This window comes from Benincasa hispida, chromosome 5 (genome assembly GCF_009727055.1).
Source record: "Benincasa hispida cultivar B227 chromosome 5, ASM972705v1, whole genome shotgun sequence".
NCBI lineage: Eukaryota > Viridiplantae > Streptophyta > Magnoliopsida > Cucurbitales > Cucurbitaceae > Benincasa > Benincasa hispida.
In genome coordinates, this window is record NC_052353.1 from 18,376,611 (window position 1) to 18,448,699 (window position 72,089).

Sequence of the window (72,089 nt, forward strand, 5' to 3'; positions counted from 1 at the left end):
GTGCTTTGTCTATATAATTTTTTTTCAAAATTTTCTCGTTTAAGTTTACTGATGAATAAATATTTAATCTGCTAAATGCTCAATTTTCAAACCAAGGAAAAATTTTGTTTTTCCGAGATCTTTCATCTCAAATTCTTTCTTAAGATATTTTATTGCCTTTGAAAGCTCTTAAGGAGTTCCAATTATATTCAAATCATAACATATACAGCTATAATAGCAAATCCTGATTGTGATTTCTTTATAAAAACAGAAGGACATATTGGATTATTTTGATATGCTTTTTTCAATAAATATCTACTCAGGCAATTGTACACATCCATCATGATTATTTCAATCCATATCTGTAACATTATTGAATACCATTCCCAGGAATTTGATGTATATGTTTCAGGTACCTTAAATTCTTCTGGGGTTCTCATATAAATATCATCATCAAGAGATCCATATAAATATGTTGTGACTACATCAGAAGATGCATATCCAAAATTTTATACACAGTGAAGCCAATTAAATATCTTAATATAATTGCATCTACCATCGGAGAATACAAATACGTCTCTTCAAAATCAATATCAGGTCTTTGTGAAAAACCTTGTGCAACTAGTCTTGCTTTATATCTTGTGACCTCATTATTTCCATTTCTTTTCCTCACAAATACCCATTTGTATCCCACAAGTTTAACACTTTATGGTGTTCGGACTACTGGTCCAAAAACCTGACATTTTGAAAGTGAGTTTAATTTTACCTCGATTGCTTTTTTCCACTAAGCCAAACTTTTCTATGTCGACATTCTTCAAGAGATTTTGGTTCAGGATCCTCATTTTCAAATATAATATCAAGGGCAACATTATACAAATGTTGACAATAGTTACATTAGTATGATTCCATCTTTTTCCTAAGTTTATTAAAATCTCATTATTATCTTTAGATATTTCACCTTCCTCACTAGCCATGTCGAGGATTTCTTAATGAGTATTTACATCCTCAACCAAGTATTTTTCATTATTAATTATTTTTTGTTTTCGAGAATTTTTATCTTTGGAACCTACTGGTCTACCACGCTTCTAACATGTTCCAGACTCATTAGTGACAACTTATTGTGTTGAGATATCAATTTTTATGAAACATCTACAACTGGTATATGTGACTTAGTTACTTTCTTTGCATTTATAAATGAATCTTGTAATTGATTTGCTATATTTTGCAAATGAATTATGTTTCGAACTTCAAGTTCACATTGATCTGTACGGGGATCTAAATAAGACAATAACGATGCTTCCATGTAATTTATTTTTTCAATTCCCCCCTCCCCCCTCCCCAATGTTAGAAAATTTGTCTCATTAAATGACAATTAGCAAATCGTGCAGTAAATATATCACCCGCAGGGGTTCAAGATGTTTAGTAATTGATGGGGAATCATATCCAACATATATTCCTAACCTCCTTTGATGACCCATCTTAGTGCATTGTGGTGGAGCAATTGGAACATATACTGCACCCAAAAATTCTCAGATGGGAAATATTTGACTCATGTCCATAAGCTAATTGTAATGGTGAGTACTTATGATAAGCTATTGGCCTAATGCATACAAGTGAGGCTGCATGCAAAAGAGCATATCCCCATACATATGAAGGAAGTTTAGCTCTCATAAGTAATAGTCTTGCAATTAATTGCAAACGTTCTATAAACTCCACTAAAGCATTTTGTGTATGAACATGAGCTACAGGATGTTTAATCCTTATCCCAATTGGCATACAATAATTTTGTAAATTCACCAGCATTATCAAGAAAAATGGTCTTAATTGTATAATCAGGAAATTGTGCTCTTAACTTAATTATTTGAGCAAGTAATTTTGCAAATACAAGATTTTGACTTGATAATAGACACACGTGTGACCATTTACTGGATGCATCTATTAATACCATAAAATATCTAAATGGTCCACTTGGTGGGTTAATGGATCAACATACACCATTTACTGGATGTATTTATTAATACCATAAAATATCTAAATGGTCCACTTGGTGGGTTAATGGATCCACATATATCACCATTAATTCGTTTTAATAATGCAGGCAATTCAATCCCCACTTTAGCTGGTGATGGTCTAATCATCAATTTTCCTTGAGAGCAAGCATCACATGATAATTCATTAGATGAAGAATTTTCTGGTTCTTCAATTAGTGTCTATTTGAATTCTCAATAACTCTCTTCATCATTATAGATCCTAGATTACCAAATCGGTCATGCCAAATTGTAAATATGTCTCGATTCATAAACTTCAAGTTCATTGTTACATATGTTTAAATTACTCATATATGAGTATAAGACAATCCAAATGATAAAACATTCAGCTCTACCAATATACGTTTTTCATTTGAAATAGTGGATATGATATTTAGATATTCCACATTATTCTTACTATTAGTCTCAATATGATAACCATTGCAACGTATATCTTTAAAACTTAGAAGATTTCTCTTTGATTGACTAGAGAATAATGCATTGTCATTTGTAAATTTTGTTCCTCTAGGCAAAATAATATTTGCTTTTCCAAAACCTTCAATCTAGTTTGCAGAACCTAATATTGTATTTTCTTTTGCTTTCAGCATTATCAATTTGGAAAAGTATTTCTTTTATTTGTAAGTATTATATGTGTAGTTACACTGTCTGCCAGACAAGAATCTTCTTTGCTCATTTTTTAAACACTCAACATATGAAAATGATCCATGTTTCTTCATTAAAATAAAATAATTACAATAAGAAAAACAACACTTAAAATATACAAAAGTTACTAAAAAAAACATGAAGATAGATAAATAAAAACAATAACATTAAGTCTAGATATTCTCAAAATCAAAAGAAATATTTTATGTTCCATCAACTGCACCAATCTTCTTTTCAGGAGATTTAAAGCAGTCCACCACATCTAAATTTGTCATATGGGATGGGTCAAATATATTATTATCCTGGTAAACAAAATTTGCTTCCACATTTTTCCCTTTTTCCTTCAGGAAGGCTTGATAGAGGTGAACTAAGTGTTTTAACATACAATAGGTACGTGACCAATGGCCAGTCATTCCGCATCAGAAGCATTTATTTTCAACACTTTTTGAACTCTTACCTTGTGGAGCTTTTCCTTTGTGATCATCTTTGTGTGTGGTTCTTTTTAAATTTGAATGATTAAAACCACCACCAAGAAAATAATAATTATCTCTTCCTCTGCCATGGTCACGACCTCGACCGCGACCACAACCTTGTCCATGATTATTATTAAAATTCACAGCATTCACTACAGGGAATGGTGTCATTCTAATTGGTTGAGATTCATGATTTTTCATCAATAACTTGTTATTCTGTTCGGCCACGAGAAGAAATGAAATTGATTCCAAATACTGTTAAAAATTTTTCTCTCGATATTGCTGATACAGGAGCATATTTGAGACATGAAATGTAGAAAATGTCTTCTCTAACATATCAGCATCAGTAATTTTTTCTCCAACAATAATTTTGAACTGATTTTAAATAATGTGGAATTGTAATCACTTACTAATTTAAAATTTTGTAGCCTCAAATGCATCCACTCATAATGAGTTTTAAGAAGAATAACTGTCTTTTTATGATCATACCTTTCTTTCAAATTTTTTTTGCAAGATAAGGGGATCTTTTATTGTAACATACTCCATTTTTAATCCCTCGTGGAGATGATGACAAAGAAAAATCATAGCTTTTGCCTTGTCCTGACTAGATGTCATATTTCATTCTTTAATTGTTTCCCCCAAGTTCATAATTTCAGGTAAATTTTGGCATCGAACACCCATGACAAATAATTAGTACCATTAATGTCAAGGGCTGTGAATTCTAATTTTGTAAGATTTTTCATGGCAACACTATAAAAAAAATATTGTATTTATATTAGAAATTTAATAGATGTTGAATATGCAAAATAACATTAAATTTATTAATTATAATGAAGAGGAAAAAACCAACATACCTTTAAGACCTATCTTTAGCAGAAAAATGGACTGATTATGGACAAATTTTTTCCCTTATTAAGACTATCTATATGGTGCTCTATTACATTTTTTTTAAAATTTATGTATCTATTAGGATTTTTCCTTTGACAACTTCACTCATTTTAAAGGTATAGGAACTAGTTGATTGCTACTTCACCATAATGTGAATAAGAAACAACAAGTCACTTATAGGAGAAAAATTAAAGAATTTTTTTTAATGATGTTGATACTGAGAGTGAAAAGTTTAAATGAATGAAGGACCATGTTTATATCATCTAGGTAAAGCGATTTAGCCTGAATAGAGTAAATAGAAAAGGTAAAACTTTTTCGTTAATGTTCGAACAAGCTAAATCATTCTAGCTTTTAGGGACGTGCAACAGACTTTTCCTACAAGGAAAAAAATTAAAAGAAAAATAGTAATAAATAAGGAGACCCATTTGGCCTTCTCAAATAATGTATAAGGCCAACATGAGCGTACAATTGATATAGTGCTTGTACTATTGACCTCGAGTTCAGAGGTTCGATTCTCCCACCTTACACTTTAATTATAATATCTTTGGAAAAAAAATAATAATGTATAAAGAATGTACCAAACCATCGTAAAATAATAAATGCATAATGCTTAATTGTAGGTGATAAACGATGACAACACAAATGATTATTTATCTATGATATATTTTCCATTTCCTTTGATCGATGTTGCTACTGATCTGAAAGTACTGACTGACCAATTTCATTGGGAGAATTTGTTGGTTGGCTAGTTTTCCTATAGGTAGAGTCAGCTCTAGTTTTGTTTATTTTATACTTTTATCCTCTATTTGGTGATGAATCTATGAGCCTTTGAGGCAATACTGAAATCAAAGATGTTACTCCATAGTTAAGACTTTAATATGAATATTGATGGTTATATTCGATCTCTTCACTTTCTTTGACGTCATGGAATTTTTTGAGATTGTTAGGTATTCATTTCTTCCGTATCAAGCATTTTATTTCATCTTTCCTACTTTTTTATGAAATAGATGACTGTAATTTTAATCATAATAACTTTACTTTTGTTGATGGGAAAAATTTTCTAAAGAGTTATATTTTTAGTTTTGAGATTGCTAAAAGGTATATGAAATTTGGAAGAATTTTCATTGCAAACTGAGAAAGGAAAAAAGAAAAAAAAAGATATTGGGCAAAATAAATTAATGATCCATATATATCTTGCACTTATTTTCGAAATGGTCACTTGACTAAATCATTCAATTGAAGGCATGATATGAGAGATTGGGAGAGACAACTCAGCATATTGAGCTTCTACTTTGTTATGAGTAAATTACTTTGAATAATTTATGTTGATTGTTATATATGAAGAAACCCATTTTACAGAGAAGCTTTGAGCGGAAGCGGATCGTTCAAATCCCATTTGATTGAACATAAATATTTACAGTAAACATAACAGATTATGCATCAAAAGATAAATTATAGCATGCTTTTGAAATAAGAGACAAAAGTTTAGAGATTATACCTTTGAAGAACTCTTCTTCAAGTAAATTCCTTGAACTAATTCGAACGCCTCGAACAGCAACGAACTCTCCTCGAATAGCAGCAAATCTCGAACAAAAAGAGAGGACACTACCACTTAGATACCTTGGTATTCTCGGTGTGAGAACTTAGGAGTAGTAGGCTCTGGCTATTTTGATTAGGAGAGTGTTTAGGAGTTGGATGAGGGAGACGATCAAGGAAGACAGTAGTCTATCGCATAGAAAGATCTCTCAGTCGTTTAAGGAAATGAGTCTATCGCATAGGCTCTCAAGGAAATCGTGTAGAAGACTTCTTAATCATGTGCCTTCGATCTAGAATAATAAAAATCATATTTTTATTTATTCTATTTTGCCATAAAATCTAAATAACTTCCTAGTAAGTTGGTTAGAGAGAAAAAGGAGTTATCAAATAATTAATAATTATAAATAAATATGATAACAAATTTATCATATTATATTTATAATCTATAGTTTTAATATTGTATCATATAGACCGACAGCTGTACTCTGCGCACTATAGATATATTTCTGTATCCATTAGATATAACCAATCAACAGTACGATGACCCTTCAAAAATTGCTCGTACGTACAGTTGGGCCAAATTACTGTTTTCTCTGTAATTACATCCAACTCTTTAAATACCACCGATACCTCTAATGAACAATAGATCATAGTTCCAATATGGCAGAACCCCACTCTGGCCAAGAGAGGGTGTGGCGTCACATTATTCAAAACCCAAAATCAGCCCTTAAGGGAGCAATTTATCTACTTACCTCTGCTTCGGGGAAGGAGTGAATTCCATCTTGTGTAGCTGAGTTCGCAGCTCCTCAATCAGACGAATCATCAAAATGGTAGGCTTATTGAATCGGTGATCTGACCACTCTCACCCATACAAATCAAAAGGACCACTTTCATGGGCAGGAGTTCACAACTCACATAGAATTAAGGTCATGTTGCCTATGGTTATCCTAGTGAAATGAAAGTTTCTATTATGAATGGTGTTATATAACAAGACTAAACATTTCGTGGTCTGGTTTTATACAAACTCCTTTGTATAGAATATCCCCATTCGCATGTCTAATGCATGGATGATTAGGATCAAATCATTTGTACCACTTTACAACATTTGTAACACCTACAAAGCGGGTGATACTAGTAGTATCACCGGGATAAGGTACCCAGCCTTATCCATATACTACAGACCATTTAGGTTATCACTTAAACATGATCCACCTGTATGTCTCCGCATATATGTTTAAGTTACAACGATGACCTTGGATGTTAGTTTATTGGTTTATGGTTAATGCAACTAAAATATCATATATTTCATACACAGAGTGTATAAAATATCAAATATTATTAATCACTGAAATGTTTGTTCATACAAGATTTACAAACTATCGGACCCTACGAGATTTAGGACATCAACTCCTATAATCTCCCATTTGTCTTAAAGCTAGTGGGGTGTACAAGATAATAAAATCACAACTATACAAAACAATGAACTAGGGCATATCACGCCCAGTACAAGATCTTCCACTTGCCCTAGTTCAGCCGTGGTCTGTCCCATACACCCATACTCTGCAGGTGACCCTCAAACACTGTAGCCGTGAGGACCTTTATAAACGGGTTAGCAATGTTGTGCTCCGAAGCTATCTTCGTGACAATCACGTTCCCTCGATGCACAATCTCTCGAATGAGTTGGTATTTCTGCTCAATGTGCTGTAGATCAGTCAGCAATTTCCTGAGCCAAATGGCATCTTTAGCAGCTTCACAAGCCACTACATACCCAGCCTCCATGGTGGAGTTCGCGATACACCTCTGCTTGGTGCTTCGCCATACTACAGCCCCTCCGTTAAGAGTGAATACTGATCCTGAAGTGGATTTCCAAGAATCTATATTAGTCTGAAAGTCAGAGTCCGTGTATCCTGTAAGGATCAAATCCTTAGAACCATACACAAGTATGTAGTTCTTCATTCTTCGTAGATATTTGAGGATATTCTTGACAACTGTCCAGTGATCATATCCTGGATTAGATTCCTATCTATTGACTATCCCCACTGCAGATGTTAGGTTTAGTACATAACATCGCATACATCAAACTGCCAACGACAGATGCATAGGGGACCCATCTCATTTCCTCAACCTCTTGAGGTGAGGGACACTGTTTTTTAGACAAAGTAACTCCATGCCTGAAAGAAAATAGGCCTTTCATGGAGTTCTACATCGAATATTTGATCAACATCTTTTCAATATATGATGCCTGAGACAGTGCTAGCATTTTGTTCTTACGATCCCAAAAGATCTGAATACTAAGAACAAACTGAGCCTCTCCCAGATATTTCATTTGGAACTAGGTCGCTAGCCAGTTCTTAACTGTAGTCAGTAAACGCACATCATTCTCAATGAGTAGGATATCATCTACATATAACACTAGGATATCATCAAACCTTGTATTCCAAGATCAAGATGCCTGTTTCAGTCCATAAATGAATCGATTAAGCTTGCAAAACTTTTGCTCTTGACCTTGGACTATGAATCCTTTGGGCTTCACCATATAAATGGTCTCCTCAAGATTGCCATTCAGAAAATTAGTATTGACATCCATTTGTCATATCTCATAGTCATAATATGAGGCAATGGATAGGAGGATCTGAATATCAACACCATTTTTCAAAATAAACACTTTATTAACTGAAAATTTTAGTTGATAATTACATTCAAGAAAAGATTTTACAGAAATTAAGTTCCTCTTTAACTCGTGCATATACATCATTCAGAATGATAAACTTAATCTATAAAGTCAACTGGAGACCTCCTACGACAACAGCTAAGACGACGTGCTCGATTCTGACTCGTATCGTCATCTCACTAGCACCAAGCTTCCGCCAGGGACTAATTCCCTGAAATGACGAAAAAACATGGTCAGTGGCCCTAGAGTCAATAATCCAGATAGAATCATCATTCCCTACTAAACAAGTTTCCAAAACTAGTAAATCACATTTACTTTGTTTGGCCTTCTTCTTTTCTACCAAATATCTGGGGCAGTTCCGCTTTAAGTGCTCGTCCTGATTACAATGGAAACATTTTCCTTTGTCAACCTTTACTGGTTGCCTACCTCTTAGAGCAGCAAGTTGTGGGTTAGCAGGCGCCTTCTTCTTACCACCCTTCTTCTTCTTCCACTTTCATTAAACCACTTTTAATGAAGCAACAAGTAGAACTTTTTGGAAAATGAAGCAACATTTGTGTCACCAACCTTCTTCTCCTTGCTTTTCAGCAAAGATTGGAAAGTCTGCAACTCATTGAGTAGAGTTGTAAGGTTGAAGTCAATCTTGTTCAGAAAACGTTGCTTATGAAGTGAAGGAAGCTTTCTCGTAACGACTCCTTCATGTGTAAGTTGCTAGCCACACTGATGCTCGACCCATTCATCTTTGTCACATTGAAGTTGACTATCATATTAAGAATGTGTTCCCTAATAGATGTTCCTTCCTTCATGAGTGAGTTGAATATGTACTTCAGAGCGCCGTGCCTGAGCTGCGCGGATGGTTATCCGAACATTCCCTTCAAGGACTCCATAATCTCACGTGTAGTGATCATGGGCTCATGCTTCTTGGCCAAAACGTCATTAAGGTTGGCCAAGATATACACTTGGGCCTTTTCGTTCGCCCGTGTTCAGCGCTTGTACGCCTCTCAAACGTTTCGAGCAGGAGGTGGAATAGGAGAACACTCCTCCATAAGGATGAATTAAGGTCATCGATGATTAGTATCATGTTAATGGTGTTTTTCCAACTTGCATAATTTTTGCTAGTTAGTTTATCAGCGGAAAATAATGAAAGAGCAACAGTAGCCATAATTAAAATTGCTGAAAAATTAACAAACTTAAAAAAGTCTACTTGCATTAAACCACTTTTAAAACCAATTAAGTTTTAGCAAAATAGTTCTAGTGTACTCTAAGAGACATCTATTTTGTAATGATGCTCTAGTGAGGCAGGACAAAAGTCACCGTAGGGTGATCAAGTGCCTTGTAACTGGAATGAGACATTCTCAACCATTAGATAGAAACAACTTCTTGTAACTGAATCTAATAGTCACCATTGTTCGGTCCAGAATTTGTTAACCCCTCATTTTAGGCCCTAGAGTCTCGCCTTAATGAGCCAACCTTAGGGAAAAGCTTATTAGGACAAGAGACTAAAACAACCCTATCCAATTCTGGAGATCAAATAAAGTGTTGTGCAAAACTGTCATCCTTTAAGGGGACACTCTCAAGGTGTCTCAAGGCGATGCACAAAAGCTTTATCCAACCTAATGAGAGAGATCGAGGGATATGTTGTCACACGTCCCACTCCCACTTACTATGAACATTCTTTCCATTAAACTTGGTATTGACCTACCCAAATGCACCTGTAAGGGGACACTTTTGAAGTGCCTCGAGACTGAGGATAGATCCCACAGTGTGAACTTTTAGGGACAAACATGTAGAGGTAAAATGAAGTATCATATACCCTATTTACCTTCCACTGAATGTTCTACCTAGGGTTCATTAACTTAAAAAATTCGGATACTGATTTTAACTAAGTTGTTTGTTTAATTTGCTAAAAAACAACACTTGCTTTTGATGATTAAACAAGTTTGATTCAAGTCATATTAAACTCTTTAACAGACTTTCATTAAATTTTCATGCATGTAACAAATCTATCTAATTCACCTTTCCAGGTAGGTTCCCAGGTAGAGGTGCGACTTTTCCATCGACTTAAGTACCCCAGCCTGGCCAGAACCAGCTTTAGCCAAAAGGTCCCTTATAGATACATTTGTTACATATTTAATCATTTATTAGAATCAATTTAATCCAAGTAAACTGATTTAAAAAATTAAACTTAAATTTCTAATCTCATTAGAAATGTGATCTTAGGTCTATCTCAATCAAATTTTAGAACACTTTTAAAAATTGATTAAAGCCTAAGGTTTGCATGAAACTCTTTATTATTGATTTAATTCTAATTTCATTAATTATAACTTTTATAAAAAAAATGAAACAATTAAAACCATTCAACATTGCTGGCTAGACATACATAAGTAATTTATAACACTTATAAATTAACCGAAAGTAATGTCATGCTTCATGCAATGTTCATTCATTACTAATATATAACTTTTATATAATGTAGCAATGAACCAAGCTATAGCATATAACCCATACATACATACAACCTTATATTATAATGTTTATATATAAATGATGCATGGATATGCTATAATGCATGCATATATTATAACTTTTATATTACATAATGCATGAGCATGCTTTAATGTAATTTAATCATGCATACTAAAATGTTATAACTCTTATAATATAAAAATGATGCATGAAAAATGCATAACCTATGGTGGGATTTAAAACTATATGACATACATTATGGCATATAAAAATAAATATACATCACATGCATATTTAAATAAAAGTTGATGGACCGGAATACTATATCTTAAAAAATCGGAAAAAATAGGCTAATCTATGACCAATGTTTGAGTCAACCGGTTTGGAACAGATGAACTGGGTCTTGAACTGCTAGCCTTGAAGCCTCGCTGCTTGATCGTGTAGCAAATCTCTTGATCGTCGAGCAACGAGCATTGAGTGTAAACGATCGTGTAGCAAAGATCGCGTAGCTTTGGACTATGTGATGAGCATAAAAGTCCATGTGATCGTGCAGCGTGCATCGAGTAGCGCATACCATGCGATCGTGTAGCTAACGACTATGCGATGAGCATGGTAGTCTACACGATCGTTTAGCATGCATACCATGCGTCGAGTATCAAATACCGCGTGATCGTTAAACCCTTGAGCACCTACAAGATCATGTAGCCAACGCAACACGATCGTGTAGCATTAACCATGCGATCATTTAGCAAATGCTACATGATCGTGTAGAAAACTCTACACGGACACATAACCAAATCTAAACGATCGTATAGCTCAAGCGACACGATGCAACCACCATTTCGTCTTCTCCATTGAAACGAGCTGCAACTTTTGTGTTTGTTGCTTCACGAACGACTCAAAAACAAAATGAATACAAAATCAATTACAAGAAATTATGCCTAAAAATGAAGAGGCCTTTACAATTAACTTTTGTAAATGTAAAAGGAAGCCAAAAACAGAGACAACTATCCCGAAACATCCATCAACAACATTCACATACATTTAAAAGTTAAACACAATGCAGAAACTTAAAACCCATCATACTGTAAACGATTCAATACAACAAATGGAATTTGGAAATCAGAACAGAACCTAGCTCTAATACCAATTGAAGGAACTAATTTTACAAAGAACCTTTGAACGGAAGCAGATCGTCCAAATCCCATTTCGATTGAACATAAACATTTACAGTAAACAGAACGATTCAATACATCAAATTGAATTTGAAATAAGAAAAAAAAAGAGTTTAGAGATTATACCTTTGAAGAACTCTTCTTCAAGTAAATGCCTCGGACTAATTTGAACGCCTCGAACAGCAACAAACTCTCCTCCAACAACAGCAAGCCTCGAACCAAAAGAGAGGACACTACCACTTAGTTACCTTGATATTCTCGGTGTGAGAACCTATGAGTGGTGGACTCTGGCTATTTTTGTTAGGAGGGTGTTTAGAAGTTGGAGGAGGAAGAAGATCGAGGAAGACAACAGTTTATCGCATAAAAAGATCTCTCAATCGTTTAGATAATTGAGTTTATCGCATAGGCTCTCAATGAAATCATGTAGAAGACTTCTTAATCGTGTGTCTTCGATCTAGAATAATAAAAATCATATTTTTATTTATCCCATTTTGCCATAAAAACTAAATAACTTCCCACTAAGGTGGTTAGAGAGAAAAAGGAAAATAATTATTAAATAATTAATAATTATAAATAAATATGATAACCAATTTATCATATTATATTTATAACCTATAGTTTTAATATTGCATCATATACAATATATAAAACATAGTTCTTTTTCTCTATTTTATGGCATTTAATATAAATCATATTTATATTAAATTTAACAACTACGAATCTTCTTCATAGAAAATATATTTGAAACATATTCAAATATTAGTTTCCTATAATTAAAAAATAATGTATCAAATACATTATGCCAATTATATCATATATAATTCAATTCCATCTTATTAATTTGAACATTTCAAATTAACCCAAAAACTGATTCTCAACTAAATCTATTGAGCTAGCAAATGGACCATATGGACTTGTAGCTTGAAACTCCAATGGTATGTGAATAAATAATTAAACTCTTTAATTACTTTATCTACCATCCGTTAACATTTGGGTACTCCATTACAGACCGACAGTTGTACTCTTCGCATTACAGATATATTTCTGTGTCCATTGGATATAACCAATCAATAGTACGATGATCTTTCACAAATTGCTCATAAGTACAACTGGGCCAAATTACCATTTTGTCCCTGTAGTTACATTGAACTCCTTAAGTACTACCAATCCCTCTAATGAACAATAGATCAAAGTCTTACTATGACAAAACCCCTCTCTGGCCAAGAGAGGGTTTGACGTCACATTGTTTAAGACCCGAAATCAGCCCTTAAGGGAGAAATTTATCTACTTACCCCTGCTTTGGGAAATGTTTGTATACAAGGTTTACAAATTATAAGACCCTACGAGATTTAGGGTCAACCCCAACAATATATGCGTATGATAAAGAATTTTTTAATATGTGGTTTTGTTGCATTGTTGATCATCAAAGATATTTCAAATCTTTATAAATTGCATGAAAATTTAACAATTTTATCCTATTGCTTCGTTTGAGTATATATATATATATATTCGATGACTATGAAATTATCTCATGGCACATGTGGCAAGGAAATAATAACATTATTGTATTGTTTTTCAACCCTTAGATGGGTTGCTATTATAATCTACTTGAGCATGTCTATTAACATGTTAACATGAATGTAAATAATATTCCATGTGTGTTATATTTCACAAAGTTTATGCATGATTAAATTGTCATGTTTGGCCACTAAATTTAATGAGGTTGAAAATTATTATTATAACTTTTAAGTTGAGTTTCACCCTATAATATTATTTTTTACTGTCACCTCTCTTGTTTGTAGTATGAAAATATGTAAATTCCATCACTTTTATTTTAGTGTAGAAGTTTGTAGAATTGATGGTAATTTGAGATAGTGTTTAAACTATAAGACAATGTGGATATTTTATAAGGACTTTTCATGGGTGTATAACTATCTTCATTCATATGAGGCTTTTTGGATGAAACCCAAAAGCAAGGCCATACAAGCTTATATCCAAAGTAGATACAATACCATACTATTGTGAAGATATTTGGAGAGTTATTATCCCTAATAAGTGGTATCAAAGTTGTGTCCTTAGTTTTTCCATGTTGATATAATCCTTAGATATCAAACAAAAATGTGGTGGAATCTTGAAAGTGGTCATGATATGATCCATAGTTGAACTCTATCAGAGTGACAATATACTCTGGCGAAAAGGAGTTAGCCTAGATAATAGTTAGATAGATGAATGGCTACTGCAGGAGAGGGTCAGTGGGTCTTCTGTTTGAGGGAGGATTGTTGGGAATACGACCAAAGTCCCACATTAGTTAGATAAGATCATGGGTACATAGGTGTACATATATATAATTTCAATTGATTGAAAATATAAAGATTTTATTTTATTGAACATGTCTAGGATCTTGAAAAGACAAAGTAAATATTGATGATTTATGGTTGTTATGTGATTTAGCAACTTATAAAGAGACATCATGAATTAAACGTGGATCCTCAATTTCTAAAAGAAAACAAACTAGTTAGGTTTAAATGGATCTTCAAATATTTTCTAGACATCATGAGTAAAATATTTAAAATTGTTACTATAAACCTTTGATAGCATTTCTATAATATATCACATGGATGTAAAGAAGTCATTTACTCAAGTTGTTTGAGATGATTACGTGAATATTTGTTAATATCCTTTAAATCATGTGTTTACTCAAATTTATTTGAGTTGATTATGTGATTATTAGTTTGTATGTTGATGATGTTGGGGTTTGTGCCCTAATGTCTCGTGTCCTGTAGTTTGTAAACAACTTTGTAAGAATTCTTGTGATGTATAATATATATGATATTTACTTCATTTCTTGAATTTGCACATTTAGATATTTTTTATTTTACCACAAATCAATAAACTTAATATCTCTGGTTGTCTTTATGTAACTTAAGCATGTATGTAATGACATACAAGTTGTCTTAAGTGACAACCAAAATGGTCTGTAGTATATGGATATAGGAGGAAAATCTTATCCTGGTAATACTAGGGACGCGGCCCGCTTTGTGGAATAGTTACAAGTGTTGTGACTTGTCACAGATGGTCTAATCCTAGTGTAAGGGACATGTGAGCGGGGGCGTTGTATACAAAGATTTTGTATAAGACCTAACCTTGAAGTGTTAACGTCTCGTCATATAACTCCATTCATGACTGAGACTTCACTTTACTAGGATGACCATAGGTAACATGACCCCAATCCTGAGTGAGTTGGGAACTCTTGCCATTAAGGGCGATCCTTTGATTTGCATGTGTGCGAGTGGCCAGAGGGTCGACTCAAACCTACCACTTTGGGGATTCGTCTGATTTGGGAGCTGGGAACTCAGCTTCACAAGATAGAGTTCACTCCTTCCCTGAAGCAGGGGTAAATACATAGATTACTCTCCTAAGGGCTGATACCGGGGCTTGAACGATGCGGCGCCACACACCTTCTCATGGCCTGAGAGGTGTTCACACATAGTAGGACTATGTTATATTGTTCATTAGAGGGATCAGTGGTACTTAAGGAGTAAGATGCAACTACAGGGGCAAAACGGTGAATTGGCCATGTGTACTTACGAGCATCTGTTAAGGGTCATCGTATTGATGATTGGTTATATCCAATGGACATAGAAATATATCTATGGTAAGAATAGTTCAACTTTCGGTCTTTAGTGGAATGTCTGGCAGTTAACGAATGGTAGATATCGTGGCTAGAGAGTTTAGTCAGCTATTCACATACCATTGAAGCTTCAAGCCATAGGTTCATAAGGTCCACCTTTGTAGCTTGGATACAAGTTGAGAGTCAGTTTTCGGGTCAGTTTGAAATGTTCAAATTGACAAGAGAGAGTTCGATTATATATGATGTAATTGAACTAGTTAATTATATATGATATAATTAACTTTATGTATGAGATACTTTAATTTGTAGAAAATTGGATATAAATATGATTTATATCTAGTGAAGGAAAATTACTATGTTTAATATATGATATTAATTCATAGGTTATGAATATGATGTGATGATATTCATTATCTCTTAATTGGACGGTTAAAGGGATAATATGACGCGTCTCTTCTATTTTCATAACGGATGAGTAAATTGAAAAACCACTTTGAGACGCTTAAATAGCTCGCGGTGTGTTAAGCATGGCATGCGCGGACATTATGTTCAAGAGTGTCATTGCTTAGAAAAACCTGTGCCTATATGGTAATGCTTAAATGATCGCTCACTTATACGATACTGTCTAGCGATCGCTTAATGATTACACCAGCATGTGCTATTTACTAAACGATCGTTTACCTTTTCTTTAACAATCGTTTATCGCCCGATATTTACTAAACGATCGTATAGATGATCGCTTAGTTTTTTCCTACACGATTGTTTAGACGATTTCTTACGTTCCTACACGATCACATACTTCACCTAAATGATCAAGCATTTTGTCTATATGATAGACGAGCCTATCTCCCACTGGCTTGATGGTTGTATACGATCTTCTTTCCTCCTTCCCTCTACCAAATCCAAACAAAGCCCACCCTTTGGATTCCCACTCCAAGAATATTGAGGGCTTTGAGTGGTGGCGTCATCCCCGTTTCCTTCTGTTCATGTGGAGACTGTTTGAGGTAGACGATTGGATTTTGCTAAGCTATAGCTTACCGTCTCAGCGAAAGTGAGATTTGCTGTGAAGAATAAGTCTTCAACTAGTATGAACTCTTGATCTCTCATTTACTATTCTTTTGAGGATGTCGATAATTTAGCATTATGAATGCATATTAGTATGTTTGAATGTATATGTGAAAATTTTGTCACAATGAATTGGAAAGATTTGCTTCTGCTCATAGATACTCTTGAATAAGAGTTTGTTCAGTTGGTATCAGAGCCTTAATAAGTGATAAAAATTCTATTTTGCAATGATGCCCCAGTGAGGCAGGACAAACGTCACTGGTGGGGTGATCAGATGTCCCTTCACTTAGATGAGATATTCTCTAGGCAGAACCAACTCTTGAACTGAACCTAACAGCCACCATTTGTTCGGTCCAGAACTGTTAACCCTTAACAATTTCGCATAAGTGTAACCCCTTGTTTTCGGCCCTAGAGTCCTATTGGGGTTTGTGCCCTAAAGTCTCGTGTCCTGTAGTTTGTAAACAACTTTGTAAGAAGGTTTGTAATGTATAATATATATGATATTTATTTCACTTCTTGACTTTGCACATTTAGATATTTTTTATTTTACAACAAACCAATAAACTTAATATCCATGGTTATCTTTAAGTAACTTAAGCTGTATGTAGTGACATACAAGTAGATCATGTCTTAGGTGACAACCAAAATGGTTTGTAGTATATAGACATAGGAGAGGAACTTTATCCTCGTAACACTACGGATGCGACCCGCTTTGTGGAATAGTTACAAATGTTGTGACTCGTCACAGATGGTCTAATCTTGATCATTCGAATAGGGACATGTGAGCGGGGGCGTCCTATACAAAGAGTTTGTATAAGACCTAACCTCGAAGTGTTAACGTCTCGTCATATAACTCCATTCATGACTGAGACTTCACTTCACTAGGATGACCATAGATAACATGACCTTAATCCTGAGTGAGTTGGGAACTCCTATGATTGAGGGCGGTCCTTTGATTTGTATGGGTGCGGCTAGCCAGAACGTCGACCCAAACCTACTACTTTGGGGATTCGTCAGATTTAGGAGATGGGAACTCAACTTCACAAGATGGAGTTCACTTCTTTCCCAAAGTAGGGGAAGTAGATAGATTGCTCTCTTAAGGGTTGATCTTGAGGCTTGAACAATGTGATGCAACACACCTTCTCATGGCCCGAGAAGTGTTCACACATAGTAGGGCTACATTATATTGTTCATTAGAGGGATCATTGGTACTTAAGGAGTAAGATGTAACTATAGGGGCAAAACGATAAATTGGCCAGTTGTACTTACGAGCATCTGTTAAGGGTCATCGTATCGATGATAGGTTATATCCAATGGACATAGAAATATATCTATGGTAAGAAGAGTTCAACTGTCGATCTTTGGTGGAATGCCTGGCAGTTAACAGATGGTGGATATCGTGGCTAAAGAGTTTAGTTAGCTATTCATGTACAGTTAGAGCTTCGAGCCATAGGTTCATAAGGTCCCCTTGGTAGCTTGGATACAAGTTGAGATTCAGTTTTTAGGTCAGTTTGAAATGTTTAAATTGACAAGAGGGAGTTCGATTATATATGATATAATTGAACTAGTTAATTATATATGATATAATTAACTTTATGTATGAGATACTTTTAATTTGGATGAAATTGAATATAAATATGATTTATATCTAGTGGGAGAAAATTACTATGATTAATATATGATATTAATTCATAGGTTATGAATATGATGTGATGATATTCATTGTTTATTAATTGGACGGTTAAAGGGGTAATAAGACGATATCTCTTTTGTTTTCATAACACATGAGTAAGCTGAAAAATTACTTTGAGATGCTTAAATAGCTCTCGATGTGTTAAGCATGGCATTCGCGGACATTGTGTTGAAGAGTGTCATCACATAGCAAAACCTGCCTATACGATAGTGTTTGAACGATCGCTTACCTATACGATACTGCTTAGCAATTGCTTAACGATTACACTAGCGTGCGCTTTTTACTAAACGATCGTTTACCTTTTCCTAAACGATCGTTTATCGCCCGATATTTACTAAATGATCGTATAGACGATCGCTTAGTTTTTTCCTACACGATCGTTTAGACAATTGCTTACCTTTTCCTACACGATCGTATACTTCGCCTAAACGATCAAGCATTTTTTCTATACGATAGACGAGCCTATCTCCCACTTGCTTGATCATTGTATACGATCTTCTTTCCTCCTCCCCCCTACCAAATCCGAACAAAGCGCACTCTTTGGATTCTCACTCTAAGAATACTGAGGGCTCTAAGTGGTGGTATCATTCCCGTTTCCTTCTGTTCATGTGGAGACTGTTCAAGGTAGACGATTGGGTTTTTCTGAGCGATAGGTTACCATCTCAGTGAAAGCGAGATTTGCTATGAAGAATAAGTCTTCAACTGGTATGATCTCTCGATCTCTTATTTATTGTTCTTTTGAGCATGTCAATAATTTAGCATTATGAATGCATATGAGTATGTTTTAATGTATATGTGGAAATTTTGTCACAATGAATTGGAAAGATCTGCTTCCACTTATAGGTACTCTTGAATAAGAGTTCCTTAAGATGATATACTGGTCTTTGGTACAAACAAGATATAAGTAATAATACTAAGTTATTTATGTTCTTAAAATCGAAATGAAATATTTAGGTAAGGTGATGTGATACTTGGTATTAGTATAAGAAAAAATGAAAATGGTTCTTACTTTATGACAATCCAAATTGATTGTTTTGGTGATGCTCCTGTAAAAATACCTTATAATACTAGTATGAATCTTAAGAAAAATAAGGAAGATAGTGTTTCTCGATTTGAATATGCAAAGATTATAGAAAGTGTTATGTTTTTGAACTAAACTACACCTAATTTTGCATATGTTGTGAGAAGATTGAATAGATATATACATAATCATGATAAAAATCAATTGATTGCTCTTCGTCATTTATAAGGTATCTTGATGATACAATAGATTATTGTTTGCATTGTAATATTTTCTGACATTTTAGAAGGATAGTCTATGCAAACTGGGTAACTTAGAATGATGGAGTAAGCTTCACTAGTGGATGTGTTCTTATTGGGTAAAGGAGCTACTTCATGGAAGTATAAATTTATTTTTGTAAAATTAGCAAGACATTAGTATAATTGGCTTACAAGGCTACTGGGAGATGTACCATTGTGGTGGTGGAGGGAGGTGCATAAATATCAATCTCTTTGTACTGTGATTCACAAGCTACCATAGGAATTGCCAAGAATAGTGTGTATCATGGCAAGAGGACGTATATATGCCTTTGACATGAAATTGTTAACAGTTATTGAAAGAAGGATTATCTCATTAGAGTATGTAAGGTCTGAGAGGAATTTAGCACATCCTCTCACTAAAGGCCTAACAATGAGAATAATTCTAGTATTTTCAACAAGTATGAGAATCAAACCATTATAGTGATCCATAGCCCTTTATTTGCATGCTCTACTTCGATAAACTTGAGGGTCCATAGCCTTTCATCTGGATGGTCTACTGCGATAGACTTGATGGCCCATAGCCCTTCATTTGGCTGGTCCTAGTACGTACTTGATGGAAAGAACTAAAACCTTTAAAAATTCTATAGCCCTTTCTTTGGGTGGTCTTTGTTGGGATTGACGTCCTAAATCTCTATTGAATTCTCATAGTTTGTAAACATTGTATAAAAAAATTTTTATTAATAAAATAATTGTTATTTTATGAGCATATACTCAATCTAATAAACAAGATCCTAGGTTATTTTATGTAATTTAAACATGTATGTAGAGACATACAAGTGGATCATATTTAAATAATAACCTAAACAATCTATAGTAGATGGATAAGGTTGGTTACTTGTTTGAGCTAAACCAGGTGTCGTAAATTTTATTTTACCCAATACAAATGAAATTTATAGTACTCTAAACTACAACTAAAACTAGCACGTAGTAATAGTGGAGTAAGAGGTTGATCCCAAGAAAATCTCTATTAATTGGCCTAAAATAGGCTACTTGAATTCATAAATGCAAAAGGAGGGGGGGGGGGGGGACAAACTAAGTGAAAAGCGTAATGAGAGAAGTAAGAAAGATTATGCGATAATATTCAATTGAAAATGAAATCTTGGGGATTTTATGTAAACTAGGATATTCCATCATTGACTTAACAAAAAATCATGCAATTAGATTATTCAATAGTTCATTAAGAATAAATTCCTAATGTCCTAATTAGCTAATTTGACAATTAACCCTAATCTAGGTCTTAATTACTTCCTAAAGACGTTTCACAATTAATCCCTAAATTGCATTAAACTCATGGATTTTCTTAACTATTCCAAATCTTGAAATCAAAAGACTGAAAATTCAAGATTTACTGCATGAATGTTGTGAATTAATAGGTTCTTTAAAGAAGAGAGGAAAAGAAGTCGACATTTTCTATCAAGACTACTAATTCTTGCAACCCTAATTACAAATTTGTTAGAGAACTACAAGAGCATTGAAATGAAAGTAATTATATGAAAGAAATTTCAAGGAAAAGTCTCAAGAAAGTGCCAATCTACATAATTCCCCAAGAAAAAAGATTACCTACTCATGGATGATGAAATTCTTCAAGAAATACATTAATAGTTTCATAATTGGTATAAGGATTTAATACAAATTGATTGAATCTCTCCAAAATTTACAAGAATAGTTCTGTAAGTTCGAAGTCTCTCTCTAAAAGTTTAAGTTTTTCTTCACTACTTTGCTGAAAATGAAACAACGAAATTTATATCAACAGGAGTAGCGTTGCGACGCCAAGACCAGCATTGCAACGCTAAATCGTAAAAAAGCCAAGAAGCATTGGGCTAATGTTGCAATGTTGCCTGGCGCTCCGTTGTGCAACGCACGCATGCGCGAATTTTTTCATGAATATTCGGAGCGTTGCAACCCTGGGTTAAACCTTGCGACGCTGCCTTGTTTTGCAGCAAATAGATGTATTCTTTCTTCAAGCGTCGAGCTAGCATCAGGCTCAGTATTGTAAGGAGCATCGTGATGCTGCAAGCATTGCTGAAGTATGTTGAATTGTCCTTCTTGAGGGGAAAAGTGGTAGTTTATCACTGATCTTTCTGTTAAGTGATATTTTGGTGTCATTTGGCTCGAATTAGCTCCAAATATTTTGAAATAGCTTTGTTGAGTCGGGATTGGAATTTACCTACAAAATTAGCCATTTTAAGCAAACAATTATGATAGAATTTAGGGTTACAATGAATTGATTCTCGTCTCTTTTCTCAACAATCAAGGACGTAAGAATATAATAAGCATTTAGAAATTAAATGTTATACTAACAAAAGGTTGAAGCTTATTTTGAAAAGAAAAAGTATTTTTCTTGCAAAATCATAAAGAAAAGACTACCTAGTTTTAGTTTACTTAAAGGCATAGACTAATAGAAAGGAGACAACCAACCTTCAATTACTCTTCGCCCTACACTGGCCATGTAATTGGTCTATCATATGCTTAATTTGTATTGGAAAGAGGCAACTCTAATACAAGGGTGCCTTTTTAAACTAACGCACACAAAATGTAATTGGCATTTCTTTTACTTAGAGGGATAGCTTTCACAGTTTTATCATGGTCTCAACAGAAACTCGATGAAGGTAGCTCTTTTCACCTCTACCCATGCACACACACACGTTAGTGAAGGTTATGTTAATTTAGAAAATTTGCTTTACTTTCTTTTGTGCTAGCAAAATATTTTTTTATACGCCGTTTTTATTCCTCTATGTCTAGACTAGCCTAAAAAACAAGATTGTTGTTCCTAGATCAATGATTTTCCTATCGGGGTAACAAAGAAAATTAAGTAGATATGAAATCTCTAAGAATTTAAAGATTCTAAATAAATCTAAAAGTCTAAGTGTTTGATTTTTTTTATGAAATTAAAAGAAAAATAAAGTTTGTTTTGAAAGATGAGTTTTAAAAATTTGTTTGAAAAACTTAAAAGGTCTAAAATTTTGTTTGTATCCTTACTAGAAAGAGTGGGCCATTAAAATTTCATCAATAAGAATCAAGAGATTGAGTAAAACAAAATGATACATAGAATCAAAGTCAATGAGATTCTTGAATGTGCAAACATGAATTTATTGCTTTCAAGACAAAAATGGTCGTTTGAAGAATAAAGAATTCCATAGACATGTTTTTTCAAAGAATCAGAATTACACTATCAAGATGAATCAGAGTCTCAAATTTATTCAGACATGTCAGAAAAGAATCACAAAATATATGTAATCAATCTAAGTAATCAACAATCTATTAACCCGAGCTCAGATGCTCAAGGGGTTCCAAACATGCAAAAATTTTTAGTGGGGCTCATTTTTAAAGCTAATCAAAGACTACTCAAAAGAATATAAGAAACATGCAATGTTTGCCCACCCCCAACTTAAAGATAGAACATTGTCCTCAATGTTTAGAATAAGCAAATGAATTCAAGAAACAAAGGAGAAGGGATGTAGAGAGAAACTTCCCTGGTTTTGTTATTGATCGTTTATTTTCTTGACAGAGAACTTCCTTGCTTATTTATTTATTTATTTGAGAGCCTTTATATATTTTTTTTTATTGAGTAAATCACCTACAAAAAAAAAGAGAATAATCAATTATTCTATTTATTTGAAACGCTAAAATAAGAAAGAAAGAAGAAAAATGAAAAATTAGACAATAAAAGAAAAATGAAAATGAAAAGAAAGAAAGAGAAAATTTTATCATGTTGTAAATTTTTAGTGTCGTTTGCTCGACGTTGGTGAAAAGGGGTGTCAAGTTTATGAAGGATTAGCTAAATACAAGCCCAATTTGACTTGGTTTACATGCCCTTCATTGTAGATTTTGAGTTTGTGTTCGTTCACCTTGAAGATTTTCCCTGTTTCAAGGCTTTTTGTTTCAACTGCACCATAACAGAAAATGTTAGTAATTTCAAAAGGACCTAGCCACTTGGACTTGAGCTTTCTAGGCATCAATTGTAATCTAGAATTGTAAATTAAAACTTTTTGTCCAATTTTGAAGTACTTTTTTTTAAGCCTTTGTCATGAAGAATTTTGGTTTTCTCCTTATAAATTTTTGAATTTTTATAAGCATTTTGTCTTAACTCTTCCAATTGTTGTAGCTCTAGGAGTCTTTCCTTTTCGACTTGGGCTAGATTCAAATTACGTCATTTTACCGCCCAATACGCTTCGTGTTCAACCTCTATTGGAAGATGTATGCCTTGCCATATACAGTTCTATACAGAGTTATTCCTATGGTGGTCTTAAAAGCGGTTCTGTAAGCCTAAAGTGCATAATTAAGTTTGGAACTCCAATTTTTCTTGTCAGGTTTACAATCTTTTCTACAATGTTTTTCACTTCTCTATTTGAGATTTTCGCTTGGCCATTTTTTTAGGATGATACGAGGTTGCTACACGGTGGTGAACTCCGTATTTCCTTATTTCTATGGTCCTATTACAAAAATGCTTTCCTTAATTGCTTATAATGCCCCTAGGGCTTCCAAATCTAGAAAAGATGTTATTTTTCAGAAATTTCGTAACAATAGAAGAATCATTTGTTCTAGTGGGGATTGCCTAAACCCACTTAAAAACATAATCCACTCCAAGAAAATGCACAAATAACCGACGATGAAGGAAATGAACCCATGAAATCTAAGCCCCTTACGTCAAATATTTCACAAACAAGAATAGAATTGAGAAGCATTTCATTTCTTTTAGACAAAGATCCAAATTTTTGACATTTTTCACAAGACTTACAATAAGCATACGAATCGGCAAAAAGAGAATTCCAGAATAATCCTGAATCTCAAATATTTCTAGCAGTTCTTTAGGACTAAAATGACCTTCACATGCATGTTCATGGAAAAATGACAAAACAAACTCAAATTCTTCGTTAGGGACACATCTCCTAATGATTTGATCATAACAAAATTTTCATAGATAAAAAGGATCCCATACAAAGAATTTAGAGTCACTTTTTAATTTGGAGAATTTAGAGTCACTTTTTAATTTGGACCTTTTAAATGAAGAGATATTAAGGGAAAACTTACCTGTAACAAGGTAATTTACCATGCTGGCATACCACGGTAAGAAAGCAGTTACCTTGAAAAGATGTTCATTTAGGAAGTCTTCTGTAATAGGTATCAACTCTTCTACTTGCTTGGTTTGACTTAGATGGTTCGCCACTGAATTCTCGGATTCTTTTCTGTCTTTGATAGTTAAGTTGAATTCTTACAAAAGAAGAATCTATCTGACAAGTCTAGGCTTTGATTCTTTCTTCGTTATTAGGTACCTGAGAATAGCGTGGTCAGTGTAAACGATTATTGGAAAACCAAGAATATAAGATCTAAATTTATCCAAAGAAAAATTATAGAGAGATTCTTTTTTTGTTGTTGAATAATTAATTTGAGATGAATTGAGGGTTCTAGATGTGAAATAGATCACATGGCACTTCTTGTCAACTCTTTGTCCTAATACCGCCCCTACTGCTAGGTTACTAGCATCACACATGATCTCAAATGGCAAGTCCCATCAGGGTGGTTGAAGGATTGGAGTTGATGTCAACTTCTCCTTGAGTGTGTCAAAGGCTTCCTTGAATTCTTTATTGAAATCAAATACGACATCTTTTTGAAGTAGGCTTGATAGATAGAGTGAAATTTTTTAAAAGTCCTTGATGAACCTCCTGTAGAACTCTACACTACCAAGAAAAGAGTGTACTTCCCTAATATTTTTAGGATAGGGAAGGTTAGCTACGACATTTATTTTTGCCTTATCAACTTCTATGCCCTTAGAAGATACAAGGTGTTCTAACACTATTCCGTGAGAAGCCATGAAGTGACAATTTTCATAATTCAAAACCAAATTTTTTTCTATGCATCTTTTCAAGATTCTCAAATTGTGCAAACAATCTTCGAAAGAATTACCATACACAGTGAAGTCATCCATGAAAATCTCTATGCACTTTTCTACATAGTCAAAGAATATGCTCATCATTCATCGTTGAAACGTATTTGGGGCATTACATAGCCTAAATGACATTCTTCTAAATGCATATGTACCATAAGTGCAAGTAAAAGCAGTCTTTTCTTGATTTTTCTATGCTATTGGAATTTGATAAAATCCAGAAAAATCGTCAAGAAAACAAAAGTATGTTTTCCCGACTAACCATTCAACCATTTCATCAATAAAAGGTATAGGAAAATGATCTTTTTTTGTTACCTCATTGAGTTTTCTGAAGTCTATACACATTCTCCAATCGTTTTGCACTCTCATCGTGATCATCTCACCTTTTTCATATTTCATAATGGTCATGCCAGTTTTCTTTGGTACCACATGTATTGGACTTACCCATTGACTGTATGGGACTTGGTATTTATTCCGGCTTCAAGTAGCTTGAGGATTTCCTTGTGAACAATTTCCTTCATTGTTAGATTTAGTCTTATTCAAGGTTGAACAATTGCCTTAGCTTTGTCTCTTTGAGGTTGAATATGTGACCTATCAACTACTTGTATGCAAATATTCGTTTTTTGTAGGCCATTCAATTTAAGATCTTCATAGACATGAAAAGGCATGACATTTATTGATGTGCCTAGATCTAGCATGGCATGAGTGATAATTCTATCTCGAATCTTACAAGGTAGAGTAAACATTCCAGGGTCTTTACATTTTTTAGGCATGTCCTTTTTTAACAAAGAATACACGTTTTTGCTAACAATTACTCTCTCCTCTTCTTTCCCTTTTCTTTTCTTAGTACATAAGTGTTTTAAGAATTTAGCATACCTAGGTATTTGTTGAATAGCATTAAGTAAAGGAATATTAATTTGTACCTTTTTAAACATTTCAATTAGCTCAAGGTCAATTCTACCTTAGATTTTTGTAATCTACTAGGGAATGCTGCCTTGGGTACATACGACTCTATATTAGGGGGAGAGTAGTTACATACCTCTGGGAAGATGGAAGATTCCTTAGATTCATTTACCTTGTTATCATGATCAATTACCTTTTCAGGCTTCTTGGGAGTTAGTTGAACTAGGCTAGCTACTTGGGAGGTAGAAAGAGTTTCCTGCTGCTTCTTAGAGTGGTTGCACTTACATTCGCATGCTTCGATTGAGCAGGGAGCTTTCTTGATGATTTACTCTCAAGCTTGCTTACAATAGTTGCAAGTTGCGTGATTTGTGTGCCCAAGTTTCAGAAGCCTTGTCTAGTTTCTTGTTGAAAAGATTTTGTGACTTGTTAAAGTTGTATATTGTTCTTTTGCAAATTTTGGAGTTCCTATTTAAATTTTAACGAATGATCAGCTAGAGATTTAACTACATCATCGAGAGACATACCTGAGGAGCTTGAAGAAGATTGGTTTCGGTTCTCAATTTGCCCTTGAGACCCCCACTTGAAATTTGGGTGATCTCGCCAACCTTGGTTATAAGTATGCCCGTGGGGGTCGTACTTCCTTTGGAAACCTTCTATTGCATTAATTTGAGGTTGACCTCGTGGGCAAGCTTTGGAGGCATGTCCTCCACTCCACATGTTCCACAAGTTTTAATTTTGGGAAGTCCTCCTTGAGCAACTTGAGTAAAAAGGGAAACTAGATTAGATACTCGAGTTCTCAACTCACTAACCTCTTTAGCTTGAACAACATCATATTCTAGAGTCTTTGATCCAGAATTCTTAATTCTCAGCCATGGTTAATATTAGCTTACTAGCTTCAGTGGGCGTTTTATCAGCTAAAGCTCCACCAACTGCTGCTTCAATGTTGCTCCTCTGAGTTTGAAGCAATCCTGAATAGAAATATTGAATAAGGTATTGGTTAGAAATTTGATGATGGGAAAAGGAAGCACAACGTTGATTATACCTTTTTCAATACTTATATAAGGACTCTCCTACCAATTGCTTTATACAATGTATTTATTTTCTAATATTATTAGCCTTAGATGCAAGGAAAATTTTTTCTAAAAATCTTTTCTTAAGTTCATTCCACGTGGTTATCGATCCGGCCGACAAGTAGTACAACCAATCTTTGGCCACTTCCTTCAAGGAGAAGGGGAAGACCCTAAGATTAAGTTGTTCTTGCGTTACCCCATGTGGGCACATATTGTCACATACCAAATGGAATTCTTTCATGTGTTTGTGTGGGTCCTCACCTTGATTACCACAAAAAGTGGGTAAAAGATGAGCTAAACAAGGTTTCAATTCAAATGGTATCGTAGTCTCTGGATATACTATACATAACGGTTGTTGAGTGTAATCCAGTTCGACAAGCTCTTTTAATGTTTGCTCCCTTGCTTCACCTATAGTGTTTGTTTGGATTGGTTCCTCTTCTTGACACGATTCTTTAAATTCTCATTCTTCTCTTCTTGTTCTTTCCTTTCATAGTCTTATCTCCTCACGGTCAATATCTACAACAAAATCACAAAGTACACTCCGACAGGAATGGGTCATGTTCAAAATGATAGTTCAATCAAACTAACTATTTATTTTTATTGTTTTGGATTTATTTCTTTTTCTAAAAGAAGGAAATTGAAAGATTCTTAAAGGCCAATTGCATAGTTCCCCGACAACAGTGCCAATTTGTTTGAGCTAAAATAGGTGTCATAAATTCTATCTTATCTAATAGAATGAAATTTATAATACTCTAACTACAAATAAAACATAGCAATAGTGGAGTAAGAGGTCGATGCCCAGAGAACCTCTATTAATTGGCCTAAAATAGACTAATTGAATTCCAAAATACAAAAGATTAAATGGAGGGGGGTTTTTGTTTTAAAGAATTAGAAACTGACTAAGTGAAAAAGCAAGAATTGATGTAGGAAATTTAGTAATGAGAGAAGTAAGAGAGATTAAGAGATAAGACTCAATTGAAAATGAAATCTTGGGGATTTTATGTAAACTAGGCAATTCCATCATTGACTTGACAAAGAATCATGCAATTAGATTATTCAATAGTTCATTAAGAATAAATTCCCAATGCCCTAATTAGCTAATTTGACAATTAACCCTAATCTAGGTCTTAATTGCTTTCTAAAGACATTTCACAATTAATCCCTAAATTGCATTAAACTCATGGGTTTTCTTAACTATTCCAAATCTTGAAATCAAAAGACTGAAAATTCAAGATTGATTGCATGAATGTTGTGAATTAATAGGTTCTTTAAAGAAAAGAGGAAATGAAGTCCACATTTTCTATCAAGACTACTAATTCTTGCAACCCTAGTTACAAATTTGTTATAGAGCTATGTAATTTTTGCATACAAAAATTGAATAATCTTGAGTTGTCAATTTATTCTTAATGAATTTTATTCTAAATCTCAGCAAAAAAATTCAAAAGAAAGTAATTATAGGAAAGAAATTTCAAGGAAAAGTCCTAAGAAAGTGTCATTCTACATAATTCCCTAAGAAAAAGGATTACATACTCATGGATGATGGAAGTCTTCAAAAAATCCATTGATGGTTTTATAATTGGTATAAGGATTGAATACAAATTGATTGAATCTCTCCAAAATTTACAAAAATAGCTCTGTAAATCGAATTCTCTCTTTAAAAGTTTAAGTTTTTCTTCCCTCTTTCGATGAAAATGAAACAATAAAATTTATATCAGCAGTCATAGCGTCACGATGCCAAGGCGAGTGTTACAACTCTAAATCGTAGAAAAGCCAAGAAGCGTTAGGCTAAAGTTGCAACGCTATGCTGACGCTTGGTTGCACAAGGGACACGTGCATGTGCGTACTATTCCGTGAATATTTAGAGTGTTGCGACTCTAGGTTAAGTGTTGCGACGCTGCCCTATTTTGCAGCAACTAGATGCATTCTATCTTCAATCATCGAGCTAGCATCAAGCTCAGTGTTGTAAGAAGCATCACAACGCTGCAAGCATTGTTAAAGTGTGTTTAATTGCTGAAGTGATAGTTCATCATGGATCTTCTTGTTAAGTGATATTTTGGTGTCATTTGGCTCAAATTAGCTCCAAATCTTTCGAAATAGCTATATTGAGTCAGGATTGGAATTTACCTACAAAAATAGCCATTTTAAGCAACAATTATGATAGAATTTAGGGTTTTATCATATAAAAGATAGTCCTTTACAAGACCTGTCTGTACCTTATCCTTGTGACACTACGGATATGGCCTGCTACAAATTATATGATCCTGATCATTTACGTGGAGACATGTGAGTGGGGGTAAGTAGATAAATTGATTAGTTAACGGATGTACTTACGAGTGATTTGTGAAGGATCATCGTACTATTGATTGGTTATATCCAATGAACACATAAATATATATATAGCGCTAATAGTGCAGCTGTCAGTCTTTAGTAGAGTGCCCGGTAGTTAACGGATGATGGATATCGTGATTAAAGAGTTTAGTTAGTTATTCACGTACCATTGGAGCTTCAAGCTATAGGTCCATAAGGTCCCCTTGGTAGCTCAATGGAATCATGATGAGAATCAGTTTTTGGGTTAGTTTGAAGTGTTTAAATTAACAAGGAATTTGATTATATACGATATATTTAAAATGATTCAATTATATGTGTTATAATTCATTTGATGTATTAGATATATTAATTGGATGAATTAATCTTAAATGCCAATAAGGAGAAAAAGAACTATGGTTTATATATTGCATGAGATGTGATATTAAAACTATAGGTTATGAATATATTATTTATTTTTAATTAAATCAATTATGGGATAATTTTTTTTGGTTTTTTCTCCTAATAACCAACTTAGTGGGAAGTTGTGAGTAGTTATGGTAACTGATGAATAAAATGAAAATCGGTTTCCTTTTTTAGGAGCGATTGATAATCGAATGCATATTAACCAAAAGTTTTACGATATCTTGAGCAAGTAAACGATCGTGCATTGAGCTTTTCTATATGATAGTTGCTCAATTCTAAACGATCGAGTACCTATGACTACACGATAATCTCCTATCTTCTCCTACTTACTCAATCATCTATATGATCGTTCAATTCTTCATTCCCTCTACCAAATCCATACAGAGCCCACAACTCCTACATTCTCACACTAAGAATACTGAGGTAGCCTCATAGTGGTGTCTGCTTATTGTTCAAGGGCTGAGTGTTACTCGTTGTTGTTCGAGGATATTGCACTGCTATTGAGCATTCATGCTGATTGAACATTCGTGCTCTTTGATTGAGGGATAAAAGGAGAAAAGTTCTTCAATGGTATGTCCACTCGATCTTTGGTAATTTCCTTTGGAAGCATGCTGCAGTTTCATGTTTATGCATAATTTTGCTAGATTGTAAATGTGTATGTTCTGTCACAATGGGGTTTGGAACGATCTTGCTTCCGCTCACTGGTTCTCTTTGTTCAAAATTCCTTCAATTGGTATCACATACAGGTTATTCTGATACTCATAATTCCATCGATGTATTGAATTACATTTGCAGTCTTGGTGGGTTTTATGACGTCTACAATGCGTTTAAACATTAGATGTAATTGTGGATGTGAATTGATGGAGGGGATGATTGCCTCTATTTGTTCAAGCTTTCTTTACATTTCAAGTCAATTTGTAAAAGCCCCTGTGTTTTTGGACATAATGACTTTGCTATCAAGTATGTATTCAAAGTGTTTGAGTCTTTAAGGGTTGTTCGTGATTAAGCTTCAGCGCATGTAGATGTTGTTCCCATCGGGAAAGAAGAACAAAGGTCGGTTGCATCATATAGCCCAGGCTAAACGATCGTTTAGATTTGGCTACGTGATAGTGTAGAAAAGTTCTCCTCGATCGTGTAGTGTTTGCTAAACGATCGCATGGTGGATGCTACGCGATCGACTAAATAGTTTTCTTGGTCATGTTGCATTGGCTACTCGATCGCGTAGACGCTGAGTTAAACGATCGTTGAGTATATGAAACTCGTCACATGGTAGGCGCACGCACTAAACGATTGAGTCAGAAAACATGCTTCATCGCATAGTGATTGGCTGCTCGATCACTTGGTATACAATACTTGACGCTTGCTCCACCATTGTTTAGACTATCATGCTTCACCGCATAGTTGTCGTCTACTTGATTGTTTATGCATGTGTTGCACGATGTGCACTGCTCGATTGTGTGGTCTTCATGCTTTATTGCATTGTCATAGGCACTCGATCCATGCTACATGATCGTTTATGCTCGTTCAGTGTTACTAGACGACAACTATAAGCTGCTATAAGATGAAAGAGCGAGGCTTCACCCGGGCGGTTCAAGACTCAGTTCGCCTGTTTGAATCAGTTGGCTCGTTGGTTTTTAATAGATAGCTTTACTTTTCTAGTTTTTTAAGCTAATCATCCCAGTCCATTGATTCTTGATGAATGTAAATGAGACGTATGCTTATTTATATGTCATAAAGTATGCTATATAATTTTAAAACCCACCATAGGTTATGCATTTTTCATGCATCATCTTTATATTATAAGAGTTATGATATAGTAGCTTGCATGACTAAATTACATTAAAGCATGCACATGCATCATATAGTACAAAAGTTATAATATATGCATGCATTAAGCATATTGATACATCATCTTTATATTATAAGTGTTATAGTACAAGGGTGTATGAAAGCAAGTATGTTTGGTTCATTACAAGTTATATAAGAGTTATTTAGTAATGAATGAAAATTGCATGAGGCATGACATATAGGTTAATTTAAAAAAGTTATAAATTCCTAGTCTAGCTTAGCAATGTGGATGGTTTTAGTTGTTTCTTTTTAAAAGAGTTATAATAGAAATTATAACTAAAATCAATAAGAAATGCATGCATGCAAATTTTATGATAGTCTGTTAAAGTGTTTAATAAGACTTGATTCAAACTTTTTTAATTATTAAAAGTAAGAATTGTTTTTTAGCAAATTAAACTCACACTTAGATAAAATCAATAGTTAGATTGTCTAAGTTAATGATTCCCTAGGTAGAACATTTAGTGGGAGGTACTTGGGGTATATGATACTTCACTTAAACCTCTAAACGTTTTGTCCTCGTGGCACCCTAGGAGTGTCCCCCTAAAGGATGGTGTCTGGGTAGGTCAATACCAAGGTGAATGGAGAGAATGTTCATAGTAAGTGGGAACGGAAGTGTCTCCTTAAAGGATGGCAGTATTTGCACAACTCTTTATCTGATCTCCTACAAAGGATAAGGTTGTTTTGGTCTCTTATCCTAATCTTCTTTTTCCCTACAGTGGGCGCATTAGGCGGGACTCTAGGGCTTAAAATGAAGGGTTACACATACGCAGAATTTTTAAATGTTAACAAATTCTGGACCGAACAATGGTGATTGTTAGAGTCAATTACAAGTGTTGTTTCTGTCTAATGGTTGAAAATGGCACTTGATAACCCTAACGGTGACCTTTTTCCTGCCTCGCTGAGGCATCATTGCAGAATAGATGTCTTTTCATTTAGGGTACAATAGAACTATTTTGCTAAAACCTAAAATTGGTGTTAAAAGTGGTAATGCAAGTAGACTTATTAAGTTTGTTCTTGTTTTCAGCAACTTTTAAATTATGGCAACCACTACCTTACCTTAGCTCAATTAAATTATGACAAACTAATTGGCGACAACTATGCTAGTTAGAAAAACTCAATACTCACATTACTTATCATCAATGACCTCTGATTCGTCCTTACGAATGAGTGTCCTCCTACTCCACCTTTTACTGCCGCTCAAAACGTTCGAGATGCATACGAGACTTTAGGGCATCTACAACTCCAAAATGAAGAAGAGTACATCTGTTCGAGAACATGTTCTAAACATGATGGTCCATTTTAATGTGGCGGAGATGAATAGGGCTCGCATCGATGAGGGCAGCCAGGTTAGAATTATTCTGCAAACATTGCCAGAAAACTTCTTGCACTTTGTAAGCAGCGTTGTTCTAAATAGGGTTGATTACACCTTTACAACTCTCCTCAACAAGTTGCAGATGTTCCAATCCTTGCTGAAAAACTACAGGCACGAGACTTTAGGGCATCAACCCCAACATAAAGGGCATCTTCAACTCCAAAATGAAGGAGAGTACATCTATTTGAGAACGTGTTCTAAACATGATGGTCAATTTTAATGTGGTGGAGATTAATAGGGCTTGCATCGATGAGGGCAGCTAGGTTAGCATTATTCTGCAAACATTGCAAGAAAACTTCCTGCACTTTGTAAGCAGCGTTGTTCTAAATAAGGTTGATTACACCTTTACAACTCTCCTCAACGAGTTGCAGATGTTCCAATCCTTGCTGAAAGACTAGGAGAAGACAGTTGGTGAGGTAAATGTTGCTTCATCATCTAAAAAGTTCCACCAAGATTCGGCCTCGGGAACTAAGTCTGCACCTTCTTCTTCTGGTACTAACAAGTGAAAGAAGAAGAAGGGTAGTAAGGGGAAGATGAAGGCACCGACTAACCCACAACCTGTCACTCAGGGGGATAGGCAACTAGCATCGGTTGAAAAGGTAAATACTTCCACTATAACCAGGATGAGCACTGGAAGCGAAACTGCCCACGTTGGTTAAAGAAGAGGAAGAAGGCAAAGGCCAAGGCCAAACAAGGTAAATGTGATTTACTTGTTTGCTGGAGAATGATGATGCTGCCTAAATTATAGACTCTAGGGCTACTAACCATGTTTGTTCTTCTTTTCAGGGGGATTAGATCCTGGTGGCAGCTTGAGGCTGGTGAGATGACAATGCAAATACGCACCGACCACGTTGTCTCAGCTGCGACAGTGGGAGGCCTCCAGTTGACTTTACAGAATAGGTTTATCATTATGAATGATGAGTATGTAGTTCCCGAGTTAAAGAGGAACTTAATTTCTATAAAGTCCTTGCTTGAATGTAAATATACTCTTATCTTTTCAGTGAATAAAGTGTTTATTCTAAAAGATGGTGTTGAGATATGTTCAGTTTTACTATAAAATAATTTGTATGTTCAAAGACTGTTAGTAAAAAATTCCCTCCATAATACAGAGATGTTTAAAATTGTCGTAACTCAAAATAAACGACTTAAAGTTTCTCCTATAGAAAATGCCCAACTTTGGCACCTTCGATTAGGGCACATTAATCTTAATAGAATTGAGAGGCTAGTGAAGAATGGATTTCTAAACGAGTTAGAGGAAAATTCTTTACCTGTGTGCGAGTCATGCCTTGAAGGCAAGATGACAAAAATACCTTTTACTGGAAAAGGTTATCGAGCCAAAGTGCCTCTAGAGTTAGTGCATTTAGACCTTTGTGGTCCGATGAATGTGCGAGCAAAGGGAGGCTACAAGTATTTCATCATTTTTACTGATGATTATTCGAGGTGTGGGCATTTTTATTTGATGCAACATAAGTTAGAATCCTTTGAAAAATTCAAAGAGTTTAAGTCTGGAGTTGAAAACGCAGTAGATAAATTGATTAAGACACTTCGATATGATCAAGGTGGAGAGTTTTTGGATTTTGAGTTCTAGAACTATTTCATGAAACATGGAATTGTTTCCCAACTCTTAGCACCTAGTACACCTTAGCAGAATGGTGTTTTGGAAAGGAAAAAAAGAACCCTGTTGGACATGGTTCGGTCAATGATGAGTTACGCTTCCTTATAGGAATCGTTTTGTTGTTTTGCAGTAGAGACTGTAGCTTATATTCTTAATTGTTTTCCTTCCAAGAGTATTGCTAGAACACCTTTAGAGTTGTGGAATGGGCATAAAGCTAGTTTGCGTCACTTCCGCATCTAGGGTTTCCCAGCACATGTGCTTGAGGCTAATCCTAAGAAACTGGAACCACGTTCGAGGCTGTGCCTATTTGTAGGCTACCTGAAAGGAACACGAGGAGGTTGCTTTTATGATCCTAAGGAAAACAATGTGTTTGTGTCGACAAACGCTACCTTCCTTGAGGAGGATCATATAAGGGAGCATAGTCCGAGAAGTAAAATTGTCTTGAGTGAACTTTCTAAAGACACTACTAAAACTTCAACAAGAGTTGTTGAAGAGCCTGCTACATCAACAAGAAATGTTGATGGGAGTTCATCTAGTTGGCAAATCCACCTCAAGATTTGAGGGAACCTCGATGTAGTGGGCAGGTTGAGAACCCACTCGTTTGCTATATGGGTTTAACGAAAATCCTGGCTATGGTAGCCGATGGTGAGGTTGAGGATCCGTTGTCTTACAATAAGGCAATGAAGGATATTGACAGAGATGAATTGGTCAAAGCCATGGATCTCGAGATGAAGTCTATGTACTTCAACTTGGTATGGGATCTTGTACATCAACCTGATGGGGCTACACCTATAAGTTACAAATGGATCTACAAGATGAAACGATGTGCTGATGGGAAGGTCTAAACCTTCAAGGCTAGACATGTGGCAAAGGGTTATACCCAAGTGGAGGGAGTTGACTATGAAGAGACTTTCTTGCCTATTGCCATACTTAAGTCTATCCGTATCCTCTTGTCCATTGCCTCATATTATGACTATGAGATATGACAAATGGATGTCAAGACTACCTTTCTGAATGGTAATCTTGGGGAGACTATTTATATGGTACAACCCGAGGGATTCATAGCCCAAGGTCAAGAGCAAAAGGTTTGCAAGTTCAATCGGTCCATTTATGGACTAAAACAGGCATCTCGATCTTGGAACATAAGGTTTGATACTACGATCCAATCTTATGGCTTTGACCAAAACGTTGATGAGCCTTATGTCTACAAGAAAATCATCAACATTTCAATAGGTTTCCTAGTGTTATATATAGACGATATCCTAATCATTGGGAATCATATAGGTTTATTGACTTTAGTTAAGAACTAGCTAGCGATCCGATTCAAAATGAAAGATTTAGGAGAGGCTCAGTTTGTTCTTGGGATTCAGATCTTTCAAGATCGAAAGAACAAACTGCTAGCACTGTCTCAAGCATCGTACATTGACAAGATGAAGCACTCCAAAAAGAGCCTTTTGCCTTTTCATCATGGAGTTACATTGTTTAAGAAGCAGTGTCATAAGACACCTCAAGAAGTTGAGGAAATGAGACGGGTCCCCTATGCATCTGCCGTTGGCAGTTTAATGTACGCAATGTTATGTACTAGACCTAAAATCTGCTATGTTGTGGGGATAATTAGTAGATATCAGTCTAATCCAGGACAGGGTCACTAGACAGCCGACAAAAACATCCTCAAGTATCTTCTGAGAACGATGGACTACATGCTTATGTATGGTTCTAAGGATTTGATCCATACTGGATACACAGACTCTGATTTTCAGACTGATAAGGATTCTTGAAAATCCACTTCATGATCAATGTTCACTCTTAACGGAGAGGCGGTAGTGTGGCGAAGTACTAAAAATGGGTGCATAGCTGACTCCACTATGGAGGCAGAGTATATAGCGGCTTGTGAAGCTGCTAAGGAGATTGTTTGGCTCAGGAAGTTACTGACTGATCTGGAAGTTGTTCCGGACATGTCTAGGCCTATCACCCTTTATTATGATAATAATGGTGCTGTGGCAAATTCCAGAGAGCCTCGAAGTCACAAGTACAACAAGCATAGAGTGGAAATACCATCTCATCAGAGAGATGTACATTAAGGGAACATGAATGTCACAAAGATAGCTTTGGAGCACAATGTTGCTAATGCGTTTATGAAGGCTCTCACGACTACAGTGTTTGAGGGTCACCTAAAGATCATGGGTCTATGGGATCGTCTGAGACTAGACTAGAGCAAGTGGGAGGATTATTATACTGGGCTTTTGTGCTCTAGTTTATCGTTTTATACTTGTATTTTTCTTCTACACCCACTAGCTTTAGGACAAGTGGGAGATTGTTGGGGTTAATGCCCGAAATCTCGTAGGGTCCTATAGTTTGTAAACACATGTATGAACAAATAGTTAGTGATGTAATAATATGAGATATTTTGTTCACTACTGTCTATGAAATATGAGATATTTTAGTTGCATTAACCACAAACCAATAAACTAAGATCCCTGGTTATCGTTGTAACTTAAGCATGTATGCGGAGACATACAAGTGGATCGTGCTTTAAGTGATAATATAAATGGTATGTCGTATATGGATAAAGGAGGGAAACCTTATCCTGGTGATGCTATGAGTGTAGTCCTCTTTGGAGATGTTACAAGTGTTGTAAGTGCTACAAATGGTCTGATCCTGACCATTCATGTATTAGACATGCGAGCAAGAATGCTCTATACAAAGGAGTTTGATAAGACTGGACCACAAAATATTTAGTCTCGTTATATAACACCATTCATGACAGAGACTTTCATTCCACTAGGATGACCATAGGTAACATGACCTTAATCTTGAGTGAGTTGGGAACTCCTGCCTATGAGGGCGGTTTTTTTATTTGCATAGGTACGAGTGGCTAGATCGCCGACTCAAACCTACCACTTTGGGGATTCGTCTGATTGGGGAGCTAGGAACTCAGCTACACAAGATGGAATTCACTCCTTCTTCGAATCAGGAGTAAGTAGATAAATTGCTCCCTTAAGAGCTGATTCTGGGGCTTGAACAATGTGGCACCACACCTTCTATTGGCCCGAGAAGGGTTTACTCATAGTAGAACTATGATGTATTCTTCATTAGAGGAATCAGTCGTACTTAAGGAGTTAGATGTAATTACAGGGGCAATATGGTAAATTGGCCTGGCTGTACTTACGAGCAATTTGTGAAGGGTCATTGTATTATTGATTGGTTATATCCAATGGACATAGAAATATATCTGTAGCGCGAAGAGTGCAACTGTCGATCTTTAGTGGAGTGCCCAGTAGTTAACGGACGATGAATATCGTAATTAAAGAGTTTAGTCAGTTATTCACATACCGTTGGAGCTTGATGCTATGGGTTCATAAGATCCCCTTGGTAGATCAATGGATTCATGTTGAGAATCAGTTTTTGGGTTAGTTTGAAGTGTTCAAATAAACAAGAGGGAATTTGATTATATATGATATATTTAAAATGATTCAATTATATGTGATATAATTGATTTCGTGTATTAGATACATTAATTGGAAGAATTAATGTTAAACGTCATAAAGGAGAAAAAGAACTATGGTTTATGTATTGCATGAGATGTGATATTAAAACTATAGGTTATGAATATATTATTTATTTATAACTAAATCAATTATGGGATAAATGGTTTCGATTTGTTCTCCTAATAACCAATTTGATGGGATGTTGTGATTAGTAATGGTAACTGATGGATAAAAAAAATCGGTTTCATTTTTTCAGGAGCGATTGATAATCGAACACGCATTAACCAAAAGCTATACGATAGCTCGAGAGAGTAAACGATCGTGCATTGAGCTTTTCTATACGATAGTCGCTCACTTCTAAACAATCGAGTACCTAAAACTACACGATAGTCTTCTATCTTCTCCCACTTACTCGATAGTCTATACGATCGTTCACTTCCTCATTCCCTCTACCAAATCCATAAAGAGCCCATAACTTCTGGATTCTCACATCGAGAATACCAAGGTAGCCTCGTGGTGGTGTCTACTTGCTGTTTGAGGGGCAAGTGTTACTCATTTCTGTTCGAGGATATTGTTGTATTGTTGAGCATTCATGCTGATTGAACATTTTGTTTGATTGAGGGATATGAGAAGAAAAGTTCTTCAAGGGTATGTTCACTCGATCTTTTGTAATTTTCTTTGGAATCATGATGTAATTTCAAGTATATGCATAACTGTTTCTGTGAGATTATAAATGTGTATGTTCTACCACAATGGGGTTTGGAACGATCTTACTTCCGCTCACTAGTTCTTTGTTCAGAGTTCCTTCAATTGGAAATTAGTTTAATCTTTTTAATCAATTTAATAGGATTAAATTTATTTTAATAGAAGATTAAATTTGTAGCAAATGTATCTATAAGGGGTCTCTTGTGTAAGGCTAGTTTTGTCTAGGTTGGGATATTTAAGTAGACGGAAACGAAACACCCCTACCTAGGAACTTACTTGGAAAGGTGATAACCTAGTGCTGTGGAAAATTCTAAAGAATCTAGAAGTCATAGAAGAGGCAAACACATAGCAGAAATATCACTTAATTCGGGAGATTGTGCGTCGAGGTGATGTGATTGTCATGAAGATTTCTTTGGAGCACAACGTTGATGTTCTGTTTGGAAGGCTCTCACGGCTAAAGTGTTTGAGGGTCATCTAGAAAGTCTGGGTTCACGGGACATGGGCATATTGTATAGATAAGTGGGAGATGTTATTATGGTATAACGTATGCCCTAATTTATTATTTTTTGTACTTTATTTGTATTGTATATTTAGCTCCCTAAGCTTTAGGACAAATTGGAGATTGTTGGGATTGGTGTCCTAAATCTCTCTTGTACTCTCGTAGTTTATAAACATTGTATAAACAAATTGTTATTAATAAAATAATTGTTATTTTATGAGCATACACTTAATCCAATAAACAAAGATCCTAGGTTATTTTATGTAATTTAAATATGTATATAGAGACATACAAGTGGATCATGTTTAAATGATAACCTAAACGGTCTATAGTAAATGGATAAGGTCAGGTACATTATCCTGGTGACACTACATATACGACCTGTTTTGTAGGTACTACAAGTCTTGTAAAGTGCTACAAATGATCTAATCCTGATCATTCATGTGGAGACATGTGAGTGGGGTTATCCTATACAAAGCGTTTGTATAAGACCATAACCACGAAATGAATAGTCTCATTATGTAACGTCGTTAATAGTAGAGACTTATATTTTACCAGGAAGACTATAGGTGACATGACCTGTATCTTGAATGAGTTGTAAACTCCTGCCTATAAAGGCAATCCTTTGATTTGTTTGGGTGAGAGTAGCCAAACTGCTAACTCAATATGCCTAACATTTTGGGCATTTGTCTGATTAGGGAGCTGGGAACACAGCTACACAAGACGGAATTCACCCAATCCCTGATCTCGAGGTAATTATATCATAAATTGCTCCTTTAAGGGCTAATTCTGAGGCTTGAATAATGTGGTCATACCCTCTCTTGGCCCGAGAAGGACTTGGTCATAGTTGGACTATGACTTATTGTTCATTAGAAGGATTAGTGGTACTTAAAGAGTTAGATGTAACTACAGGGGCAAAACAGTAATTTTGGTCTAGATGTACTTACAAGTAATTTGTGAAGGGTTACTACATTGTTGACTGGTTATATCCAATAGACATAGATATATATCTGTAGTGCGGGTCTCAACATAGTTATTGAAAGTTCAAGAGGTAACTCACTCTCTTTAACAAAGTCGTTGACTCATTACACTATGCATCAATTCAAATCGTCAATATATTAATGTTTAAGTATGGTCTTCTAACTTTGCTCAGAAAATGGGTTTTATAAAATGTCTTATTGTTTTATTTGCTATACTAGTCATTCGTGGGGGATAGTTGGAAATGACTAACATAGCAACAAAGAAAAAAAAACAAAAAAAACTTTGAAATTAATTCCAAGAATTAATTGTTTGTGACTAATTCCAATAATTAATCTCAATTAATTCTAAAAAAGTTTCTACACTTTTAATTCTTCAATTATTTTTCTTTAAATATTGCTCTTATCTTTTTGGAAGAGACATAGAATTTGTTTCTTTCTTCTTCCTCCAAGTTTTCTCTCTAGATCTCTATTTTCTGAGCATATTTTTCATTGATTCCATTCCTTTCTCCGATGAGTGCATGCTTGAGTTAGGAGTTCTGTTAACCTCACTGAGCAACTGAAATAGCGACATAGAACCGAGGTTGGGCCGAATTTTACTTTCAAGGTAGTGATTTTTCCACGGCACAACAATGATCGACATTGGACACTAACAGTTATCTCGTCATTCATCATTTTTCCTAATAGATTTTCTAAATTATTTTCCATTAAATATGTGCTCTTTGGAACTCAAAGTGCATGTTATATGTTTCTTACTTGAATTCATTGAATTTAAATTTACTAGTGTGTGCTTTCTTATTTGCTATATTTCTTGTGCATATTGTTTTGCTTGGAGGGGTCTAAAAACTATGCCTCGTTTTGGGGATGTTTGAGGTAACGAACGGGTTACGTACAACTTATATTTTAAACTCAAAACGCTCTAACATGAAAAATGATGTCAAAAAAATTGTAATATGTAAGTTTGTTTAATATATAGTCTTACTATATTTTAATTTCCTTCTCATTGAGTTTGTTAAAAAGCATGCATTTGATTAGTATGTTTGTCATTTTCAAAATCACTAAAAAAAATGTTTTTAATAATTCAAACATGCACCTTTTTCATTTAAAAACAACAAAAGTGATGTTCACGATTTTAAAATCACTCCCAAAAGTACACAAATACTCGTTTTACTAAGCTAATTTTATTTTCCCTTAAATGAAAATAATACATCAAACAAGTGGAGGAGAACTTCACTACAAGAAATCAAGCCTTTAGCGATAATTTTTCTAGCGAATATCTCATAATCGTCGCATTATTAGCGACGAAGTAGTATGTTCGTCGCTACGGCTGCGACAAAATGATGATAAGTTGCAAGAATGCAATGATTAAAATTAATCACTGTTACCGTTAAGTGATGAAAAATATATCATCAGACCAATACGTTACAAAATGCGATGAAATGTACATTCGACATAGGGTCTTTGCGACGAATTGGACTTTCGTCGCAGGCCCAATTAATTGACCAGGCGTTTTGGCACTTAAGGGGTATGTGATTATAGTAACTTTCGTCGCAGCTTGTGGCGAATTGGGCTTTAGTCGCAGGTCCATGCACAACGATAGCAATGTTCGTCGCAACCTCTGATGAAATAGGATTAGTCGCAAGCCTTCTGTTTTTTCACGCCCTTTCATTCACCCGAGCAAGGGTTTCTATTTCACTTTTTTACCCACATGCATTCAGCCATTGTTCGTCTAAACAAAAGGAATCCATCATTCGCCGTCTGAAACTGGGGAGCACGTTGATCGTTCGTTCCCTGTTCAATTGATATTGGGGAGCTTGTTCATCATTCGTCAAAGAAGCTCTACCTTGGACATTTTTCATCTAAAACTTGGAGGTTTTTCATATGAAACTTGGAGGTTTTTCATCGTTCGTCTGCCATTTGAAACTAAGGAGTTCCTCTGCGGTTCGCTATTCCATGTATAAAAAATGTTGGTATTCATCCACCATTCGCCTTTAATTTCTTCTCTATTTCTTAAATCTAGTCAATGAAGGTGAAAATTTGAAACTCGATTTCTTTATTTAATTCCTATTTTGGGTCTTGTTCTTCAATTTTTCCAGGGAATTTTTACTTGTATTGAGCTGACCTAAATTTAAAAAACCTTATAGCTGTTTGTGATTTTGTTGTTTATGATAATGTTTTGGCAATCTTAAATTTTTTAATAGCATACATGTGAAACTTTTATGGGTCTTGTTTCTTTAATTTTTTTTTTAGAGGAAAAATTGGAGTGAACAGTTAGTTCATCTGGTTTTGTTCATCATATCAATAATGAATGCTATATAATTGTCTCTTTCTAAAAAAATTAATAAAATGCACCTCTGTCCATGGGCAAGGAAAATGCTTGAAAAAACTACCTTCTCTAGCCTGTCTTTCTTGGTTAAAGAAATCTTTGGATAGGAAACTTTTGGATTGTGGGACTCTGTTCATATTCAGTGGCTGAGACATTCATGCTCAGTTGTTCCTCAACTTCAAGAAAAGCTTGTACCAACAACCCAGAAATGTACATATCAACCAAAAACAAACATAGAAATTACAAGCTATACAAGCTAATTTAACAATTATCTAACAGACTACTTTATTCTTATATATATCTTTGTGGTTGAATGCTTAAACTTTTCCTACACATTGGCTTGTTTTGTAGTTCTCTCACTAAACCATGCTTCAGGAGAAGTTTTGAAGCTTCTTGGAATGGAGAAATTCTGATCTCGGTCTTGGTTGTGCATGTTTGGTAGAGAATCCTGATTCTGTTGTATGTTTCTAGATTCACTGAATTCAACAATTATCTGTATGGTAGGTAATTTGGATTCTGTTTCTGAAAACTGTTTTCCAATTTTGTGATTCACACGGTTCAAATTCTAAAAACAACATTTTTATATTTTCATTGTATCTAGATTTTGAATTTTGAAGTGCATAATTATATTAAATAAAGATAAAAACACTTACAACTCTAGTATATGCTATGTTATAAATTCAATTCATTTTTCAAAAAGTAAAATATATATTATACAATATATTATAAATTATATAATATTACAAAATAATAATTACACAAAAAAATTAACATAAAACATGTTCATGTAAACCCTAAATCCTAATTTCTCTACTTGTGTATGTTCCCTACTGAGACCAGTATGGTGAGTAGGTTAAGGTAAGAAGTAATGGGTAATTGTAGGGAAAAGGGTGAAAAGTTAGAAGAAAATTTTGAGTTTGAAAGCTTGAAAAAATTGGCTAAGTGTAACCTATGCATTGGAAGCCAAAGTGTGGCCGAGAGAAAAGCTATGCGTGGACAAGGCATGCGGCAGCCAAGTTTTGAGAGGTTAGCATACAAGCGACAGCTTCAGGTGTGCGCGAGCGTGGGTGCTGGGCATTGGAGTTGCATGTGCTAGACGATCGTGTAGCAACAAGCAACGCTAAGCGATGCGTTAGATGATCGTGTAGCTATGGGCGGTGCTAAGCAATGCCATAAATGATCGTATAGCTATGTGCGATGCTAGACGATGGCACTACACGATGGGCGTGATGCATTAGACGATGTGCATGATGCGTTAGATGATAGGCATCGACGCTACACGATGAGCGTCAGCGAGAGCTACACGATGAGTGGCAACGAGAGTTGTGCGATAGGCTGTGTACTACACGATGAGCGAGAGCGAGATCGTTGGGTGATGAGCATCAGTGAGAGATCACTGAACGATGAGCTGCACGATGGGGCGGTGAGCTAAATGATTGTAGCATGNGAGTAAGTAGATAAATTGCTCCCTTAAGAGCTGATTCTGGGGCTTGAACAATGTGGCACCACACCTTCTATTGGCCCGAGAAGGGTTTACTCATAGTAGAACTATGATGTATTCTTCATTAGAGGAATCAGTCGTACTTAAGGAGTTAGATGTAATTACAGGGGCAATATGGTAAATTGGCCTGGCTGTACTTACGAGCAATTTGTGAAGGGTCATTGTATTATTGATTGGTTATATCCAATGGACATAGAAATATATCTGTAGCGCGAAGAGTGCAACTGTCGATCTTTAGTGGAGTGCCCAGTAGTTAACGGACGATGAATATCGTAATTAAAGAGTTTAGTCAGTTATTCACATACCGTTGGAGCTTGATGCTATGGGTTCATAAGATCCCCTTGGTAGATCAATGGATTCATGTTGAGAATCAGTTTTTGGGTTAGTTTGAAGTGTTCAAATAAACAAGAGGGAATTTGATTATATATGATATATTTAAAATGATTCAATTATATGTGATATAATTGATTTCGTGTATTAGATACATTAATTGGAAGAATTAATGTTAAACGTCATAAAGGAGAAAAAGAACTATGGTTTATGTATTGCATGAGATGTGATATTAAAACTATAGGTTATGAATATATTATTTATTTATAACTAAATCAATTATGGGATAAATGGTTTCGATTTGTTCTCCTAATAACCAATTTGATGGGATGTTGTGATTAGTAATGGTAACTGATGGATAAAAAAAATCGGTTTCATTTTTTCAGGAGCGATTGATAATCGAACACGCATTAACCAAAAGCTATACGATAGCTCGAGAGAGTAAACGATCGTGCATTGAGCTTTTCTATACGATAGTCGCTCACTTCTAAACAATCGAGTACCTAAAACTACACGATAGTCTTCTATCTTCTCCCACTTACTCGATAGTCTATACGATCGTTCACTTCCTCATTCCCTCTACCAAATCCATAAAGAGCCCATAACTTCTGGATTCTCACATCGAGAATACCAAGGTAGCCTCGTGGTGGTGTCTACTTGCTGTTTGAGGGGCAAGTGTTACTCATTTCTGTTCGAGGATATTGTTGTATTGTTGAGCATTCATGCTGATTGAACATTTTGTTTGATTGAGGGATATGAGAAGAAAAGTTCTTCAAGGGTATGTTCACTCGATCTTTTGTAATTTTCTTTGGAATCATGATGTAATTTCAAGTATATGCATAACTGTTTCTGTGAGATTATAAATGTGTATGTTCTACCACAATGGGGTTTGGAACGATCTTACTTCCGCTCACTAGTTCTTTGTTCAGAGTTCCTTCAATTGGAAATTAGTTTAATCTTTTTAATCAATTTAATAGGATTAAATTTATTTTAATAGAAGATTAAATTTGTAGCAAATGTATCTATAAGGGGTCTCTTGTGTAAGGCTAGTTTTGTCTAGGTTGGGATATTTAAGTAGACGGAAACGAAACACCCCTACCTAGGAACTTACTTGGAAAGGTGATAACCTAGTGCTGTGGAAAATTCTAAAGAATCTAGAAGTCATAGAAGAGGCAAACACATAGCAGAAATATCACTTAATTCGGGAGATTGTGCGTCGAGGTGATGTGATTGTCATGAAGATTTCTTTGGAGCACAACGTTGATGTTCTGTTTGGAAGGCTCTCACGGCTAAAGTGTTTGAGGGTCATCTAGAAAGTCTGGGTTCACGGGACATGGGCATATTGTATAGATAAGTGGGAGATGTTATTATGGTATAACGTATGCCCTAATTTATTATTTTTTGTACTTTATTTGTATTGTATATTTAGCTCCCTAAGCTTTAGGACAAATTGGAGATTGTTGGGATTGGTGTCCTAAATCTCTCTTGTACTCTCGTAGTTTATAAACATTGTATAAACAAATTGTTATTAATAAAATAATTGTTATTTTATGAGCATACACTTAATCCAATAAACAAAGATCCTAGGTTATTTTATGTAATTTAAATATGTATATAGAGACATACAAGTGGATCATGTTTAAATGATAACCTAAACGGTCTATAGTAAATGGATAAGGTCAGGTACATTATCCTGGTGACACTACATATACGACCTGTTTTGTAGGTACTACAAGTCTTGTAAAGTGCTACAAATGATCTAATCCTGATCATTCATGTGGAGACATGTGAGTGGGGTTATCCTATACAAAGCGTTTGTATAAGACCATAACCACGAAATGAATAGTCTCATTATGTAACGTCGTTAATAGTAGAGACTTATATTTTACCAGGAAGACTATAGGTGACATGACCTGTATCTTGAATGAGTTGTAAACTCCTGCCTATAAAGGCAATCCTTTGATTTGTTTGGGTGAGAGTAGCCAAACTGCTAACTCAATATGCCTAACATTTTGGGCATTTGTCTGATTAGGGAGCTGGGAACACAGCTACACAAGACGGAATTCACCCAATCCCTGATCTCGAGGTAATTATATCATAAATTGCTCCTTTAAGGGCTAATTCTGAGGCTTGAATAATGTGGTCATACCCTCTCTTGGCCCGAGAAGGACTTGGTCATAGTTGGACTATGACTTATTGTTCATTAGAAGGATTAGTGGTACTTAAAGAGTTAGATGTAACTACAGGGGCAAAACAGTAATTTTGGTCTAGATGTACTTACAAGTAATTTGTGAAGGGTTACTACATTGTTGACTGGTTATATCCAATAGACATAGATATATATCTGTAGTGCGGGTCTCAACATAGTTATTGAAAGTTCAAGAGGTAACTCACTCTCTTTAACAAAGTCGTTGACTCATTACACTATGCATCAATTCAAATCGTCAATATATTAATGTTTAAGTATGGTCTTCTAACTTTGCTCAGAAAATGGGTTTTATAAAATGTCTTATTGTTTTATTTGCTATACTAGTCATTCGTGGGGGATAGTTGGAAATGACTAACATAGCAACAAAGAAAAAAAAACAAAAAAAACTTTGAAATTAATTCCAAGAATTAATTGTTTGTGACTAATTCCAATAATTAATCTCAATTAATTCTAAAAAAGTTTCTACACTTTTAATTCTTCAATTATTTTTCTTTAAATATTGCTCTTATCTTTTTGGAAGAGACATAGAATTTGTTTCTTTCTTCTTCCTCCAAGTTTTCTCTCTAGATCTCTATTTTCTGAGCATATTTTTCATTGATTCCATTCCTTTCTCCGATGAGTGCATGCTTGAGTTAGGAGTTCTGTTAACCTCACTGAGCAACTGAAATAGCGACATAGAACCGAGGTTGGGCCGAATTTTACTTTCAAGGTAGTGATTTTTCCACGGCACAACAATGATCGACATTGGACACTAACAGTTATCTCGTCATTCATCATTTTTCCTAATAGATTTTCTAAATTATTTTCCATTAAATATGTGCTCTTTGGAACTCAAAGTGCATGTTATATGTTTCTTACTTGAATTCATTGAATTTAAATTTACTAGTGTGTGCTTTCTTATTTGCTATATTTCTTGTGCATATTGTTTTGCTTGGAGGGGTCTAAAAACTATGCCTCGTTTTGGGGATGTTTGAGGTAACGAACGGGTTACGTACAACTTATATTTTAAACTCAAAACGCTCTAACATGAAAAATGATGTCAAAAAAATTGTAATATGTAAGTTTGTTTAATATATAGTCTTACTATATTTTAATTTCCTTCTCATTGAGTTTGTTAAAAAGCATGCATTTGATTAGTATGTTTGTCATTTTCAAAATCACTAAAAAAAATGTTTTTAATAATTCAAACATGCACCTTTTTCATTTAAAAACAACAAAAGTGATGTTCACGATTTTAAAATCACTCCCAAAAGTACACAAATACTCGTTTTACTAAGCTAATTTTATTTTCCCTTAAATGAAAATAATACATCAAACAAGTGGAGGAGAACTTCACTACAAGAAATCAAGCCTTTAGCGATAATTTTTCTAGCGAATATCTCATAATCGTCGCATTATTAGCGACGAAGTAGTATGTTCGTCGCTACGGCTGCGACAAAATGATGATAAGTTGCAAGAATGCAATGATTAAAATTAATCACTGTTACCGTTAAGTGATGAAAAATATATCATCAGACCAATACGTTACAAAATGCGATGAAATGTACATTCGACATAGGGTCTTTGCGACGAATTGGACTTTCGTCGCAGGCCCAATTAATTGACCAGGCGTTTTGGCACTTAAGGGGTATGTGATTATAGTAACTTTCGTCGCAGCTTGTGGCGAATTGGGCTTTAGTCGCAGGTCCATGCACAACGATAGCAATGTTCGTCGCAACCTCTGATGAAATAGGATTAGTCGCAAGCCTTCTGTTTTTTCACGCCCTTTCATTCACCCGAGCAAGGGTTTCTATTTCACTTTTTTACCCACATGCATTCAGCCATTGTTCGTCTAAACAAAAGGAATCCATCATTCGCCGTCTGAAACTGGGGAGCACGTTGATCGTTCGTTCCCTGTTCAATTGATATTGGGGAGCTTGTTCATCATTCGTCAAAGAAGCTCTACCTTGGACATTTTTCATCTAAAACTTGGAGGTTTTTCATATGAAACTTGGAGGTTTTTCATCGTTCGTCTGCCATTTGAAACTAAGGAGTTCCTCTGCGGTTCGCTATTCCATGTATAAAAAATGTTGGTATTCATCCACCATTCGCCTTTAATTTCTTCTCTATTTCTTAAATCTAGTCAATGAAGGTGAAAATTTGAAACTCGATTTCTTTATTTAATTCCTATTTTGGGTCTTGTTCTTCAATTTTTCCAGGGAATTTTTACTTGTATTGAGCTGACCTAAATTTAAAAAACCTTATAGCTGTTTGTGATTTTGTTGTTTATGATAATGTTTTGGCAATCTTAAATTTTTTAATAGCATACATGTGAAACTTTTATGGGTCTTGTTTCTTTAATTTTTTTTTTAGAGGAAAAATTGGAGTGAACAGTTAGTTCATCTGGTTTTGTTCATCATATCAATAATGAATGCTATATAATTGTCTCTTTCTAAAAAAATTAATAAAATGCACCTCTGTCCATGGGCAAGGAAAATGCTTGAAAAAACTACCTTCTCTAGCCTGTCTTTCTTGGTTAAAGAAATCTTTGGATAGGAAACTTTTGGATTGTGGGACTCTGTTCATATTCAGTGGCTGAGACATTCATGCTCAGTTGTTCCTCAACTTCAAGAAAAGCTTGTACCAACAACCCAGAAATGTACATATCAACCAAAAACAAACATAGAAATTACAAGCTATACAAGCTAATTTAACAATTATCTAACAGACTACTTTATTCTTATATATATCTTTGTGGTTGAATGCTTAAACTTTTCCTACACATTGGCTTGTTTTGTAGTTCTCTCACTAAACCATGCTTCAGGAGAAGTTTTGAAGCTTCTTGGAATGGAGAAATTCTGATCTCGGTCTTGGTTGTGCATGTTTGGTAGAGAATCCTGATTCTGTTGTATGTTTCTAGATTCACTGAATTCAACAATTATCTGTATGGTAGGTAATTTGGATTCTGTTTCTGAAAACTGTTTTCCAATTTTGTGATTCACACGGTTCAAATTCTAAAAACAACATTTTTATATTTTCATTGTATCTAGATTTTGAATTTTGAAGTGCATAATTATATTAAATAAAGATAAAAACACTTACAACTCTAGTATATGCTATGTTATAAATTCAATTCATTTTTCAAAAAGTAAAATATATATTATACAATATATTATAAATTATATAATATTACAAAATAATAATTACACAAAAAAATTAACATAAAACATGTTCATGTAAACCCTAAATCCTAATTTCTCTACTTGTGTATGTTCCCTACTGAGACCAGTATGGTGAGTAGGTTAAGGTAAGAAGTAATGGGTAATTGTAGGGAAAAGGGTGAAAAGTTAGAAGAAAATTTTGAGTTTGAAAGCTTGAAAAAATTGGCTAAGTGTAACCTATGCATTGGAAGCCAAAGTGTGGCCGAGAGAAAAGCTATGCGTGGACAAGGCATGCGGCAGCCAAGTTTTGAGAGGTTAGCATACAAGCGACAGCTTCAGGTGTGCGCGAGCGTGGGTGCTGGGCATTGGAGTTGCATGTGCTAGACGATCGTGTAGCAACAAGCAACGCTAAGCGATGCGTTAGATGATCGTGTAGCTATGGGCGGTGCTAAGCAATGCCATAAATGATCGTATAGCTATGTGCGATGCTAGACGGTGAGCTAAATGATTGTAGCATGTATTGATCAGTCTTAACCACCAATTATAGGCACCAACTGTCCTAAGCACCGGATTTAACTTCATGAAAGTTGAAAGTGTCGTGCTAAGCTTTAATGGTAAGCGGTGGAAAGCATTATAAAAAGGGGAGGCTGAACTTCAAACGATTAGTTTGATCATTTTCTCCGTGCAAATTGAGAGATCTTGGTATCGTTCGAAAGTTCTGAGAGTCTACTTTTAGAGCTGACACTGCCGGAGGGAGTTTTCATCAAAATAAGGCCGGAGAAGGGAAAAGTGACTAGAGGTTCTGTTCTCGAGTGAATCCGGGCCGTTGATAAATAATTAAGTCTCCAGGACGAACCACAAGAAGTTTGAAGCTAAAATTTTTAGGTACGCTTCATGAGAAAATTTTAAACAAGTTTGCAGAAGGAAATTTCTTGAGATGAGCTCTAGAATTTGAGTTATAAATTTTGAAATTTGAATCTAAAATTTCATGAACAAGCAGGCAGCTACTTAAGTTGAGTAAGCTGGCAGCTCGAAGTAAAACACTCAGACAAACCAAGGGGCTGAGCATTCATATGTGTTGGACCTACTGTGTGAGCTGAGGAAAGCTTGCATTGAAGTCTTGGATGTATAAGCAGCCTTGGTGGACGACCTTGTGTAGCTAAAAGAACACTTGAGAAAAGTGTTGGTTGCATAAGTCGTGATGCGTTTGTGAGGAATGGTTGGAAGCATTGCATCAGCAAAAGTCTCAAAGAAATTCCTATGTGTTAAACCTATAGCAAGGTATGCGTTGAGTGAAAGTCTTCAAGAGGAAGGCTAAACGCAAAGCTCATTTGAGGGTTAGTCTCAAAAGGGAGACCAATGCTAGTAGCTAATATATGATTTTGTGTCCACAGGATTAACACTAGTGTTAGAAGCTTATCGACCCTTGAGGAGTAATCCTAAAAGTTGTGAGTGACTAAGTATTCATAATATTTTTAAAGAAACCATGTTTTAAGAAAGAATATTCTCATGTTAACTAGTTTTACAAAGTAATTTTCAAGCAAACTATAAGTTATCTTTTAAACGCATGCCATGTATGAAAGTTTATTGACAAACTATTTATGTGTGTTTTAATACACAAAGTATGCGTTAGTACCTTTAAAGACATGTTTTCTATGTGTATTGATTTACATGCTTTAAAAAGAAAGTCATAGTATGACTAGTTTTACTTGAAGCTCGATACTGAGGGACATTTGATAAGGTACTCGAGCAACTCGATACTGAGGGACATTTGAGAAGGTATCTGAGCACGAATACCTAAAGTATGACAGTACTTAGTTATAGCCACGTGTACGTAGGTAGTTAAAGTCAGAGATTGAGCAAAAGGGTTCTCTCTTAACTAAGTCAGACATTGAGCAAAAGGGTTCTCTTTTGACTAAGCAATTGACGTTGGGATTTAGCCACAGCAGGGTTATTCTCAACTAAGGAACAGTTTAATATTTTATGATAAAAACAGCTTTACATGTTTTATGCTTGAAAAATGTTTATATTGCAGTATAATGTTACTGTAAAGATTTATATTTCAGTATGATCTCTTTATTGAGACTTATGCATGAGAATTAGCTTTCTTTCTTAAATCATTCACTGGGCTAGCAAGCTTACTCTGTTTTGAAATGTTTTTCTTTCCCCTAGGTAGCGGTCAAATCCTCAGAAGGTTGCTCTGCATCTGCTCTGCCACTCAAAGACGAGTTATTGTAACCAGTCAGCTAGGTGGTTACTATAAATATTGTACACATGTTATAGTTGTTCATGTAGGAACTAAGATTTTGGGTGTCGGGACTTATGAAACTTGTAATGTAATCTCTGTAAATTTTTTGTGTTTAATACTTGATGTTTTTGGCCATAGAGGCAGCCGCTGTGTTTGAGATTGCATATTGGTATCAGATTATTTTCCGTTACAGTTAGTAGGCAGTAAGTGTCAGCAAAAGGGTTGATAACTGCTGCATCATGTCTTTTCCTAGGCTCAGAGGGTAGTCTGTGACGGGGTGTGACAGTTCATAAATAAACACTACAAGAAATATCCCTTTTAATAGCCATTAAGGATAGCCCATTTTAAATAGAGCTATTGAAAAATGAAAAGAAAAAAAAAAAAAAAAAACCAGAAAGCCAAATTTTTTTGGCCTGCCCAAAACAAAACCCATTATTCGGACTAAAAAGGGTCAGGCGCATAAATCACTTCTTCTCTTTTCCTCCCTTTAACAAAATTTATCTAATAGCCCCCATTTCTTCACAGATCTCTTCCTCGTCTCCTTACAAATCACCATAGATTTCTTCACAGACTTCCTTCGATCATTCCAACATCTCTATAGGTGTCGTTACAACATCTCCAGCTTTTCCAAAGTTTTTTTTAGGCGACTGATAAAGGTAGTAATGTAGTATTTATGATCCAAAGATTTGATTTCATTGTTCATACCTATAGCTTGATTTCTTTGGTTTCTTAGCTAGAAACTTGAGTGATTTTCGTTTTAGATTTTCCCCTATTCTTCTTTTGTTGTAGCAAAGGGAGTTTTTTGTTGCCAGTCCTTTATTAATCATCTCCAGTTTTTTGTTCATACCCAATTATGTTCTTTTTCAAACCTAAGTACTCAACCCCATTTTTTACTTTTTCAAACATTATCCCAGATTCTGAAAACCCACCCTCTAATTTTTGGGGAAAAAGTTAGGGTTTCAACATTTTTTATGATGGGGTTTTCTTCTCTTGTGATTTTACCTAGAAAAACCTTCCACCTACCTTCATTTCTCTTTCTCTGTTCAAAAAGGTTGTTGAAATTTCTCTAGCTCCTCATCCTTTCTTTTACTAGCAGATCTTTTTGTTGAGAAGTTTGTCATTATTAAACTTTATTTGTGGCATTTAGTGTAACTTTTGGATTTTGTGACTTTTAATTTTTTATAACCAAAAGTGATTTTTGAGTTATAGGAGTTATGTGAGTTATGAGTATTTGATGACATTTATAGATTTAAACCATTAGCATTCCTATGGTTATGTTTGTAAGCCTATATAAATGCATGCTTAGTTGAATGAAAAATATATCTCTCATTTTTCATATTTGTCCTCTATGTTCTTTTTTTTTTTCTAACATAGTGGTATCAGAGCTACTAGAAAATATTGAGAGAAAAATGGCCAACGGTGGGATAGGTTCACTTCAACTACCAATGCTTACCAAGGTCAACTATGACAATTGGAGCATCAAGATAAAAGCGTTACAAGAGCACAAGACGTGTGGGAGATCGTGGAGAACGGTTTCCAAGAGGCAGAAGCTGGAGTCGATCAAGAGCAAAGAGATGCCTTAAAGGAGACAAGAAAGAAGCACAAGAAGGCCCTTTATATCTTATATCAATCGATGGACGAAGATACGTTTGAGGCCATCGCCAATACGGAGACGTCAAAGGCGGCATGGAACAAGCTCCAATCGACTCATAGAGGAGCCAATCGTGTGAAAAAGGTACGGTTGCAAACCTTATGTGGTGAGTTTGAATCTTTATAAATGAAAGAGATGGAGGTGATAGCAGAATATCACACAAAAGTAATGGTTGTCGTCAACCAATTGAGATGGAATGTTGAAGAAATCACCGATGTTCGTGTCATGGAGAAGGTTCTACAAAGTCTAAATACAAAGTTCGAGATTATCGCCACGATGATCGAGGAGACACAGGATCTCGAGAACATGACAATTGAACTATTTATAGGCTCGTTACAAGCCTATGAGGAGAAAAAGAAAAGGAGGATGGAGCAAACAAAGACCGTTGAACAACTTCTCGAACTCAAAATCAAGGAGGAGAATTGTCGTGGACGTGGAAGAGGTCGTGGTTGTCGAGGCCATGGTGGAAGAGGTGAAGCCAACACCGATATTTCTCAAAACTCGTCTGAATCCTCAAGAGAAAGAGGAGGTCGAGGTCGTGGAAGACGTGGTGGAAGGTCTGGGAGAGATAAATCTCAGGTAAAATGTTATAATTGTAACAAATATGGACATTATGTGAATGAATGTTACTCATCTCAAACAGAGTCGATTGATCGAAAGCATTAGGTCCAATCAACCGCTAGCACATCAAAAGCCCATCAAGGGCAATCCAATTATGCAGAGGAGAATGGAACCTTATTTATGGTTTCAAAGGGAGAAGAAGAGAGTCAAGATAGTATGTGGTATCTTGACACAGGAGCCTCGAATCACATGTGTGGAAAACGCGAGATGTTTATGGAGTTGAACGAGATGGAGAAAGGTAATATTGCCTTTAGAGACAATTATTTGGCCGCCATTAAAGGAATAGGTAAAATTCTCATTCGGTTAAAAAATGGAGAAAATCAATATATCACAAATATTTATTACATTCCCAATGTAAAAAATAATATATTGAGTGTAGGACAATTGTTAGAGAAAGGTTTTGAGGTTCAAATGAAAATCAATTGTTTGTATTTGAGGGATAATCATGAGAGACTTATTGCTAAAGTCTCCATGACCAAAAACTGAATGTTTCCTTTAAATATATGTAATGATATTCCAAAATGCTTGAAGACGTGTTATAAAGATCTCTCTTGGCTATGGCATCTACGGTTCGGGTACCTCCATTTTGGAAGTCTAGAAGATTTGTCGAAGAAGAAGATGGTGCGAGGTTTACCACACATTCACAAGCCAAACAAAGTGTATGAAGGGTGTTTGCTTGGCAAACATCATCGAAGTAGTTTTCTGAAGGAGTCTATGACAAGAGCAAAGAAGACTTTAGAACTCATCCATGTCGATGTGTGTGCAATGATCAAACCAGAGTCTTATGGTAAAAATAAATATTTCCTTCTCTTTATTGATGATTTTTCTAAAAAAAACATGGGTGTACTTTTTGAAGGAAAAATCAGAAGTATTTGAAATCTTCAAGAGATTTAAGGCATGTGTGGAGAATGAAAGCAACCTGACAATCAAGGCCATGAGAACCGATCGAGGTGGTGAATTCACATCAAATGAGTTCAAAAAATTTTGTGATGAAAAAGGCATCCGACGTTCGTTAACAGTCTCAAGGACACTGCAACAAAATGGCGTGGTGGAGAGGAAGAATTGGACAATCTTGAACATGGCAAGAAGCATGCTAAAGACGAAGAAGATGCCGAGGAAATTTTGGGCGAAGGCCGTAGCTTGTGCAGTCTATTTGACAAATCGAGCACCAACCAAAAGTGTGCTTGACAAGACGCCTCAAGAAGCATGGAATGGAAGAAAGCCCGGGATTGGTCACTTCAAGGTGTTTAGGAGTATTGCATATGCTCATGTGTCGGAAGAAAAAAGAACCAAGCTCGATGATCAAAGCGAGAAACTCATCTTCATCGACTATGATGCAAGTTTAAAGGGTTATCGTCTTTACAATCCTTTGAATGGGAAGGTAATGATTAGTCGTGATGTTGTTTTTGATGAGGAAGCCTCTTGGGTTTGGAATATACAAGAGGAGAAGTATGATTTCCTTCCATATTTTGAAGAAGACGATGAAAAAGAGTCGACAAGGGATGAAATGGGTAAAGGTTTGCCCATTCCAGTGCCACCTCATTCGACCGATCGATCATCATCTAAAGGTTCATCCAGTGATTCGGAGAACGAAATTGGCCCAAGAGGAACTTGAAGTCTACTGGAACTTAATGAGGTAAATGAAAATCAAAATGACATAATTCTCTATTGTCTTTTTTATGATTGTGAGCCTATTAGTTTCCAAGAAGCCATTGCAAGCAAGAAATAGAAAGATGCAATGGATGAAGAAATTCGAGCGATAGAGAAAAATGACACATGGGAGTTGACCAAGCTTCCAAAAGGGCACAAACCAATCGGAGTAAAGTGGGTATACAAGAAAAAGAGAAAAGTCAATGGCGATGTTGAGAGGCACAAGGCGAGACTAGTGGTGAAAGGGTATAGCCAACGACATGGCATCGACTATGATGAGGTATTTGTCATTGTTGTTCGCCTTGAAACTATTCGTTTGATTATTACTTTGGCAGCCCATAATCATTGGAAGATACATTAAATGGATGTCAAATCGGCATTCTTGAATGGAATTCTTGAGGAAGAGGTCTATGTGGAACAACCATTGGGTTATGAAGTCAAGGGTGAAGAAGATAAAGTGCTTCGATTGAAGAAGGTACTTTATGGTTTAAAGCAAGCACCAAGAGCATGGAATTCGAAGATTGACAAGTACTTTCAAGAGAAAAAGTATATGAAGTGTCTTTATGAGCATGCTTGCTACATCAAAATGCAGGGTGAAAGCATAATAATCATTTGTTTATATGTTGATGATTTAGTATTTACTGGAAACAATCCTAGCATGTTTGATGAGTTCAAAAGAGAGATGGCAAAGGAGTTTGAAATGACAGACATTGGTCTCATGAGTTACTATCTTGGGATCGAGGTCAAACAAAGTGGAGATGGGATTTTTATATCCCAAGAGGGCTATGCTAAAGAAGTGCTCAAAAAGTTCAATATGAATGATGTTAATCCAGTTGGAACACCGATAGAATGTGGAGTCAAAATCACCAAGCAAGATGAAGAAGAGAAGGTAAATTCTATATATTTCAAAAGCTTGGTTGGAAGTTTGAGATACTTGACATGTACAAGACCGGATATTCTTTATTCGATTGGAATTATTAGTCGATTTATGGAGGAACCGACAGCAACACATTGCAAAATATCAAAAAGGATACTTCGCTACATCAAAGGGACGATTGGTATGGTCTTTCCTATGTCTCTTCTAGCAATTTTGATATTGTTGGTTATTGTGATAATGATTGGAGTAGTGATTTGGATGATCGAAAGAGCACTACGGGGTTTGTGTTTTTTATTGGTGAAATGGCGTTCACATGGATGGCAAAAAAGCAACCCATAGACACATTATCAACATGCGAGGCAGAGTACGTCGCTGTAACTTCATGTATATGTCATGCAATTTGGCTAAGAAACTTAGTGAAGGAGTTGAAGTTTCAAATGGAAGGTCCAATGGAGATTTTTGTTGACAACAAATCGGCCATTGTCTTAGCCAAAAATCTGGTATTTCATGGGAGGAGCAAGCACATTGATACTCGATTTCACTACATTTGGGATTGCATTACGAAGAAAGAAGTGGAATTCAAATATATCAAGTCACAAAACCAAACGGCGAACATTTTCACAAAACCCCTCAAGTTGGAGACTTTTATCAAAATGAGGAGTTTACTTGGTGTAACAAATCAAGTTTAAGGGGGGGTGTTGAAAAATTTGTCATTATTAAACTTTATTTGTGGCATTTACTGTGACTTTTGGATTTTGTGACTTTAGTTTTTTGTAACCAATAGTGATTTTTGAGTTATAGGAGTTATGTGAGTTATGAGCATTTGATGACATTTATAGCTTTAAACCTTTGGCATTCCTATGGTTATGTTTGTAAGCCTATGCAAAGGTATGCTTAGTTGAATGGAAAATATATCTCTCATTTTTCATATTTGTCCTCCACGTTTTTTTTCTAACACTTTTGTGGTTTGTTCTCAATTCAAGAGCTTGATTTAATCCTGATTGAGCCTAAAAAATCTTTTACAGGTTTTTGTTTTAGCTTAATGTTAGATATTAACGGCCTAAATCGCTTGGTGTCATCATGATTTTTGGGAGATGACTTATTTTTAATTGGTACTAGTTTGTTTTGCTAGCTCATTTAGTCCATGTAGCCCTTCTTGATGTTAAATTTTGACCAAGTTTTTGTGTTTGATGAGGAAAATTAATGATTCTATTGATAATTTACTTCAATTTTTGTATGATATTGTTGGGTTTTTCTAGTGTTGATAGTGTGAATACTTATAGATTTAGTTCCCATCTGGGTTAGAAAGGTTTAGTTTATTTTTTGTTTTAGATCTATGTAGTTTCAAATGTTACTTGGTATGTAACACTTGTGTTTTTGGCTACGTATACAAAATTTGAGTCTAAAAATGAGTGAATTGAGATTTTGTTAAATGCAATATGAAATTTTGAATGATATAGCTTTGAAAGCTCAAAATTTAAAATCAAATATGCTGAAGTACAAAAGCAAAATAAATTAATTGAACTTGTTGCATCAGTTAGTCAATGATATATAAAATGGTTCGTTGGGCTGGACTTGTACTTGATTGTTTGAAGCGCCAGCTAAAATACATATATATGTATGGATATTGAAAAGTCATTTCTATTTGTGAGTAGTTGATATTTCCTAGTTCACTGCTTGATCATACAATTTTTCATCCCTATTAAATTCTTCTATCTATTTATCTAGTTGTTGCACTGCTTGATGATCAGAGCTGCAGTATCAGTATTTTGATATATCCTCATTGTTGCATACTTAGATCTTTAAAATGTTAGAGATAGGGGTGTATAAATACTTGTAATAACTTGAAATTTTCATTAGAAGTTCGTTAATGTTAATAAGGTTAGGATGGTTTGGTCATAGGCAGATAATTTGAAGATTAGAATTCTAGGAGAAAGCTAGTCACTATGGATGCTATTATCTATACATATGGTTAGGAAAGCCAGTGGGTATTTGTGAGGAAGATTAAAGTTAGCATATTTGTATTTTTCACGTGTGTTAGATGGGTGGGAGATCATGCAAACTTTAGAGAATGCACTTGAAAGGTCGTCGATAACTAGTATATTTTATTTTTGTTATTGCTTCCTTATCTCTTGGTTGACTCCACGATGAAAATCAGGAAGATGATATCTTTCGCCTTTATAAGGGCTTACATATCCTTTTATTTGTGGATATTTGGCTTCAACCAGATAATATTTGCTTGTAAAATGCATATTAATCTATTAAAAAAATTATAAACCATGCAAAGTTTAATATTAAAATTTGAGGATTTTTCTTTTTAACTATGAGAATAAAATCCAACATAAAACTCACAATCTTTTTTATGATGTGATAGTTTCTTTTTGAATTGGAATTTTTTAACACTAACATTAAAAAAAATAAGGAAACTTTGTATTTACGTTGGTGTCTGTTTTTTTTTTTTTTTTTTTTTTTTTTAATTAGTATTTACAAACACTTCAGGGGAGAGATCCTAAAAAACTGTTGTTGGTGTCTCGATTGTCGTTCTGATTGTTTGAAAATTAACTTTTGCAAGAAAAATTGGAGGAAATTAAAAATGTAATTTTTGGTAATAAAAGGAGATGGTTTTATTGCTGTACATGGGTTAGGTTGAGTTAGATTGAGTGTATTTTTTGGACCAATCCGAAAATTTGGATTGGTTGAGTTGGCAACCCAAATAACCAAATAAAGTTTCTAACCTAACCCTTAAAATTCGGGTTGGATTGGATTGTCGGGTTATAATTTTTTTCTTTTTAATTAAAAATATGTAAATTTATATACAACACATGACTAATAACTAAAATCTCATAAAATTCAAATGCTAAATACCAAATATCTAAGATATTTATTTCAAATTAAAATAAAGACAAATATTATAATAATTTTAAAAGAAAAATATTATTCACAAATTAATCAATACAAAGTAACCAAATTTTAAATAAAGAGAAATATATATGGTATATTTTATTTATATATATAAAATTCGGGTTGGGTTGGGTTAACTCAAATTTTTTTAACCAACACACAACCCAACCCAACCCAACACTTAAATTTTGGGTTGGGTAGTCTGGATTATTTAGGTTGTCCAGTTATTTTGAATACCCCTCGATGGTTTTTTGTTTTTTTTAAGGTTATATTATAATATTCATCAATGCAGTTCCAAAAATCAATAGTAAATGATTTTGATTTTATTTCCTTGCCAAATATTATCATTTTACAAATAAAAAAAAAAAAGATTATTATACTAGTAAAAGTGATTTTAGCTTCACCAAAATTATTGCAAAACACACCCTAAGTTAATGTTATTTTTGTGTATTTGATAGGATAATTATACCTTATGATTGGTTTTGATATATGCCACTGGGTATTGTCTGTTATGTGGACTTACATGAAAATATGACTTATTTCTTTATGCTTATTACACCTAGCAAAATAGACAATGTCAAACAAATTGTAAGTATTTAAGTTTATTTAATATTGATGTTAATTTATTTTTGTTCTCTTTAAGTTTTGTAAAAAGTATTAATTTGGTTTATATTTTTGTTATCTTTTATTTAGAGGTGATAAAGATGTATATGCCACAAAGTACACTTCGAGAGTATAAAAAATGGCGATATACTCCTTTGCATAGAATGTGGATATTATGTGTAACGAGGTTCATGAAAAAGGTTTTGCATCATTTGGATACTTGTAGTATTAAATCTCTTATATTGTCACTCTTCTTCCTTACTATTATTATATACATTATACTTATTAATAATGAATTTAGTTTAATATTTCTTATTTTCTTTCATTGTAGTTAAATATTGAGAGTGCAAAAGAACATCGACGAGGTACGAGTATCAAACTATGTTTGATCAAATATTCTACAGTGGTACACAATATTTATTTGGATTCACTCTAAACTTGCATTATCCTTTAAATATTTTGGAGTTTTTTTCGTTTCATTTTAATAGACCTTAGCCATTTTGTATAGGTTTGAAATATATTGTAGCTTTGTTGGTTGTCAAACTATTTTTTGTAATCTTGGTAGATTTGAAACTTATTGTATAGCTTTTTTAAGAGCGTTGTATTTGAAACTCAATCGTGAATTTATCAAATATTGATATGAAATGACGGATTATGTTCTTGATTTGTGTTATTAAACTTTTGTGAACCGGATGATTTAATTGAAACAGGATTGAGAATAATTATGGTTGTACAAATCATTTTATGCAAGATTTGAATTCCAATTATATGCTAATATATATTTATTACAGGTTTAATTAGAAATTATGTTAGTTTTAAATTGTTATCGTAGTATACAATAATGTTTGATTATAAACTAACATAATAGCAAACTCATCCTACATGACGTTTAATGTCCGTTTATAATTGATATCCTAGCAAATTGCCATTGTATGGATATGTTGTCAGTTAGCAACCGTCATCATAAACAACTGTCATCGTACATATACGATGTCGGATGATGTGATGGCAGTTCAGAACTACTATCAAAGCTAATCCGTTATTGTACCCGATCATGACATGCAATACAATGGTAGTTTATAATCTATCGTCATAGTATACGACAGCACATATTGTTTTTGAATACTCTGAATCGGCGAAAGCCGAAGCTACTCGGTTTTGGTTCTAGAACTGAGCTGTCGGGATTGATTTTGGTTCAAACCGATTTTCTTTTTCTAGATTAAAAACAAAAAAAAAAAAAAAAGAATGTCGAATTTTATAGAGCATGCAATCTGCATCTTTGTAACCAGCACAAAAATCGTATCGAAGGAAAAGTAAAAACAATGGAGGCAGTCAAAAAAACACTTAAACCAATAGAACTAAACAATAATGTAAAGGAGACCTAAACATGGTAGTGAAAGACCAAACTAGACTTGAGATAAACGGTAAAAAACCAAAACTATCGAACTCGAAGTGGAGGGGAGAATGGAAATGGCAGGTGGGCTGGCGTTTGAGCTTCGGATGGCCGACGGTGGCTCTAGAGAATGGCGACTGGCGATTAAGCTTCAAAATGTAGAAGGAGATGGCAACCGGCAAGGGAGAAATGGAGAGAGGTGGATTGACACTTTAGAAGGTAGGGCATGCAAACTTTTAGGGTGCGTTTGATGTGCATATTTGGAATGCTACGTTTGGTAATGTTAAGCCGAATTAAGTGGGAGGTTTAGGTAGTTTGCATTTAAGAAAACTGTATTTGGAAGGTAGGTTTTGAAAGTTTGGATTTAAAAAATATGTGTTTTGAAGGTAGGATTAAGTAGCTGAAATATTTTATTGTATTTAATTTTTTTTTAAAAAAATTAAAATAAATATTTTGTCTAAAATTATAAATTTATTTAATTTATTATTTTAATAATGTGATAGATTTTGAAATACAAATTCATAGACTTTTGTCACTTTAATTAGTTTGAAAATGATCATTTTTTTTTGTCATAATACGCTAATTTAAAATTGAAATAAATTAGTATTTTAATATTAGATTCAATTATTGAAAGATTAATACTTTTCCTTTTATCAAATTACATTTGAGGAATAAAAAAAATTGAGTTTTAGTTTTTATTTGGTCGCTAAATTATTTTAAACATTTTAAGTCTTCGAGATAGTTAAATTGACCAAGGAAAAAAATGAAAATGTTATTAAATTAAATTAGGTTTTTTACACCTATAGCCTAAATAAATATATCTATACAATTGCAGTCTAATGGCGTGTTTGGAATGACTTAGAAAAAAAAATTCAAAAATTCATTTTTATTAAAACACTTTTGATAATAACTCATTAAAACAAGAAACACACATGTATTGTCGTTCTTTCTTTGTTTCTATATATAAATTTGCCTATTGTATTATATAATAAGAGCGTTTTTATTAATGTTTTTTAAGGTTGGCAGGTGGTGGTCGCCAGATGTGGCAGTTGGAGGTTGGCCGACAGAGTGGGAGGTTGAAATTTCACCAATGTGGGGAAGGGGGTTGCCAGAGGTTGGTTGATGGTAGTCAGAGTTGGCCGGTGGTAGCTAAAGGTTGGCCGACGATGATCGTCGAGGCGGCGGCTAGAGATTGGCCAACGACAGTCACTGAGGTGGCAGTTGGAGTTGGTCGACAGTATCCGTCGGAGGTGGCGACTAGAGTTGCCCAACAACTGTCGCTGAAGGATGGCGGTCGGTGGTCGCTAGAGAGTGGCAGTTGAAGTTAGCCAATGGTGGTCGTCGAAAGTGGCGTTTGGAGGTGTGCCGATGTACTTCTTACATTAAATCATAAAAGAAAAAAAAAAAAAAAAGAGTAACACATGGGTTTGAATATTGTTTACTATTCAAACCCATGGGAAAAGGATGGATTTCCTAAATCCATGCTCCAAATAAAAATTGGACTTAGGTTGCCTAATCCATCAAATCCCAACCCACAAACAAACATCTCTTAGGGTTTCCTTTCCCTTATTTTTTAATATGTAGGTTAAAAGAAGTGGGTGGGCTGGTCATTTGGCCTTTTCAAATTAAAAAAAAAAATGTATATATACAAGTATAGTCGGTTCTGTTTGGTTCTACATGGTTTTTTTTAGATCATTGAATCGAGTAGCTCGGTTCTCTTTGTCAGTGAACCGCCAATCCCAATTTTTTTTAAAAAAAATCAGACCAAACCATTTAATTCAATCTGATTTGTTTCGATTAATCGATTTTATCCAATTTTTACACACCTTATAGTCAGTTTAGAACTGACATCTAAAGGCAATACGATGGCGGTTTATAATCTATCATCATACATATATATGTTTACTCCTTATTGTTTCTTAGTTTTTTTTATTCCCTTTCTCCCTCCCCAATTTTTTCCTTGATTCCCTCTCATTTCTCTATTTTCATCTTCTCCCTCTTTCTCATTCTCATTTACTTTCTCCATCTCTCTCTCTTTTCAATTTATTCTTCTCTCTTCTCCATCCCTTCTCATTGTCTTCTCTTTTCTCCATGTTCCCTATTCTTATTCATTCCTTTTGGATTTAATCTTCTATCTAATCCATCCATTCTTTTCTCATATATTTTCCCTTCTTTCTATTATCTGAAACTGTCACCGACCGACCCACCGACCACATCCAAACAACTACTTTTCCTTGCTCTTCCTTTGACACAATGAAGTTACATTTTCACCTACTCTTTGTGTTTGTTCTAATAAAATCGTGACCAGTAGTTTTCTTCTTCCTTCTTTGTTTTTCGTTTCCTTTAACCATAATCTCAATTTCGCAATTTCTTTTCTTGGATCGAATCTCTATTTACATTTTGATCAAATATTCTTTTGGACTTTATGGATTCTATACCGTACTAAAAGATATAGAATTTTAATTTAAAATCAATTAAATTTAAGAAGAGTAGCTCATATATATTTTATAAACATTGTGAGGTCCCTTAATTTTTTTCTAACTTGACCGTCCAACTTTTTCATTACCGCTGAATTGGATATGGTCATGTCACTCTCTCAGTTACATTATATTGGGAGCTCTACTCCCAAACTCAGCAATGCCAAATCAATCCATGATCTTTTCTTCGACTAAGTCTTTTTATTTTTTTTTTAAACATGAACATGACTAGGTTAGTTTAAGGTTGTATATAAATGACACATATATGTAAGCTCAGTTAAATATTCAATAAATATGTATGCTCTTTTATATATATACCTTTCTTGCAAAATTTCTTACCTCCTTGAAGAGTCACGATGGAAAGTCTCTCCCACTTCAAATTGAGACAAATGTGTTCTAACAATTTATCGATTTCCAACTAAACAGGCTCTCAAACCCACCATTTCAAGTCTCTCCTTAGACAAGAATGGAAAATCCAATCAAGAAATTGTGAAGTTTTTTGTATTTGTTGGGTCTGTACACTTGATATTCTTAAATAACAAAAGCCCAAATGATGAAGCTGGCCCCTTTTTGCTGATTCAAACGTGATCACCCAAGTTATTTTGTCCAAAATCTATTTTGATTGGTAGAAAACTTAATTCTGCTTGCTCCATGATCTTGCAGCTGATGTGCAACATGTGGAATAATCCACTATCTTTTGCCTGATGGAGGAAATGATTTCTGCTCTAATGGGAAATTAATTTTAGACTAATTACTTTCTTTCTCTCTCATGTTCTCTCTACTGTTTGCAGAAAAAAATTTGCTAACCATTTTCTCTCTGATTATTTTCGTTTGATTGCCGAGAGAATGAAGAAGAAAAAGAACATGCAATCTTGTAATGAGAAAGAAGAGAGAGATCTACACGATGATGTACGTGGTTCGACAATACAGTGCCTACATCTATGGGAAGGAGAATAATTTTATTCAAGAGCTAGGTCACACTTTTCTTTACAGATTTTGTAGCTTTTTTGTAAGTTTCAGTAAAAGATTGTTTCTACAAAATGTAAATTATGCATATTTATACATTTTGTCTGATATAAGTAGTTACATAACAAACTGTAAAGAAAAATGTAAAATACTGTTGAATAAACGATTGTATGCTTGAACTTATTTTACTTTAGTATCAATGGAGAAAGAGAGACATTATGCAACCTCATTGGAGCCCATGATGGATCATGCAACCACAAAGATGGGAAGGTGCGTTAATGTCATTGTCAACCATAATTAAGGATTGAAGGGATTTAAAGTATTCAAATGTTTTCAGAGTAAGTGGTGAAGAAATTGATGGACAAGAATCTTTGTTTCCACGAGCGAACATACTCGTACGTCGTGTTCTATTACCATTTCCTAGAGGGCCAACACAATAGTAGTTTTCCATGACGACCATTTGGCCTTTCGATGACAAAATGTGAAACCCAGAACAACTCCAATTTGTCAGTTCATTCTGCAAAAAAGATTTAGTTTTATTTTTCAAAAAATCTTCTCCTTTAATTACTAAGTTTTTATAATGTAGATGCATGGTGCCCAGTAGAACATGAAAGATATTTGAACATGCATCTACATTAAAATTTAATAATGAATGGAGGAGACTTTTCTGACATATAAAACCAAATCAACATACCTATATTGAGAACCAGTGATATGGTCTATCACTGGTAGACTCCTACTAATATTATGGTCTATCACTGAAAGACTATTTAAATTTGATCATATTTGCAATTTTTTTTACATTATATTATATACTTTTGGTCTAATGTCTATATTTACAACTGTTCTTTAAATCTATTCCCTCTTCGACTATGGTTGAGAGTGTTGTCACCTCCTTCCATCTTTGTGGTTGCCTGATCTACCATAGACTCTGACGACGTTGCATAACACAACTCTACTTCTTTTGATACCAGAAACTTTACAATTTTCATAATTGAATTTTGTATCAAAGTGGCTTCAACAGTACTGGGCTTCATTGAGAATTTGGCAAGGATTTTCGGGAGGCTTTTTCAAAGTAAATGGATATTTATTTGCAATTTCATGCATCAAGAAAGGGTTATTTATTGATGAAGTATCCAGAAAATAAATGGATATTTATTTGCAATTTCGAGAAAGTAGCATGAACATAACTCATCTAAAAAAAATTGTGAGTGATAATGAAAAAGTGTTGAGATTCTTGTATTAGAAAAATCAAAAGATCTCACAATATTTTACGTATATAAATTAGAAATTGTGACTTATTATTTGAAAAATTAGGTTTACTTGCTATACCTACTTTCCTCAATCCCACAATCTTTCATTACTCTCTACTGCATTGAAAAAAAAAATTAAAAACACAAATTATACTTGCAACAATTCTCTTCTTTCCTACCTTCATTTCAAATCCCAAAATTTTGATCTCTGTTTTTCTCCTTTAAAACTGCATATAGTATTTGTCTCAACACTTTATGCCATGTGTGTGGCCCAGAAAGGAACAGAACCTCGTGATTAACTTCACGGTTCGGAGTACCAGTTCATTTCGAGTCCATTTAAATTAACTAGAGAAAAATAGTATTTTTGAAAGAGTCATTTTTATTTAAACACTTTTAATAAAAAATTATTTAAAATATGATTTGAATTGAAGTGTTTCCAAAGCGATTTTATTTTTTAGAAAAAAGACTTGTTTTCGATACTAAATAAACCGAACAGATCTTTCAACTAAAAAGAGGTAAATTTAATTTTTTTTTTCTGTCAACATGCTGAACGGACAATTAATTATTATAAGTTAATTGGATGACGTTGTAATTTTTAAAATTTTAAATTACAAAAAAATAACAAAGAAAAGTTGTTTATAAATCTATTTTAGTTATCTAAAATAAGACGTTTTGGTATTCATTTACCAAACACTACAACCTATTTTTTGGGTTGTTTTCAAATAAAGAAAAATATGCTAACTTATTTATAAATATAGGAAAATGTCAGTCTATCAATGTTAGACCGTGATAAAATTCTATCATTGAGTGATTAAAGTCTATCGCAGTGATAGAATTCATGATCAACACAATGGGTTAGAGATCATCATCATGCATCATAAAAGTTTTGTATGAACCCACAAACATATCAAAACAGTAAGGGGCGGTTGGTTTCGTCCGATTTTTGGTAGCTCCGGCGACATTCCGACGAACTGAACACAAAAGCAAGTGAGAGAGGGAGAAGATGAAGAAGAAATAATGAATGGAGAAAGAGAGAACGAAATTTATTAGGGAGGTTCTTTGGAGAAACAATTTGTGGCAATGGTTTTGGTTTGGTTTTGGGCATTAATGGGCTTTTAAAATGATCTAATTACACACCATCTTTTATAAATGTAGCAAAATAAAGGTCCAACCCAATCATTAAAATGCTAAAGTTAAAAAATAACCTTATATTATCTATATACTTCATTTTAGGTAATCATTTTAATGATATATTATCAACATACTGATAATATATTCGAATTTTTATTTTTAATGAGTACTAATATTTTGTTTATATACCCTTCTATTATTAATATACTTTAGGTATTTACTTATTGAAGTTTAATACACTCGTGTCTTATATCTGATATATTGTTAGTACACTTGTATATTTCCTTAGATAACCATTGATGCTTGATATACTTATTTTCTATAATCTAATCTAGTATTATACTTATACACGGAATATTGTTTTTATACAATGAAACATACATGTTTTACTACACAATTAGTTGTTGATTAATGTTAGATACACTCTCGATACAATTGAAAAATTGACTGATGTTAGATACATTGATGATATACTATTGATAGATTTGAACGTTGTTTGATATTGATATAATACTAATATACTATTGATAATCTTAAAAGATGATTGGTATGTGATATATTGTTGATACACTGATATCATTAAAAGGTATTTGATATGTATTGATATATACTACTTATATAATGTTGATACATTTAAAAGTTGACTGGTTCGTCATATACTGCCAACATACTATTTACTCAAAACTGGATTTATGTTTGATATACTCATAATATACATGATTAGGGTATCTCTTGGAACCTTGGCCTAATGAAAGAAAGAAAATTAAAAATTGATATTTAAGTATATCAATCAACTAATATATTTAAAATGATGTATATCAGTTATATGATACTACAAAAACTAAAAGCAGTGGGAAAAAACGGGGAAATTGTTGTTTACTAAAGAGAACAAAATTGGAACAAATAGTACGAAAATTAAAACGAGAACATTTTTTCATATTTGTAATTACAAAAAGACTTGAAGTTATGGCCTTGGTTTCTTAAATTGTATTTGCCACCCAAGATACAATTTTCCCATTAGTTAACTTTTGCATAATGCTAAACCAATACGGATCTTATTACTCTCTAACTGACGTTGATCTGTTTGGTTTTGGACACTTTAATTGGTTTTCCGTCTTCCTTTGCACACCATAATTATCATTTAAGGTCACATTTATCAAAGCTAAAATGTAATAAATCAAAGGTAATCTAAAAAGTGGACTCATTGATTATGTTTGTTGTATTTTACTCGTGTTTCATACCGTACTGACATCTTGGACCCACTTCCTAATCGGTAATCAAACAATATAAACTAGTTAATGAGTGGATGGTGATAGTCCAATTACATTTGAAATTACATTATCGTTATCGTTAGTGTTACTGTTAAAATATATAAGTATGAATTCGTCACAATTATTGTTATCATTATTGTTACCATTATCATTTGACTCTAAACGGCAATGGTAACAATAAATATGACAAATTCGTAATTTTAAGTAAACGCGATTAAAAGCAATCCAATTACATTTGCAGTTCAGACTCACTACAATCAATCCATCAAATGGAATTCCATTACAATTACACTAATTTTCATTATAGTTTGGTAAACGTGACTTAAGTATGATATAGTCTTCCCCGATTTTAAAATTTTAAAATTTTAAAAACAATTATTTGTGATGAAGCTAATGAGAAGAAAAGCTAAATTGATTAAGACAGATGAAGCTAATGAGAAGAAAAGCTAAATTGATTAAGACAATATTTTAGTCTGAAAAATACAAGATTATGATTTTTTTTGGAAGACAAAGAATAAACTAAAAACAATAGAAAATTGATCTAACATATCTATAATCTATAGTATAGTGGAGATGAAATTGTGTCAACCCGAGAACAAAGATCAAGTTTATCCTTAAAAAGAGTCAAGTTTAAAATGTCTATGGAAATGTCCAAGTCTTAACAAATCAAAATCTAGCAATATCTTCCCATCTTTAAATGTAACTTATGAGAATGTCACTTCTTTTTTTGTAATATTCCTTTTGAAATCATTTAGCAAAGTACTGCAGTTGTTTGTAATAGGACAACCACAGGTCAATTATCTTAGGTCTCATATCAATAGTGATAGTTATCTTCACTTATATATCCATGATCGTCCCCTTATCTAATCAATGTAAAACTTTTAGTTGCATTTCCAACCGTTTGTGTGTATTTTCACTCGACGTGTTTCTTTTCACACTAATGGATATAAACTTCTTGTGCATTATCGTGAAATAATTTCTCTTTTTATCTCGAGCGTAAATTTCTTGTGGAATATTTTTCTTATTGAATTGTGTAAATTAGGAATTATGGCTTCTTATTTGAACTATATTTTAAAGAAAAAATCACATGGCAAGATTTTTTTTTTTTTTTTTTTTTTTTTTTTTGTCCAAAGTAGATGTAGTTCATAGTTTTGTACTCAAATATTTCATGACGATAATGCACAAATGAATCAGATGATATAATATCTTACATGAAAATTCAACAATATATAATTTTCCCACTCCCACAAACTTAATTACTTCCAAGTGCAGTGACACAACAAGTTATACTTTCAACCAAGTCAAATTCCAAATTTTTTATAACATTATTTTATCCACCAATGGGAATTGGGTGTTGTCAAATTCTATCATACTTTTAATTTATATGAAGTCAATGAAAATATCGAGGTCCCAGTTATGAAAATATAAATGTCGATGAAATTTTTTGAAAATTTTTATGAAAATTGATAAGATTTATGGAAATTGTAATAATTAGTTAAAGAAACTTTGATTGTTGCTGAATGGGACTATAATTGACCATTTTTAATCATCATTTTTATAAAGTAAGGTTAGATTTAGATGTAATATTGTAAAATATCTGTGAAAATGTTGATGTGAGAGTAGAAATTTAAAAAGAATGGAAAATAATTTAAAAAATAATATTAAATATTAGCAATTAATACAAAACTAAAGGACATAAAATATTTGCATATAAAATAATTGTAGATTATTTATTACAAATGAAATGGATATAAAAATAGAAATCATATATGACAAGAAACTTACATAACATAATAAGGAATAATAAAAACAATAACATTAAATATAAGAGAATACAAAAGCATAACATTAAATAAGAAAAAGAAAACTCTACAACTAGATAAAGCTCAAGATAAAATATAGGAATATTAGAGAACTCATGTCAATTTATGTTTTAGGTGAATAGATGTGAAAATTCAATGGAAAAAATTTGAATGAAGTTAAAAATAAATATTGTAGAAAATAACAAAGGTATTTTAGTGGGTTTTAGTAGGTTTTTGGAAAAATTAAAAGTCCAATGGCATTCTTGTAAGTTATGAACAGTGGTAATTTTGAATTTCCCTTTCTCTCCACTTAGGGCAGTATCGTGTGACTTTTGCAAAATAGAAAAAATCGTAGTCGCTGAAACAAAATTGCGGGTCGGTCAGGGAGCAAGGCAGAGGCGCGGACCGACTTGAAGAGCCGTGCCGACTGGAACACGAGTCTGAAGGCAGAGTTTGGTCCGGCGTGAGCGTGGGCGTGGGTTTCCGTCAGTGCGGGTTCGAGTGTGGCTGTCGTAGTCTGGTCTGGGAAGTTAGTCGATCTGAGTAGCAGGCAGTTCGGTTTCGCCATGGAGGCTGCTTCCGGCAGCGGTGAAAGATACGCGCGGGTCTGCGTGTGGTTCGTCAGTCAGAGGCGGGTAGCACACTGTTTGGGTTGTTTTAGACGACGTTTGTGTGTGGATCTCTCGGTATAAGTGGATATTGAAATTACATGGTGATTTCGTTGATTATTTTTCATTAATAAATTAATTCAAGCTGGTTCTCAAAGTGGATGTAGACCAAATTGGTCAAACCAGTATATATCTGGTGTTGTTTACTAATTTATTTCTGTTGATTGTTTGTGTTCTGTTTGGCTATCTAAGTTAGGTTCAGAAACTCTCACAAGTGTATCCAGTTGATCCAAGGAGTTATATGGTAGTGTGCTGGTTTATTCATTCTTTGTTCAGGATATTTTGTTGCGTTTAATTTGAGAGATGGCTTCAATGTCTACATGAAGAAAGGTGACTTCGGATTATGGAGGAAAAAGATTATGGCTATTTTGGTACAACAAAAGGTAGCCAAAATTT

The 72,089-nt window shown here is 34.3% G+C and overlaps 1 protein-coding gene across 1 annotated transcript; it reads left to right on the forward strand.

Annotated features, from left to right (window-relative positions):
* Positions 1 to 44,208: 44,208 nt before the first annotated feature.
* On the forward strand, positions 44,209 to 55,187 carry LOC120077242. Its single transcript, XM_039031140.1, has 5 exons — positions 44,209 to 44,424; positions 53,907 to 54,164; positions 54,216 to 54,659; positions 54,747 to 54,987; positions 55,081 to 55,187. The coding sequence occupies exons 1-5, from the start codon at positions 44,209 to 44,211 to the stop codon at positions 55,185 to 55,187; spliced, it is 1,266 nt and encodes a 421-aa protein (XP_038887068.1).
* The last annotated feature ends 16,902 nt before the right edge of the window (positions 55,188 to 72,089 follow it).

Excerpts from the sequence above, each read along its gene's own strand:
- LOC120077242 (XM_039031140.1), top strand. The coding sequence starts at position 44,209 with ATGGCACTACACGATGGGCGTGATGCATTAGACGATGTGCATGATGCG. Across the intron at positions 54,165-54,215 it reads GAGCCAATCGTGTGAAAAAG|ATGGAGGTGATAGCAGAATA; the intron begins GTACGGTTGCAA and ends TAAATGAAAGAG. Across the intron at positions 54,660-54,746 it reads CTGGGAGAGATAAATCTCAG|GTCCAATCAACCGCTAGCAC; the intron begins GTAAAATGTTAT and ends CGAAAGCATTAG.